General features: G+C 34.6%; 4 protein-coding genes and 2 long non-coding RNA genes across 8 annotated transcripts; 2 read left to right on the forward strand and 4 right to left on the reverse strand.

The window, feature by feature from the left end:
* Window positions 1-751: 751 nt before the first annotated feature.
* Window positions 752-3,183, reverse strand: LOC113727464 (uncharacterized). Its single transcript, XR_003457819.2, has 2 exons — window positions 1,371-3,183; window positions 752-1,190 (listed from the first exon to the last, which is right to left on the reverse strand). It is a non-coding gene; the product is annotated as an uncharacterized lncRNA (long non-coding RNA).
* Window positions 3,184-6,270: 3,087 nt separating this feature from the next.
* LOC113727465 (uncharacterized) lies at window positions 6,271-7,928 on the reverse strand. Of its 2 annotated transcripts, none has more exons than XM_072076144.1 (3): window positions 7,768-7,928; window positions 7,472-7,574; window positions 6,271-7,378 (listed from the first exon to the last, which is right to left on the reverse strand). In XM_072076144.1, the coding sequence occupies exon 3, from the start codon at window positions 7,278-7,280 to the stop codon at window positions 6,372-6,374; it is 909 nt and encodes a 302-aa protein (XP_071932245.1). In that variant the 5' UTR covers window positions 7,281-7,378; window positions 7,472-7,574; window positions 7,768-7,928; the 3' UTR covers window positions 6,271-6,371. The 2 variants fall into 2 exon arrangements, with proteins under 2 accessions (XP_071932245.1, XP_027107458.1); XM_027251657.2 differs by having other exon boundaries at window positions 7,472-7,577.
* Window positions 7,929-27,588: 19,660 nt separating this feature from the next.
* Window positions 27,589-30,833, forward strand: LOC113727466 (ADP-ribosylation factor-like). 2 transcript variants are annotated; one of them, XM_027251659.2, is made up of 7 exons: window positions 27,589-27,700; window positions 27,972-28,154; window positions 28,986-29,056; window positions 29,204-29,323; window positions 29,550-29,668; window positions 30,167-30,248; window positions 30,509-30,833. In XM_027251659.2, exons 2-7 carry the CDS (start codon window positions 28,010-28,012, stop codon window positions 30,512-30,514), a joined length of 543 nt encoding a protein of 180 aa, XP_027107460.1. In that variant the 5' UTR covers window positions 27,589-27,700; window positions 27,972-28,009; the 3' UTR covers window positions 30,515-30,833. The 2 variants fall into 2 exon arrangements, with proteins under 2 accessions (XP_027107460.1, XP_027107461.1); XM_027251660.2 differs by having other exon boundaries at window positions 27,607-27,700; window positions 27,981-28,154.
* Window positions 30,834-39,143: 8,310 nt separating this feature from the next.
* Window positions 39,144-40,423, forward strand: LOC113727467 (DNA damage-repair/toleration protein DRT102-like). The gene has a single exon (XM_027251661.2). It carries the CDS (start codon window positions 39,256-39,258, stop codon window positions 40,180-40,182), a length of 927 nt encoding a protein of 308 aa, XP_027107462.1. The 5' UTR covers window positions 39,144-39,255; the 3' UTR covers window positions 40,183-40,423.
* A 2,272-nt stretch (window positions 40,424-42,695) lies between these two features.
* LOC140035377 (uncharacterized) lies at window positions 42,696-44,149 on the reverse strand. Its single transcript, XR_011839534.1, has 2 exons — window positions 43,876-44,149; window positions 42,696-43,106 (listed from the first exon to the last, which is right to left on the reverse strand). It is a non-coding gene; the product is annotated as an uncharacterized lncRNA (long non-coding RNA).
* An 880-nt stretch (window positions 44,150-45,029) lies between these two features.
* Window positions 45,030-52,126, reverse strand: LOC113727469 (zeta-carotene desaturase, chloroplastic/chromoplastic). The gene is made up of 14 exons (XM_027251662.2): window positions 51,521-52,126; window positions 50,436-50,560; window positions 49,985-50,119; window positions 49,447-49,519; window positions 49,238-49,311; window positions 48,069-48,173; window positions 47,725-47,969; window positions 47,554-47,641; window positions 47,022-47,064; window positions 46,767-46,923; window positions 46,487-46,615; window positions 46,304-46,376; window positions 45,921-46,085; window positions 45,030-45,440 (listed from the first exon to the last, which is right to left on the reverse strand). Exons 1-14 carry the CDS (start codon window positions 51,723-51,725, stop codon window positions 45,273-45,275), a joined length of 1,785 nt encoding a protein of 594 aa, XP_027107463.1. The 5' UTR covers window positions 51,726-52,126; the 3' UTR covers window positions 45,030-45,272.
* Window positions 52,127-72,089: the final 19,963 nt, after the last annotated feature.

The raw sequence follows: 72,089 nt of genomic DNA on the forward strand, positions 1-72,089 counted from the left end.
AAATAGATCTTGAAAATTTAGGTCCCATAGCTTCATATAGGCTGCTTGATCTGAATAGGGAACTAGGGTGCTTCCCAGGAACAACGTGACTAGGTTTTCCAATTGGGGGCCAAACATCCAATGTATGGCAAAAATGTTTTTTTTTTTTTTAGGTTGAAGTCCCATATACTTAATAACAAAATAGTTGTTTAAGGTGAAAATCTATATTTGTAAATAAAAATTTGAGGTCTGCTGCATGCCATATTTTCAAATTTAGGGCAAGTATTCAATCAAAACCTATTTTAATACAAAAATTCATAATCCAGACAACAATTTTACAGTTCTTGGAGGGGCACACTGAGAATTTTGAAATTCTTGGGAAGCAGGAAGGGGCACTGTGTTTCCACCTGTGCTTCCCAGTTAGAGTGAGGAACAATTGGATCAACCACCCTCAGAATTGTGATAACTACAAATATCTCCCCTCTAGGTTTGCCATATTACACTTTGCCACCTTTGGTTGTATGAAATGACTATAATACCCTCGCCGTACTTTCAAGCAAAATTAATTTCCTCTTCAATATTTTTTTTTTATTTTCTTCCTTTTAATGTTTTAACAGAAAAGAGACAGAAAGAAGGTGATGCAAGAGGAAATGGAGAGTAGAAAAGCAAAGCTTTGTATAATATGATATACAAATACCCACTCCTCATTTCTGTTTCTGTTGGTCAACAAGTGCAACATGAACAGATAAAGAATAGAAGACTGGCAGACACAGAACAAAACTTAGCTACGTGCTGTGATTAGTCCTTGCAACATTACATGAATCCACAAGAAGTTTTTGGAGTATCAAAGTTAGCTATGTGCCATGATTTCTTGATGAATTTTGTCCTGTAATCTGAATATGCTGCTTGCATACAGACACTACAATCAGTCTGTGATTGCCAATCTACGTAAACCTAAGGGGGGACTATAGCAACCCTAAAGGGGTGCAGCTGATTTGGTCTGGCTTTTGCTGAAAAAACAAGAAATTCTGAAATTTGCTTTCTGCTCTAGATCTAGACAACATCAACCGTGGCCTGATCAGGGTTTGCAAATTGCTCTCTGCACCTGCAACCGCAAAAGCCCTTGGCCCGGCAAAATTCTGCTGGAACTTGGCACATTCACCAGGCAATTCATCTCCTTGCTAATGCCGGGGAATTTTCAAGACTAACTTCTGTTGCAATAGTTAATGTTAGCATGTTAATGGCATGCAAGATAACAACCCCATATCCAGCTATACAGTCATATCGGGTCAATGATAATTGCACGCTCAAATTCTCAGGATGGTTGAAAGATGAGGCAACGTCACAAACATTACTCAGAAAATGCAAAATTAAGGACGAAAGCTTTATACCAGCATTAAGCATCCTAGTGCAATGACAAGACAACCTTCAAGCTCTCTGCTGCAGCAACACAGGGACAACAATTGAATAACCCTAGAAAGCACAATGATCAATGGACAAAAGTACGTGCTTAAAGAGGACGGCTACTATAGTATTAGAAGGAAGCAAATGAGCTTACAAAATCTGCATTATTGCAAAGTTCATGATTTACCAGTTGAAGCGAGATTAGCAGTAATCTAGAACAGCACCATTCTGTCCATTTATTGGATAAAACATATCCCTAGATGAATAAGACAAGGCTTCGACACTGAAATCAAAATCGACCACAGCACTTTTAAAAGATATGATGGGACATTATGCAAACCCTGACAGCCTTCTTACCTTTCTAGACGCGTCTGTATATCTAAGGTTGGGGAGAAGATGTGAATTGACAGGCAGAGTGCATGAATGAAGGAAATTTTGAATATAAATACCAGGTTTTTCACCTTGGTTGTGGTTCTCGATTGACTCAACAGGCATCAATGGAGCATCTAACTTCCTCAGGACTGCACTGTACGTATGAATATGACTATATGTATGAAATGCCAATGAACATTAACATATCAATACTTTGACATCAATAGAGATAAACTCCAATATTAAAAACATAATACCGCTTTCCAAACACTCCTCCTGTCAAAAGCTAAGTACCTCCTTTTACTAAATCTAAGAGTCCAGAAGTGGCATGTGAGCAAGACCAATAAGGTGTTGATTGTTAACTGGCGAGCGTTGTCTCACCTATTAGAAAAGCTCCATGATCATAATACTCTTTTGTTAGATGTAAACAATTGCAGAACTTTACAATCACCTTTGATCTGTTGAAGTCTAGTCAATATACGAGTCTAATCAACTTTTTTGCAAAGGCACAAAATGTAATAAATGAATCAAAGTAATGAAATGGGATGTTAACAGCAACTATTAGATATACCTTGTAACAAAAGAACCGTTCAGAAAACACTTTTTTGTCATTAAAGGAAAGTAAGATCTGCAGTGATTACCTTTTTCATAAAGCTTTTCAAAAAGATCTTATCTTATTTACGTACTCATATACTGAAACTTATCAGATCATAGATTAATAAAGTTTGCCAATTCTTTCCACAAATGCCTTCTTCCTACTATTCCACACGTAAACCTTCACGCAAAAGAATATCCAGATATGGAGGACAAAGTATGACTCCATTTGACTCTAGTAAAAGAGACTGTCACATCAAATATACACTGCAGTCTCCTAAAATTAATCTCTCAGAGTCTGCCCTTCTACCAAATACACGATTTAATTAAGGATACAGTATGCAATATATAAACAGCCACAAAATGTAACTTTCACAGGGATAATTATAGCACATACAAGGTCTAATTTTTTGAGAAACAAACTGAATTTTATTTTCAGCTTTGAAAATTCTCAATGATCTAAACTGACTATAACAAACAGAACATCTGAAACCTTTAGTAGTTCCTCTCCTTAACCATTTAGCAAGAAAGCTTTGTAAATCCAAATGAATCTAGGGACACATACCTTGAGAAAGAAGACTAATAAGTTCTATTTTTCATGGATTAAGATTCTTCAGAACTAAGGGCCTGTTTGGAACCTGAGTTTTTTGGGAATTTGTCTAAAACTTTACTGTAGTGCACTGTAGAAGTTTTTGAAAAAATTTTGTAGAAGTTTTTGTAAGGTGAAAAACGTTTTTTTTCTTTTTTTTTTTCTCTTTCCCTTTCTTTTTCTTTCTTTCCTTTTTCTTTTCTTTCCTCTCTTTCTTCTTCTTCTTCTTCTTCTTCCCCGTTACCTCCGCCACCCCCAGCAGCAACTCCACTCCCGCCGCCCCCCTCTGCCCCGCCTTCCCCCTCCCCCCGCCACCCCCCTCTGCCCCGCCTTCCCCCTCTCCCCCGTCGCCCCCATCTGCGCCGCCCCCCTCTGCCCCTTCCCCCTCCCCCCGCTGCCCCCCTCTGCCCCTTCCGCCGCCCCTTCCCCCCTCTGCCCCCCTCTGCCCCGCCTTCCCCCTCTCCCCCGCCGCCCCCCTCTGCCCCTTCCCTCTCTCCCTCGCCGTCCCTCTCTCCCTCGCCGTCCCCCTCTGCGCCGCCCCCCTCTGCCCCTTCCCCCTCCCCCCGCCGCCCCTTCCCCCCTCTGCCCCCCTCGCCGCCCTCCTCTGCGCCATCCCCCTCTACGCCAGATGTAGAGAGAAAAAAAAAAAAAAGACAAGAGAGGATGATGGCAGGGGAGGAAGAGGGGGAGAGGGAAAAAAAGGGAGAAAAAAAAGACCGGCACCGGCACCGGAAATTGGTGACGGAGCCGGCAATGGAGGTGGTGGTGGGGGAGGAATAGAGTTGCAAACGAGTCGAACCGAGTCGAGTTTTGAGCTAATCGAGCCGAGTCTCGACTAAATTTTACCGAGCTCGAGCTCGACGAGCTGGCAATTTTCGAGCTCGAGCTCGACTCGAATCAAGTCGAGCCGAGCTCGAAAAAAATTTAAAAAATTATTTTATTTTTAAAAAAAATAAATAAAATAATATTTTTTTCTGAATAAATAATAAAATATTAAGGATATATACGTAATTTCACTATGAAAATAAAAAATATATATATAATATAAGTAATTTTATTATTAAATAAAAATAAAAAAATATATATATATACTCAAGCTCGCGAGCCTAACGAGCTTAATATTCTGAGCTCGAGTTTGACTCGAGCTCGACTCGAGCTTGACTCGAACCGCTCGCGAGCGGCTCGATTCGTTTGCAGCCCTAGGGAGGAAGAAGAAGAAAAAGGGGAAGGGAATTTTTTTTTGTTGTGTTTTGGATATTTTAAGTGTGTAGGTTAAAAACTTTGATAAGTTTTTTGGAGTTCCTGTAGCAAAAGTTGTTAAAAAACTAGTTTTATACAAACTTGGTAAAAAATGGTTTCTCCTGAATAACAGTTCAAATCTTAAGCAGTTTCTCCTGTTTAACCTCAAGCCAGAATGCTTTATGTATTCAGGCATGGGCATGGAGGCTTCTTACCTAACTACTTCTCAGGGTATGCGTGGATGCAATTCTGAATAGAAGAAAAGGAGCTAATAACGAATCCTATACATAGGAATCAACCAAATAATCCATGATAACATGCAAACTCAGTTAATTATAACAATCCCTTTGTTATGGATGTAACTCTTGAAATGATCAGAGGCAATTTCTTTAAAACATATAAAAGCCCTGTCTTGAAGGTAACAAGTTAATACATGAAATTCACATCAAGAAGTGTGTTTTCTTCACATAACAGCACGGAACAGAAATTAGATAATTCATTCAGTTTCTGATTATTCACCTTGCAGGACGCTTTTCACAAACTCCAAATTTAGTTTCCAGATAAATGAAAAGGCCAAAACATCTGAAGAAATAGTCATAAGTTGAATGATACTGTAAGTCTAAATGTGTCAATTACATAGAGCAATATTATGCCCCAAGACAGACAAAAGGTATTGAACCATATAATTGCCCAAAGGCAGGCACTCTCTTGTACAGATCCTTAAAGTGTGTTACTTAATTGCCCCAAGGCAGACATTCTCTTCTACAGATCCTGAAAGAATGTTACTTGATTTCACATTATAACGTCTCTAATTCTCATTCGGCTTCCTAAAACCAAATAATTCCATAGAGTACGTAATACTGAATCCATTTCCAAGCCCTGCAAAGCCAAAGCTAAATAAGCTCAAAAAGAACCTATCCTTCCATCTTCCTCCCACAGGTGTGATTGCATAAAAGTACCTAGTGATTTAAAAAATATCTAGAGTACTGACAAATGAGGAAAAAATATGCATTTTGAGAAACATATGCCATAATTACACTACAGGTAAACACCTCAGTGCTTTTTCTTTTTAAATAAAATTAGCATTGGTGCAAAGGAAGAGAATAAAATATAAAGGTAAAAACTGCTATAGCAGCATCTGCATCAATTTCTGGCCAAGCTTTGATCTGCCTACAAATTCTCTTATGCTTCCCAGAGAAATAGAAAAAGCAAGCAGTAAAAAGGGACTCGTAATAAGATCATGTGACCTGCAAACAATAAGCTTGTATAAACATAGGTCAGCTTTGCTTTTCCTTTCCAAAAGCATACGTTCTTAGCTTTTAAATAGTGTTACCCCACATAGAAAAATATAAGTAAGCTTTATTCATGCATAAGGAAATCAGACACTGAGGATTTAAGACTGGCCATGTCGCAATAGCAGTAAATCCCCAAAATAGTAGACTTTCAAAAAGGTTTATGTGCTCCCAAGCCTTGAAATCTCCAAGCAACATTGACAAGGCAGGCTACATTTGCCCTAAATTTTTAAAATATGTGGAAGTAAGAGGGTTGAATTGATACCAACTCTAGAAAACATCTTTTCGCTCCTCCAATATACGTAGTGCAGTATGTCCCTCAGAGAAAATGAAGCAATAATTTGCTGGACCAAGTTTTACATGGACAATGCAAATACATCAAATCTTGACCCAACTAGCTTTTCAAGCTTCAAACTTAACCTTCCTGTATCATTACAGGTAAAGAATTCAAGCAAACGTCTCTTTTGGTTATCATAAAGAAAAAAGATCCACTATAATTCACAAATGGCCAACACCTATATCTAATATGATTACAGGTAAGTTGAAGCTGCAAAGAGCCAGAGAGACATAGCTCATCAATACATGGCACAATAAAGAGAGACAACACCATGCTCCAAACAAAAAAAGTTTTTGTACAAGCATCATGGGAGCTAACTTTTGCACTGAAATTTCCCAAAGAAATAAAGATCAAATGACAGACATTTCAATTTTAAGAATTTACAAGGAATGACAAGTACGTTGTCTACTCTTTTCTCATTTTTTCTTGAACTTCTTAATGTACTAAATAAGCTATTAAACAAATGGAGAAATATAATCAAGTATAATATAATCTCATAGTCAATAAAATCACAGCTCAGTGAGGGTCTTGTTAGCACTCAACCAAACCAAGAATGCAAAATCTTCTATTCATTCTTCCAAGCATACAATATCAAAGAGAAACCAAGATTATGTGACTGAGTATCTCGGAATCTCTGTGACCATGACCAATGTAATGTCTGTGGATCACAGAGAGGTTGGCTAGCCCATAACTTCTCAGGTGGCGCACAAGTCTTGAACATGAAAACTGCATTTCCAAGTGACGTAGCAAAGAGCCAGTTATGAACATCCCAAAATACTTCAATTCCAATCCCATCAACCAAAATGGTATGATTCCCTCGAAATTTCCAAGTCAGTCGCTTCACCTGCAACAATGGCTTAGTATCCACCCGGATAACAAGGCATGGATCGCTGATGCCAGTCGTATCACATTCAATCATGAGATCATGTACAGGGCCATTGTCACAAAACTGAGCCTTAGTCCCAAACATTTTTCTACCAAAAATGTGCTCTCTCTTTGCAATCAGAACAGAACCAGATGAAGCAGGGGTGGCACCCGTTTTCTTCAAAGCTTCTTTTCTCATGTCTCCTAGCAGTAAAATAATTTGTCTCTCACAAACAATCCCCAAATAGAAGCCCTCCAACGGCTCAGGCCCGGATCCAAATTTAGCTGAAGAAAGGTCCCAATACACATCAAGTTTACTAGAACTTGCTTCTAAGCTCTTCGACCCTTTCTTCTTAGAGAACAACCACGGTTTGATATCAACCTTACAAAGACTCTGATTCGTGTTATCATCAATCCCAACACTAAGGCCTTGACCCATCAAATTTTTACTCCAAGTAACAGTTATTGAGCAAGATTTACCGCGCAATCGACATTGATAAACAGAAGTTACTAAATTCTGAGCAGCTTTATTAGCAGTTGATGAAGATGACGATGAAAAATCTGCAACTTGAACCCCATTTTCCCCAAAACAAGAAGGAAAATCCTTCATAGCTTATACACCCAAAACAAGAAACTTCACTTCTTATCTGCTTAATAATGTCCCCTTCTCCTCCCCCCTGTTTATCCAAAGCAGTTCTTGGATGACTTCTACAAATTGTAAAAACAGGACACAAAATTTAAGTCTAAACTCATAACTAGACAACATCATCTGAAGCCAAGAACGTATATTCAGTTACATACCTTAGTTAATCAGAGAAAATAGCAAGAACCCATTTGAGAAAACAGCTCAAATCTACCAGAGAAGGCCAGATTTGATCTGGGCTGGGAGCAGTTCAGATGCATTCTGCTGCACAGAAAAACCCATGAATCCACAGTTTAGAGGAAAAAAAAGGAAGTCCTAGTACTAAGTATAAAATAAAAGGATGAGGAGGGTCCCTCTAAATCAAGAGACAAAATTGGGGAATGTAGACAGTAAAAAGATAAAGCATTTAGAAAGGGAGACTAGAGAAGGAGACAAAAAGTGAGACTCCTCATACTCATTTCACTGTCACTGGCTCTCCTGTACCAAAGAAGCTGAAAACCCCATATAAAAAATAACAGGTCTGGTCAATTAATTATGAGAAGAATGGAGAAGATGAGGTGGTGAAGGCCAAGGAAAAAGAGCAAGATGACACCATGGTAGTGGTGGAAAGGCTGGATTTCGAACATCATTATTTACTCAGAAGAAAGCAGGAGGAAAAAGAATCTAGTCTTGTCTGTCTTTTTTTTTTGGTTTTTGTTTTTGTTCATCTCTTTCACTACTGTTTCTCTCTGTTTGTTTTTTAACTTTTTTTTTCCCTATTTTTGCTTTACCTGACATGGTCACATGTAATCTAGCACCTAAGTAAAGCAGTCTAGTCATAAAAAAGTGTTGGTTAACAGAAACTGATTTCCACATTGCGTATTTGAAGAAAGAATTTTCAAGTTTGAAACTCATGTTAATTATTGATCATGATGGTCTAGGTGTTAATTACGCAACAAAAAATTACTGGGGTAAAAGAAAATAGTATGAAATATAAAATATGGAAGACAAAATCTAGGGCCAAAAATACACAGGAAAATCTTTATCACCTTCTCACTATATAATTTTTTTTTGGTAACTAGAAACATGTCCCGACTCAAGCTCTTTGGATCCGAGTTGGTACACCAAATTAGAGGGAAACGTTGCAGCCCCACACAACTTTTTTCAGGGCGAATCAGATAACAGTTTCAATTCCAAGATTTTTTGTGTCCTAAAGAACCGCTGCTACTACTGAACCAATCTCGTGGGGGCCTCTCACTATTATTTTAATAATATAGTTCTTATTTATTAGACTATATAATAAAACAAATTCTGAGAGTGTAAATAATATTTTTCAATATATATATAGGGGTGGTTGGGTATAATTTTGTGTAACCTAGATTTTTGAGAATTATCTGTTGAAAATTGGCATTTGAAAAATACTTATTAAGGATATATGGTTTTGGATTGATAGTAAGGTTTAGGGTTGCCTTTGGAAAGGTCAAATGGTTTTTGATTGATCGTAAAGTTTTGCATTTGAGCATTCGAAAGCTATTCGGACATTAGATTACGAGAAAAAAGAGAAATGTTTAGAGGTCAAACTGAAAACAAGTGGTCAAATGGGGCACAAATTGGGTATTTTTTTTTTTTAACCTTATAAATTGGGTTTTGATTTTCATGAAAAGTGAAGGGTAAAATTTAATGTGGGGAAACTAATGGGAGCAAATAAACGGCAAATGTTTGCTACTATTTAATTTGGCATATCCTTGCAAGAATTTTAGGCCTCGTTTGGATTGCATTTTTCGTCATTTTTTATGAAAAAATTACTGTAGCGATTTGATGTATGTGAGGGAAAAATGTAATAGGGAAATGTGATCACGAAAAACGACGTAATTTTTCGACGAAAAACAGCAATCCAAACAAATTATTTGAAGGAAGTACAGGGCAAGGTTGAGAGTAATAAAGGAAAACGGTTCTTGAGAGTTGGGAGGTTGCATTTAATATTAGGTCAAGGAATGCACACTACACCATTTGGATTCCTAATGCCGGCAGTGGTTGGTGGTGGCCTGCAACTGGTGGTGGGACGGGGTAATGGTGGTCTGCCTCTGCCGGGCCTCAAAATACTCAGAATCTGCAGCAATCCCAGTTAATTAAGATCCTTGACCAGCTACAAATTACTAGAGATGCATTTAAAAATCAGATACAGCCAAGTGATTAAGAATATTTGTTTCCTGTCTTAGATTATATGTACATTACTCTCTCACATTCATGGTTTTTTATTTAAAAATGTAGAGGAGAGTTTTAAACGAGTTGAGTCAAATCAGTTGGGTTTTGGTTGACTGTAGAGCAGGGTTCTAAATGAGTTGAGTCAATTTTTTATCCAGTCAACTCGAATATATGATGCTTGAATTTTAGTTCGGACTCGATTGGAAACCTCAAATGACATCAAGTTTGAATTCGAATTAAGTTCCAACTCGATTAAGATGGAGTTTGTGCCAAATTGAGCTAAAATAAAATAAAATATTAATTATTAGTATGTTCGACGAGCCTTTGAATCTATTATTTTTGGGTTCAAATTTAACTCGAACATCTTATTGAGTTTTTTGGTACCAACTCCAGCTCGATGAATGTCCAACGAAGTTGAGTCATTTGTTTGCGAGCCGACTCAATCTGCTTGTAGCCCTAATCTAGAGTTAAACAAATATATTAATCAGATAATTATGGAGGGCTTTTCCTCAACGATTTCTTACTTCTAAATCATGTAAGAAACCAAAGAGTGAAATAGCCTTAAAGACTCTTTTTTTTTTTTTTTGTGTGACTTTGTATGCTATGTGCCATGCATGAAATAGGCAAACTACAAATCTAGAATACCATCCATCTCTTTAGTTGTTAGCATAACAAAATTGTGACAACTATGTTATGTTCACTTCAACGATGGCATAAACTATGTAAGGTCGTTTTCTTTAATTTTTTGGACAACTTTTGGATTCCAAACCACTATTTGATAAGTATTCTTGCTTAAGCAATCCCTAACAAATACTCCAGCCATTGCCAACCCATCATTAGCACCTTTGGACATAATAAAGAAATATATATATATATATATACATATAGTTAAAGGTTGGTGGTTAAGAAGTTGGATTTGGGTGACCAACAACAATGGACTTAGATTTGATTATAAAGATTAGTTGGATCAGTACCTTGGACAAAAGGCATATTCAGCCTTTGTTTTTCAACTTTAACTATTACTATTTTTTTTCTCTTCTCTCTTCTCATCCCTTGGAATATTGCAAGCTATACTTGAGTAGTTGTGTGTGGTGTCATTACATGCTGGATCCACATGGTTTCAGCGTGCAGGACACGCTCTTTTCGTAGAAAAATGCTCGAAGGATAGAACAAATTGTCCGTAAAATATTTTTCCCAATATAAATGGTCCCAAAGGACTTGTCCACACTGCTTTTCCAGGGAGACGAGGGGAGCTTACATTTCATTGTCAGGATTGAATGGTCTGATTTTTTTGTCAAACAGTTACACACAAGTTAAATTAAAATTAACCTTAACACTCCGAGGATTGAATAGTCTAATGGGTTCTAAAATAGATCGAGTCTTTGCATGTTACTCATATTGCATGAGGAAAATTGATTAATTTGGAGCATTTTGATGCACTTAGGCAGTGTGTTAAAATTGCCCAAGAATGTCCCTCATATATATTTTGTGTGTCTCTGCATTAAAATTACTAATTTAACAATTGATTGTGTTTATTAGGCCAATTGGTAAAGGACACTTGATTATCTAATTGCTTACTGAAGTTTGAAACGTGAAATATGAATGTATTAAGTTATTGAATTATTAAATATTTAATCAAATACATTCGAGGGTGTATCACATTCAGTGACAAGTGAATAATTTATCACTTAACCACCAATTTGCCACAATTAAATGTGGCCTTACTTAAAAAAATTCAAGCTGGTGCATAGTACATCCGTCTGATCCGGTGGTGGTTCAGTCCCCTCTGGATTACCCCAAGACCTCTTCAGGCCCTCTCTCTCCCTATAGTATAGAAAGCTATCGTATCGACAAAAAAAAAAAAAAAAGAATAACTTATCACTTGTTTTTTGGAATAAGTTTTACTTAAGAAATTCAATGCCACTTAATTAATTCAGATGTTCAAGTTTTAGTTATCAAATGCATCTAAACATATTAAAATCTGAATCCATTAAATTTAAGTGCTGAATTAGGTTATCAAACAAGGCCTAATCTTATATACATTGACAGAATATACACTATCATCGACAAATACTTGAGTACATACCCTGTTAATATAGGAAAGATTAATCCTTTTTGCAAAGACAATTTTGTTTAGCTTTGGTAAGATGGTGTAAAGTCTATTTGGATGAGTGCGGTAGTGAATTTTCATTAACTTGGATGGTTGCCTTATGCTATTTACTTGAGTGCTAGTTATTTTATTGACTACTACTAGGGGGAAGTACCCGTGCATCGCGCAGGTGTTTAGTGCCTGTGATTAAAGAGAATTTTTTAGTGGTTGAAGTGAATATTATTTTCATATTAACCAAGAAGTTATTTTTGATCAAGAACCTATCGGTACATATCATCCATATTGCTGCAAGGTGAGCAAGTGAATAAAGATAAGAGTAGGATAACAACGCATATTAAGTAATATTAATAAAATTATTGTAAATAATAATGCATATTAACCGAATCATACTTAATATGAGTAGAAGGAAATGCACGGATAATGGAGTCGTTTAGAGGGCATTAAACCTAATCCTGGAAGCCGAAAAGGGAACAAACGGAAGAATGTGAAAAAGGAGACATCAGAATAACCATAATCGATACTTAGACATTAAATCATCAATATACCTATGTTTTTGGCTGTTTAATTGAGATGTAAATAGTGGTATATTGCTGGTGTGAAAGTTGTTTCAAAGACAGGGGCTTCAGACATGGGAACTCATGCATTGGTATTATTATGAGTTGTTTCACATAATTGAATGAATAGCTGCAAGTGTCTTTATTTTAATTGCACTATGACACTATTTCAGTAAATTACACCCATACATATGTTTATATAAGTTGTACCCAATGTACTAACGATTGCAAAATAATCCCTCAGTCCAAAAATACCTAGATGTCCTTATGCTATATAAGAATGAGTTTTGGTCAAATTTGTCAAATGCTACTGTATGATAACATCTAACAATCATTTCATTTGGTGCAATAGCTAATAAATTAAGTAGGCAAAGATTTTACAAATTATTAGAAATTGAAGTTATTAACTTGTATAAATTAAGATCCATTTTTATCTACTTTGGGAGCTTTGTTTTTGGTAAAATTGTAATAAAGTATTTACAAGGATCTTCAAAAGATAAGAATATGTTTGTCCGTATAATTTTTTGGTAGTACTAAATTTGCTATAGTTTCAGTCAATTGGTGATAAACAACTCCAACTTCAATCAAATTTTTGAACTATTTATCTGGCATAATTTGTGGTGTAATACTAATAAAGTATGTATCTAAATTTAGGTTGAATTCTAATGCTTTGTGAAGGAAGTCAGGAATGAAAGCTTTAATGAATTCTATTCAACCACTGTGGACTACTCAATTACCATAAGTTTAGCAAAATATAAGAGAAATAAACATATTATCAAACATAAGTTTAAGACAAGTCATAAGTTTCATAGCAGAAGATCAAACTACCAAAATCAATTATCACATGATCACATAGATGAATCAACTTTATCACCATAGCAAATCAGCAGTACAAAGGTCAAACTACCCACCAAATGAATCAAGTATTCCCAGAAATCAGACAATCATATATATAACCAAATACATAAATGAACGAGCTCTGTCACCAAACTAAATTAGTATCACTAAGTATACACTCACACCAAAATCAATTCCAGAACTAACTACATGTATATCAAAAGAATTTAAAAGATTTAGTAGAAAGGATAAAACTTTGGTTACCTTATTCCAAATATTCCCTACAAAACTTTTCCTCACACACATGAGGCTGACATTGTTAATGCATTAGTATGACCTAATTAAATATATTAACATGTGCATAGAAAGCAGTTATACATATATCACAAGTTATTTGCAAATTATGACAAATTTCAATGTAAAAAAAATACCGTTTCAACATACCTTGGCTTGGAGATTCTGATTAGGAGATGTAAGTATGTAACACTCTTCCTATGAATCCTGTTCCTACCACAAATACAAGCAACGCAAAAAAACACAATTCAAAAAACTAAAAGTCAATTGATTGTTATGATTTGTCTTCAAATGGATGAAATATGGTTGCAAACAACAATACTTTTGTTGAGCAAACCCAAAAACTGAGAAAAGGGGATGAACAGATGTCCAACACTTGATACTTTAAATTTTTCAATAATTAGCATTATTTTTTTCTTAACCATCCTGGTCCTAGAATGGTTGGAAACGTTGAAGACCGTAAGCCAAATACATGAAGTTGAAGCAGCAGAATTTGAATAGTAACACCTATCTAGCCAACTTCTGCCAATTATCCCTAATGATTGTGTCTAATAAATCATTTGCAATAAACCCATGCAATGAATGGAATTTAGCCAGCCGAGAAGTCTAATCAGTTACATCAAACCATCATGTTCTCCAACCTTTAATTTGCAACTCCCCATCTTTATGTAATTACACCAAGACAAAAGCTATTATGAGTTGTACCAATTGTTAAAAAGAGCAGTACAACAAACTCGCATTCCCAAAATACCCTTCCCTCATTAATTCTTTTCACTAATTACCTACTAAACCACATTCTCCCCAATTTAATTAGAGACTAAGGACGTTTAACTAATTACAGCCACACAAAGGCTATTATCACTTGTAGCCACCGATAAAAAGATAACCAAAATAATCATACATTCCCAAAATACCCATGAAAAGACACAACCCTATTTTTGGAAATGTATGACAAAAGAATTCACCATAAATTGTACTCTACCTACAATACAAACTTTAAATGTACAACATGAGGGCATCTCTGTAAACATACCCAAACACATATTGCTATGAGTTGTACAAAAAACTTTAAAAAAGCAACGCATTATTTCACATTTCCAAAATACCCCTACCCATGCGGTTGAAATTCAAAGCCTCCTTTGACCAAAACTCATTCTTATATAGTATAAGGATAAGGATATGCTTCTTTACATTATACGAATATTTGTCATGATTAAAGTTCTGAAGTATTAATGCAACACATTTATGATGTATAGCTTTGTATCTTAGCATAAACATACATTTAAGCATTTGAAAACAAAAGCCCTGACCCCTCTAGTCGAGTTTGGGGTTTCCTACTATATATATTTTCATATTACACTATGTTATATAATTTCTCAAAATAACAAAATTTTTTTTCAATACTCTAACTCCCTATTTTATTAGTTACTACAAAAATTCTAGTGATTAGATTTCTATGTTTATTTTATATAGGAAATTATATAGGAAATAAAATATCCAAATTCAAATAAATAAATTTTGGATCGAATAACTATTCATCTATTATATTTTCATGCAAATAGAAGGCAAGAAAAGTCTATGGAAAGATGATGGTTTAATTTGATATTATTTAAGAAGGAGTTCAAATGTCGGTGTGGCTAAATAAATCAACGGAAAGTCTTGGTTCTATTAAAAATATCAGTGAAGGTGATGAGCCAGATATAAAAGATAGGACTAAAAACATTCAAAGTTGGAGGAGTCGTGATGATTTTAGTTACAGCAAGGTTAATCATTTATTCGTCATTAAAAACATTCGAAATTTCATCTCTGATGACACTTTTTTAGTTAAGGATAGTAATGGAGACAATTTTTTCATATATTTTGATTCTGAAAATCAAATTTTTGAGATTGACAACAATCAAATTGTTCTAGAAAGTGAGATATTTTAAAAGTTGAATTCTTGTTAATTATTGCATGAACGTGTCAATCAGATAAATAGTATAGCAAGAGCATAACATAAAAAGTTCTAATGAATTATCCTTTGCCCTCTAGTCGGAGGAACCAATCAGCGAGCAAGGATTTGGTTGACATTTTGATTTTTTTTTTTTCAGTCTAGAGCGTCAATAACTTCATAACCATAAACCAATATGTACACCATGTAAGTACAAACTAAGGTAATGACCTGCTGTGGTAGCCACAGATAGTAGCAAAGCTAGCTTATCTATCTGTAATTACATTGCTGTTATTGTTACCAACACTTTGACAATTTGACATCAACTCTTTTTTTTGCTGCAATATTTCATTATTCAATTTTTAAAAAATGAAGTAGTTAAAATAGAATCTACATGTATGATTGAGAAACCTCAAAGTTACTACCTTACTCTTGGTTTTATATTACTCTTGACTCCTTTTTTTTTCCTGTTTTTTTGGCCCCATATATCGAGAGGATTGGAGGAATCGTGCCGGGTTAAACCTGTTAAGTGTAATAACATTTAACCCCTTGAATTAGGGGCTGGTCACATTTTGCCTAGTAAATTTACTATATTAGCTATTTATCCCACGACTTAATGATACTATGACAATATGCCATTCATATTATTTTTGTGCCCTTGAGTATGCCCAATGCATGGACTAACATTTCTTCTATGTGTTCCTCTTTTTTTTTTTCTCTCACTTTTACTCCATTCTAATATGATACCTCTTTTTCTGTTCTACTAATATTAATCTTAGACTTAAATTAGATACTTTATATGACCTTTAACTCATTTTTGTTTCCTTTCTAGTTGGTTTACATTGAATAATTATTTTTCAGGACTAAATTAATGATTAATATAGTGACCATATAAGTTTTTTGTTACCATTAATTGATACCGCTAGTATAGATTAACATTCTTGTTCTTGTTAGCCATTTTGTTGATGTAATAGAAACCTAGTATAAATACGACTAATAAAGAATTTTGTCATGATGAATTAATTATTAACAATGACATATAAAGCAAAAAAAGAGAGAGAATTAAAATCCATTGATAAGGTAAAATAAGTATAAAAGTTTATTAATAGTAATTGAGGAGAGATAAGTAAGGCATGACGAAATGGATTATAGAAAAAAATAAAAGTACCTAGGTATATAGAATGGATTAACTTTTTATGCACTAATAATGTGGTAATTTTTCACACTAGCAATTTTGGATGAATGCCACATGTATATGATTTGCATTTCAAATTTGAATTCACATGTTATATGGCAATAGTCTAAACCCGCTCACGTAAAAAAATATATATATAAATTATAAACCGATTGGATATAAAAAAGTTATGCATAAAGAATTTCACATGACGCAGGTAATGTTAAACTAATCTTTTTCATTTCTCTTTGTGTTAATTTTAAACTAAACTCCTTCATTTCTCTTTGGCTTAATTCTACCTTACACTAGGGGTGGGCAAAAAACCGCCAACCCGAAAATCCGACGAACCCGATCCGATCTGAAAAATAGGATATCCGATTCAATTTTTTTTTAGTGGGACAGATGAGGGTCGGATACCCACGAAAAACGGACACGGATACGGATCAGAAAATTAAAAACTCACGGGTACCCGACCCACAGAGTATATTATATAAATATTAAAAAACTAGGGATCATTTTATAATTTTTAATCCTAAATGTAGGTGAAATGACTCACAGCCTCATATTCTAATATCATATGATCCGCCTCTCTTCATATTGTTTGAAAAAAGCGAATATTCTCGGTAAAATCTAAATCAAATGAACAAAATGAAGAAAAATTTGTGAAACTCTATCATAAAAATTATTCATCCCTTTGATCCTTTTCATTTTTATTCTACCTTCATCGATCTTTCCTGCAAAATTTTCATCAATTCAATCAAAGATTTGTGTTTGGAGTTCCAATTTTCTATTAGCTACATAATTAAAACATTTGTGTCTTTCATTTATTTATTTATTTTATTGTAATTATGTCTCTTAAATTCGTCTCTTTTATTTTAGTGCAAGAATTTTTTTTTCTTTTTCATCACCTTTAATGCCATAAGGTCTATTCCAAAGATGTAAGGAAATTGGGAAAGATTTTTCAATCTCATTTTGGTTATACTTTCTCCAAAAATAATTAGCTCTGTTGAATTCTTTTCGGGACTTGATTCCACAATCGACTCATTTGGGATGCAGTCTTATACCATAACATCCTTAAGAAAGTTGGGGAAGTTGCCAGATACTTATTATCATTGTTTTTGTTGTATTGTAGAAGGATAAAATCTGTGAGAATGGTGATATATTTAAAATTAACATGAAATTTCGTTTTGTCTATTAGATATTATAATTCTAATATGTACTAAATTTATGAGATCGGTTTGATTGTTGGATGAAATATGTGAGAATGGTGATGTATAGACTTTGTTTACAATATCTCTACCAATATTAATTGGAAAACATGTTTTTTTTTTAAATTGAAAAACATGTTGATGTTTAGTGCAAACTATATTTTTTATTGAAAAATAGTTTTTTTTAGGGACGGGTACCCTATGACCCGCCCCTTTTTTTCGGATACTCGAAGATATTAAGAGCGGTTTAGGGTCACAAAATAGTTGATCCAATATATTAGGGGTGACCTGTCCCTTTTTTTCGGATATTCGAAGATATTAGGAGCGGTTTAGGGTCACAAAATAGTTGATCCAATATATTAGGGACGGGTATCCAACCCGTACTCACCCCTACCTTACACTCTTCAATAATACTCTAATTTTCACTTTGGTCCTTGAACTATAAATTGAGATGCTTAGTCCCTAAATTATAAAACTCATCCTACTTAAGTACAATCATTATCAGAAGACCCACAACCAATGAAATACTAGTCAAGTGAGAAGCAATTATAACCCAAAAATATCCCAAAATTAGAGAGAAAATAGAAGTGTAGGAACAAAGTAAGAATCAAAGGATAGTTTGGAGACTAAAGTGTCTCATAGTAGAGTTTAGGGACCAATGATGCATAGGGAGTTTGATCTCTAATTGCTTCCAAACTTTAAATATGACTCAAACTACCACGGCTACAAGTGCATTGATCGTATACGATTATAGGGAATATTTGAGTGTCGATCCCACAGGAAAGATTGTCAAGTACCCATGTGATTCAAATTCTTTTATTATTTAGACTACTACAAATAAAATATGTAAATATACACTAATAATATGCAACAAAAGTGATAAAAATGACAAGAAAGAGGTTCCTAGGGTTTTGAATTCCTAATTACTCTTGTAAGTGAAAATTACTAGTGAATTGAGTTTATTATCTTGGTTAAGTCATGGCTAATTTCCTAATATATGTGATATCTGCTTCCTCACGTACACCAACCATATTTGTAACTATTCCACACCTACTAGTGTGACATGAAACTAGTTATAGATTCATTAAATTATTTGAAATTATAAAATTAAAGTCACACAAGTGCAACCCTACATTAGTGAGTGAACTTTTTAGGTTTAACACTTCCATAAACTAGCATTAGATCTCAATGTTTATTGATGAAACAATGCCTTTACATAATCACAACTAATGACACCAAATTAATCATGATTGTAGTAACAAAAGTGCTAAACAACCTATATAAGATCTAACTCAATTAACTACGAAAAATTCATGTGACAAGTATAGATAATTCATCCATTCCTAAGTATATAAACTAGCAAAGCATAAAAGATAAGAAAACAAGAACCTAATTTGTATTATAACCAAACATAAGTATCAATACAAGAAATAAAGTGATAGGAGAGATGTCACCCTTGTCACATGAATTTTCAACTTCTCCATTTTCATTCTTAATTTTCATCTATGTTAGCTAGATACAGGATTGATAAACTACACTAATCCACACTAAAATAATGAATTAGGAAATTCTACTGAAAGCCTACATTTTGGCATAGTTCCTCAAGGCTTTAAAGTTACAAAAATGCTTCACAAGAGGGCCTATATATAGATGAATCATACACTGAATAATCTTGTTTCAAGTTGCCCAAATAACTCCTTGGAATCTTCAAAATTTATTTCTTGAAATCTTTAAGATTTTTTGAGTAGCTACAGCTGAAATTCGATCTGGAAATGAGCTATAAAAGTTGTGGGAAAACTATGCAACTTGCACAGCCGCCATGAGAAAATATAGGTGAGAAAATGCGAGTAATGACCCTCGTTTTACCTCTCCTGCATTTTCCTTGTTTTTAATGGTTTCATCCCAATCTAAGGCTTAGTTTGGGAGTTTACGGAGGAAGAGAAAAGAAAAGAAAAGATAGCTTAGGAAAGAAAGGAAGAGAAGGGAAAAGATGCATATTCTGTTTGGGAGTTTAATGAAAGAAAAGAAAAGAAATATCTTTCTCTTATTTGAGAGTTGGAGAGATATGGAAAGAAAGGATTTTATGAGAATACAACTTTACATATTTACCCTTTCAATTTGTAAATCAAAGTCCAAAAATTAGCTTCTTGTTCCCATAAATAGAATATTTTAACAAGACAAATTTCTAAAACAATTGCATCTGCATTCCCACAAGGTGAATAATAAAACAAATTTCTTGCTGGACTTCGATTCTCTTGCATGCATGTAAATTGCCTCAAGTCCTTGTAGTATCTTTTAGGTATTCTTGACATATAATTTTTGATATTGGCTGGAAATGCCTAGTAGGTTATCTATTTAACATAAATTAAATATTTTTAAAAAAAGAAATATCCCATAAAGTACTAGCTCTTTATGGCTTTTCTCTATTACATGAGCCAAGTACTAGGTTTTTATGGATATTTTATTCTGAATCATTTAATTTATGTTAAATACATAAATATTTGCAAATAAAATTCAAAAGTCGTTACACAAATATTTTTACGAAAGGAAAACTAGCATGTTTTGTATTTAATATAAATGAAGTATTTGAAAGTAAAAAAAATTTATCCATAACATATCAGTTCTTTACGAGTTTCTTTCATTATATGAATAAAATACTAGCTATTTATGAGCATTTTATATTGAATCATTTAATTTATATTAAATACATAAATTTAATTAAGCCAAGTTCAAAAAGTGTTACCCTAATGTTATTACCAAATGAAAACTAGTGGGTTTTATATTTAACATAAATTAAATACGTGAAAGTAAAAAAATAAAAAGAAATTACGTGTAACATATCAGCTCTTTATGGATTTTTTCTATTACACGAAATACCTTTTGTTTGGTGAATTATAGGTGAAAAACGGAAGAAAGCCAAGTTTTTGCTGGAAGTATTGAAATTATAGGACACATGACCGAGAAAGCTTTGCGGTGCTTTTAAAGAAATCAATTTTAGGATATATTGGGAATAATAAATTTTTGTATCAGCTTTTAAAGAACAAACTTGACATATTAAAAATGTCTTTTGGAGCCCGACAAGTTTCCGTCCTTTTCTTCCCACTTTTGGGTGGAAACATTCTCAACAATTGGAGGGAGACTTTTATCCATTCATTTCACTTCTCTTCTGTCTTGTTAAACTCCCAAATGAAAGAAATGACCGTTCTTTCTCTCTGAATACTTTCTTTTCTTCCTTTTCTCCCTATCCAAATGAAGCCTAAGGGTCAAAACATGGGTTACCCTTATCTTGGTCCTCATTTTTTATGAGCACGAGATATGCATACAACAATAAAGTTCAATTCACAGTTAAGTTTTAAATTTATAAAATTCTAAATATCCCATATGCAATTTTCTACAAGTATACGAGTTTTGATTGAATATAGGGTATTAAGGGTTAAACCCACAGAGAAGAATGGATAACTATCGGCATTACTATGCTCCTCTATTATTTAGATAATCAACAAATTAAAAAAAAAAATAAAACTAAGCTAAACTATATATGCAAGAAAATAGCAAATGAAAACTCCTTAGGTCATGATATCCCTAACTATTTATGTAAGTGCAATTTTGGATCATTAAGCACTATTACATTGACTAGTTATAGTGCAATTTCTTTATGCATTTGAAATCTACTCTTGTAGTGAATAAACTACACTTATAATTAATCCAGACTTACTTTTGTGGTTATGAAATTAGTTAAAAGTTCATTACCTCTATGAAATTATATGAAACAAAGCTACCAAAACCACAAAGGTGCAGCTCTACTTTCATAAGCATATTCCCTAGGTTTAACACTTTCTCGAACTAGTGTTAAATCCCAATTTTTATTGAAAAGACAATACCTTTATATAATCACAATTAATGATACCAAGTTAATCATGATCAGAGGAGCAAAAGTGCTAAATAACTTGCTCAAAATAATAGCTCAAATTACTAAGAAATCAATATAATATAATCATAGAAAGTTCAACCAAAAACTTTGGAAACACATAATGAAGATAAAATCCAAACTTGTATATTAACCAAATTTAGAATCAATTACAAAAGATAAAGAGTTATGAAGGTAAAGTAACCGTTATCATATGAGCTTCCTCCTTACCTTATTCATCCTTTAGCTTTATTTCCATCTAACTAATACACAAGAAAGGATGAACTAACTAAGCTAAACTAACTATCCTACACTACATAAACTAAAGAGTTAAGAAACTACATTTTTGTAGTATTCCTTGCCCCTCTCCAAGCTCTCTTAAAATGAAAGATACATGTTCTATTTATAGAGAAATCTTCAAATACTTCACCAGTATCTTTCATGCGAACATACCTCTAAATAGTCAACAATTTTGGCTTGAAAACAAAATCACATCATTATTGAAGAAATAAGGTCACAAATTATTGCTAAAATCCCATCTTAACAGTTGCAAATGAGATGTTAAACATCCCTAAAAAAATGTGAAATAATGGAGGTGAAAACAAGTTGCGCAAGTTGAAGTCGCAAAATTTGACCGGAATCCCTCTAGTGATCCATCCAAAAATTGGCCAAATTCCTTCCCTATTTTTTTTTTTTAAAATTTTGTTTCTTATTCCAACTCATTGCCTCAAATCCCTTCGACAATCCCTCCAAAAACTGGCTGAATTCTTTGGAGGGATTTGAGTCGACTTTCTTTTTCAACATGTTTCTTCGTTTTCTTTTTCTTGTGACTTGAACCACCTTTGAAAGTTATCATCTTGTTTACTTTAGAACTTCAATTAACATAATGCAAGTTTATTTCTTATCCAAAATGAAGTTGATTTCCAAATCCTACAAAAATAATAAAAAATATGCAAGTAAAAGGGACAAAATTCTCCTTTAAGCTCTAAGTAGTTTCTTATAACTAATTCTAGTAAAAATGGACCAGTGTTTTTCTTATAATATTGAAAAAGTGACTAAAAGTAATATAAATAATCATTCAAATATACCACAAAATAGTCACTCATCAGTTTTCTCCTTGGAAGACTAATTTTGTAGCTTTTGTCATTTCCAAATCGTCCTCAAATCATCTCTAACATCTTACTTGTGTTTCACTTGATCTAAAATGAACATAAAACATCAAAACCCATAAAAACAATAATATGTTTTGCACATTAAATCATTCAAATGCAAGTTTTAGTTATTAAATGCAATTGCTTAAAAGGAGAGCATTTTTCATCCTTAAAACCCTAAAAACAAACAAAACTAAGTAATAAAACACACTAAAAATATGTAAAATAAATACTTATCAACTAAAAAGGGAATTAAAATATAGTTTAAGGACTGAAATGTCTTAATTTAGAGTTTAGGAACTAAAGTGGTAATATTAGAAAAGTTAAAGTTGCAAAATGGAATTAATCCTTTCTTTGTTTCCCTTGTAAGATTTAAAGTTTCTTTTGAAGAGAAAAAAACTCAATCTTCTAGTGCTTGGTTGTTGGATCATGAACTTTTGTATTAAAAGTCGATTATATGAAGGTTGATAGTTGTAAAACTTTCTTCAAAAAAGTACTTTCTAATTAATGTATCATAAGTTGAAAGTACAATTACTAGTCTTCAAATAGTAAAATATGATTAAAATATGTGTACATATATGCATTACAATTAATTACAGTAAGCACATTTGAACTATCACTAATCTAAACCATTTATCTCAAACTATCAATTGTAGCACTTAAATTTAATATACTAAAAAAATCGTAATACATTACTTAAACTAGTTAAAATCCATAGGAACTTTGATAGTTATTTTTTAACACAACACAAGACTATTAGAACCCTAAATGAATAAAAGTACTTTGATAATCGTACTTAATTTAGGGACTAAAATGTTCTCACTCAAAAATAGTTAGAAAATTTTTGTTATTTTTCAACTAATTTCAAGAATGTACTTAAAAGTGATAGTATAAGAATTAAAGTGCTATAATTGATAAGCAAAGTACAATTAGGTGATGCTTCGAGGCTCTTACGTCAAATTTACCCTGTACACAAGTTGCAAAGTACATAGTGGGTCGGAGCTCGCAACGGATCTTCTGTCCCACATCCTGTGCCACTCTCTGTGCCACTTTTTATTATATTGCTATTTCTCATTCATAAACATCATGTTTTAATTCTTTTTTGCTTCCTTAAGATCCAATAACTATTAATTCAGTAAAAAATAAATATAACAGCTTAAAAAAAGCAATATATAATAGAAAATTAAAAAATACACCAGAAAATTCATAAAAAATCTCATTTTTTATGCATTTTGATTTTTTGAGTATGTTAAATTTTGTGTATTACTGAATTAATAGTTATTGGATCTTAAAAAAGTAAAAAAGAATTAAAACATGATGTTTATGAATGAGAAATAACAATATAATAAAAAGTGACACAGAGAGTGACACAGGATGTGGGACAGAAGATCCGTTGTGGTCTGAGCTGATGTACAAAGACGTGCCCAAACCCATTATCATCTCACGCCCTGGCCTTGGATTGAGTTTGAGGTTGAAAGTTTCTCTTCAGACTCATGAAATTGACATTATCTGGGCCATTCAAAACATGGACAAACCTAACATGTGTGACCTGAGTTTTTTGCCATTAATGGGTTTTACGAGCTTCGCACTTCTTTCCAATTATTGGAAAATTTTATAGCCCTTTTACTTTTAGGATATTGTCATTTAAGCGGTTCCATTTGAATTAGTTATTTTTGAAATATTTTACAATAACAATATATGTGAAAAACGCTTACTGTAGATATTTTTTGTAGTATTTTTTAAAACTATTTTTGAATATATATTTTGGGGCATTTTTAAGATTTAAAATTTTAGTGAGGTATTTTTAAAAATTTCAAAAACTTTACCACTACCCACCACTCCGTCCCTTCCCTCCCTCCTCCTCTCTTCTTTTTCTGCCTTCCCTCTCCTTTCTTTCTTCCTCCCGCTTCTTCCTCCTCCTTCCTTCACCCCCCCTCCCCTCGGCGGTTCTCCCGTAACCCCCTTCTCCTCCCTCACATTTTGGTTGCAATCCACGACTATATCTAGTCACGATAATAGTGCATACACTGTTAATGTATATAAAATTTACACTTATGCAGTTAGCTTAGGATATGGACATAATCATATAGCATAATTTTTTTGGGTCTTTAAGGACTCGCTCACCTGTTGCAACCTGTTATTAGGGAAAGAACTTTTTAGGAAAACACAACAATTACTATCATTCAAGATTGCAAGGAGCTTATAGGAAAGGACGTTTCATGTTTGATACAACATACTCTAAGAGGAGGCAACGGAGTAGGCCAGTGCCTAATGTGATTGGTAATATTACTGGTCATGCTCTTGAAGTAATTGGAACATTTTCTCCAGCCGTCTTGGGGCTTTACATCTTCTATTTTATTTTATTTTTTTCAAAATCCTATAAACAAAAACACCTGAAGACCTATCCAGACTAAAGGAGGGTACTGTTGTCCACTATTTGAATTTTATTAACTGAAGGGCGCAAAGTTTGAAAACGTAATTTATAATCCAATGAAAAATATTAAACAAAGAATTTACATGTTTTAGGTGATAATTGTTGTGGATTAGCTCCACCACACTTTAGATGATAAAGGAATCATATGCCTAAGCCCTCTTGTATACAAAAACACAAAAAAAAAGAGAAAAGAATAAGAACAAGAATAAGAAATGCCCCCCATCAAGCCCCTCAACTATGTTTTTTTTTTTTTTGCGACACAATGGATTTTATTCTACACCTATTTCTACTTTATACTAAGGAGAGGGGGACTTAAATAGGTTAAAGGGGAATTCGAAGGAAACTGAACTATCACCAATCCAAATAGATGCGTACTACGTAGACACTCATTGGCGAAATTTTCAAGAAAACTTGGATATTTAAAATGCAAATCCCTTGACCTGCATCCAAATAGAGATTTAAATCTTTCTTAGTGGCTAACAACTCTATGAATAGTTGGTTCAACTATGCTTGTCACAACTTATTGAAAAAAAAAGTGAATAAGAAAAAGCAAAACTAAAAGCATTAGTAAACTAAAACTTTCACTGTTCAATATCACATGCTTCTAATTTTGGGCCTTTGTGAATTCTTAATTATAAACCGTAGTTTAGGTTGATTAATTAAAGCAATTGTTTCATTCTCCATTTTGGAAAACTTAATTGAACTGATTTAGATGAACTATTTCTGCACTACAAATTCTTTCCTTGACAGAAACGTCAATGTTTAGGCTTTTTCCATATTAGCAATATATTATATACAACGAGGGACTACGCAGGGAACATATAGATCTCTTAGTGATTAAGCTATAGGAATCTTGTACATCATCGAAAATTTTGAAACAAAGATTTTTAAAAAAAACTAAAATAGTTCAACTATAAATTTTTTGACCGACACATGAGGTATTAATTTCTCAGGCGGAGGATGGGTTGAGTGGTACAAGGGAAAGAGTACGAGTGAGAAGTTTCGGATTCGAGAACTCGCACTTACACTAAAAAAAAAAAAAATTTCTCACGTTCAATTTATTTTGTCACCCATCCAAATTTCCAAGTACCCTCTAGGGAAAAAAAAATATCCTGCAGATAACTTATAATTAAGAGAGACGCAATTTGTCAACTATGAATCAAATTAGTAAGGACTAATTACATTTACCCCCCCCCCCCCCCGAGGTTGGACCAAACTATAAAATAAACCTTGAGGTTGACTAAATTACAAAATAATCCTTTAATCTTGCAAAACCATAACAAAAGGGTCCCTGCCGTTAGTAAGATGACGTTGACTGCTAAATCCTAACATATTTATACAATATTGAAAGTTCAAAAAATAACCATCATTTCTTCCATTTCCCCAGCTATCAATCTGCACCCACCTTGCTGCTAAATACATATGCCGCCACCATACTTTGGGCATCAAATTCTTCTTCTTTATAGTCAATCCAACTTTCTAGAACTCCCGTCCTTGAATTTGTCCACAACAGAGTTTTGACTTGAAAATTTCAAGATAGGAACAAAATAATATTGAAATAAAGCCTATTGTGACTCCATGACCACGTCTGGGAAACCATTTGATTTCATCAAATGCAATGAAAATACTTCAACCAATATCATATAAGTATTTAGAATGTGTCAGATGTTATTATTTTAATACCCAACAAAAGATCTTCAATATGAAATTGTCCCACTCATCTTTAGCTGAATCCCTTGCGTTTTAGATCTTTTCTCTTCAATTTCATGAGCTGCAAATTCAACTGGATGTATTTGTGGACATTTGTTTACTTGTTTGGATGATTTCATTTTTTTACATTTGGTTTTCTTTTATTGATAGACCTTTCATGATTTAGAAAAGGGGTATGTTGTTCGTCATTTTTATGACCTCCACGGATGGAGTTTAGATGGTGTTACTGGCAGGGGAGGTCAATGTTATTTAACTAAACCTCAAGGTAAATTTGGTAGTTTGGCCTAGCCTCAAGGGAGGTAAATGTAATTAGTCTATTTAGTAAACTTCGCCTCAAAATTTATTTGAAATATTATTTGAAATAATTACCGTAGTACTTTTGTGATGTGATGTATGCGAGATAAAAAGATAGTTGAAAATATAAAAAAGTGAGTTGAAAAATGTATTTACGATACAAGCGAAATATTATTTGGAATAATTTCACTGTCCAAACAGACCTGAATATTTCCATATCAGTGATGTACTACAGTACTACTATATATATATTTCTTAGTGATTAAGCTAGTAGTAATACTTAACAAAATAGCGGATGAACTTGTCAGAGGGTTGACTATTCCTTCAACTAGTCAAGAATTAGGACAAGAATTAGACAGTAATTTTATTCCTAAGACATCAAAACCGAATCATCCGGCCAATAACTTTGTGCCACACTGGATACTTGACAACTGGGTTTAGGTTCTTTTGTCTCTATGTATACAAGTATATATACAAATTTTGCTGGAGGCACAACGAAGCCAAGATATTCCCTCCTTTTTCAGCATACCAAATGGTTCCCTAATCACTTTTTTTTTTTTTGTTTTCGTTCGCAATATATTAGCAAATTCCTATTTCATTGTAAGTCCTCACAATTTAATTTTCTTCTATTGATTTTTTTTTTAATCATTTTTGTGATTTACTTGCTTATATGATTATGTTGAGTTCTGATCGAGGTTTGCTGGCTTTATTTTCATGGATGATGAAGATATTTTTTGGTTTTTTATTTCTTGTTTATCAATCCCTCCCCCAGAATCAAAATTACTTATTTCACTATTCAACGGTTATCATTTTAGTTGGAGGGTATGGTATCAACAAGGGACGGTAGAATCCCCTAATGTCTTGTTTCCAGCTATTGCAGGTGTAATTAAGAAGAAGAAATTAAACTAGATGGGATTGTTACTTACCAAGCTGAGCCAACTCTTTGCCCAGAAGCAAGCGCGGGTACTGATGGTGGGTCTTGATGCTGCCGGCAAAACTACTGTGCTGTACAAGCTCAAGTTGGGCGAAGTTGTGACTACCATTCCTACCATTGGTATAAATCTTCCACCAACTCTTTTCTAACATTGGCTTTTCTAACCCATCTAGAAAGTTGGTATAAATCTTCTATCATTGGTATTTGGAACTTTATACGGTTGCCTGTCACAGTTGCACACTATTGACTCACTGTAGAGTTTATGCACTGGTACAATAGATATAAATATTAACTAACAAGTGTCTATAGTCTGATTAAAATATAATTTAGGTGTCACATTTTAGAAATGTAAGGTATACTAGGAAAAGTAAATAAATATAAGGGATGGTAAATAAGATTCAATAATGAAAGTATATAAATGTAACAGAGGGTGATAATTGTTAGTTCGCGTGTATAGATTAGGTGAATATTAAGTGTGTTAATGAGTGCCTATAAGGCGTCCGCTAGAAAAACCTATATGTTACAATACGAATTTCAAAAACACAACAAATTTCACAAGACTAACCTACTTACCTTAGGTTCCTAATGTTCTTTTTTATTCTTTGAAGAAAAATATAGAAAATTTTTTAATACGTACTTGAATGTTCATTTTAGCAAGGTGTTACTGCAGGACATTGTGCTGTACTCTTGAACTGTATTTTTAAAGTTTAAACGACTGACAACTTGAGTTTGAACTTTGTTACTGTTTTGTTAAAATTTTGTGCAAATAGAACTTTGCGATAGAGAATACAATGATTAATTAATAATGTCTCAATATATTTGGAACCATACATTTTATCAATTCAACATCTTTTTAAGTGTTCTTAGTCATGAATTATTTTGTCAGTTCAGCATCTTTCATACATTTTAAGTGTCATCATTTACTTATTTTTTTCTCTTTGTTTTTGCCAGGATTTAATGTGGAGACTGTGGAATACAAGAGCATCAGCTTTACCGTTTGGGATGTTGGTGGTCAGGATAGGGTAACCATATACCGCTTTTCTTTCAACTGGATAACATGGTCATCAATTTGGAGGCTTGACTGGCATTAAAATATCCATTGAAGAGAAGTTGAGGATTCATTGAGTCTTAATTGCATGAATTGCTGACCATTTATTCCTGATTTTCAGATCCGACCATTGTGGAAATATTACTACCAAAGTACTCAAGCATTAATCTTTGTCATTGATAGTAGTGACCGAGATCGTGTAGCTGAGGCTAGGGATGAGCTTCACAGGATGTTAAATGAGGTATCCTATTCCAATTTCAGGTTGATTTGATGATAGAAGTCAGGAAAACTTTCTACAACTTAAGCATGAATCCTTTCTTTCACTTTCTCTATTTGCTCATTTTCTTGTAATGTATACCTTGTGCTTCAGTTAGAAACTGAGTAAAGGTCATTGACAAGATTGTGGTTCAGGTGACATGCTATCATCTTTGAAATTATATATGATTCTAACAAAGATAAATTTGTAGGATGAATTGAGGAATGCTGTGCTGCTTGTGCTTGCAAACAAGCAAGATCTTGCCAATGCAATGAATGTTGCAGAACTTACTGACAAACTCGGTCTTCACTCCATCAGTCAACGCCAGTGGTAAATTCTCTCTTTATCTTCATCCCCCTTTTCCCTCTATTTGCTTTTTGTTACTGAAGAAGAAATGCACCTTCCATGTAATTGATTATAGGTACTATTGATAATGATGTAACACATGCGATACGGGAAATTCTATGGTCTCTTTCGGGAATCATTCTTTCAATTTCTATCTCGGAGTGATGATAGTTGCTCAAATTTTAAACGATTGAAACAGATATAATCTAAAGGTTCAAAACAATTATTTCACCGTCCAACGGTGAATTAAAGTCGAGAGTATGATACCAAGTAACTATATATAGAATCTCCCCACGCTATATATAGTGTTTGTGACTTGTACCTTAGCTGTCTAGTAACCTTTTCAATTTGTTGCTGTGTTTGTCTGAATGTACTTACTGGATGATCCAGAGCAGTGACATTTTACAATTTGACAGTGAATCCAGAGCTGTGATTCTTAACATTTTGGGGAAAACTAAAGATCTTCTTTTTGGTGTTTCTCAGGTATATCCAGAGCACATGTGCAACCACTGGAGAAGGGCTTTATGAGGGCATGGAATGGCTCTCTAGAAACATAGCTGACAAGGTAGAGTATTATCAAATTGCTCGGAGATAAATTTAAGTATAAATCTTATATACACTGTCAGGATATATACTATCACGGTTGGATAAATGATATATGAACAAAATTTGAATATCAAATTCAAATTTTACACGTGTGTGATATATCTAACGGTGATAATGTATGCACTAACAGTGTATATAAGATTAATCATGTAGTCTAAATTTAATTCATTTTGAAAATCATGTAGTCTAATTGTTGTGTGTTTATTCATGTTGTTGCAGGACTAGATGGTGGCATCATACCTAGCAAGATTCTGCAGATGAACTGTAACAACACTTTTTTGTTGTTAGCTTGCCTTCAAATCATCTTCTATCTGCAAGATAAAACTGCACTATGTTGTAAATTGTTTTTCTGTGCATTCAATATTTTCATCCAGCTTGTTCCAAACTTATGGTATATTGACTTGTTCGGACATCTATGTGACTGCCAATTGATATTGCCTAAGTCTGTATTTTATTCCTTCAAAAAATGTTCAAGTTTCACCTTATAGTTTCTCTCTCGGATCTTCTTGTTGATCAATAACATAAAAGCTATGTTCTTTGCTGAGTTGATAATTGCAAACTTCTTTCAAATTCAATATGTGAAGGCTTCAATGTAATGGCAGCTGGTGGGGAAGAATGGAGGATGAACCAAGTCTGTGCTTTGCTAAAATGGGCAATGAAAAAAAAAAAAATTAACAGTTTATTCTTGTTTACCATTGGAAAAAAATCTGGGCATTTGATGTAACAATCTCCTAGTACTGTTGTTTTGTCTTGGTCCTTGGACCAAATATAATTTAGTAGTTGAAAATAATTTCTCAAGTTAAATTCAAATAAGTAAAATGGTGGAAATACCGTTTTGATCCTCAATGTTCAGTATCTTTGTGATTTTAGTCCCGTTTCAACAAAAATAAATCCGCCCCCAATGTTTGGCACCTGGTACAATTTTAGTCCATAAAGTTTCAGCATTAATAGGCACATTAATAGGCAAATGATTGCGCATGATTAAACTCTATCAACAATTGAAAATTTTTTTGAATGTTTTAAATCTGCTTTAAATTAGATACATTAGGGACCATGTTTGTTCTTGCCCAAACTTTAAGGAGTAAAATTGTTTAGCTACTAAACATTTCGGTCTAGATATATTTTTGACAAAACTTTTTTTTTTGGACGAATTAGAATTTTATTAAAAAAAAATTAGCAATAAATATCCACAAGTCAGTGAATTCCTGCTCTATACAGTAAACTCCTATCTATATTCCTTTATATCACCTTTGTCTAAAACCTCAAATTTTTCGATCTCCCTCTTGATTAAGACTAATAAATTAACCAATATTATTAATTATTTTACCAATATTTTACTTAGTGTCTGTTTGATAACATAAAAAGTGCTGAAACTGAATTCATTCAGACATTCAGATGTTTTGGGTGTTTGATAAATAAAAATTTTTCTGCTAAACTTATTAAGTGGTGCTGAATTTGTATGTATTTTTTCAGCACAAGAATCGTAACTGAATGCTTAATTTGATAAGAATCAAGAGTGTATTGTCATTTGGCATGGCTTGTCGAATTGAAGATGATAAATCAGGGAATGTGTATCTTCTTTTGTCAGGCTAAATACGAGTGTGCCAGGACCTGATATGTTGTCTCCCGTAAACGAGCTCGAGCTCGAGCTTCGAACTCGATGAGCTCGGCTCAATTTCGAACTCGAGTTTGAGCCCCAACTCGAGTTTTCTACCAGTATATCGAGTTGATCTCGAAAGCTTTGTGAGGTTTGAATTACTAATCGAGCGAACTCGAACTAGCTCGATTAGAGGTTCGAGTCGAGCTTGATTGTCCTATGTTCGAGCTCGACTCGGCTAGTTTAACAGCTCTATGGAGTTCCTTGATGGAACTTGAGTTTTTTCTTGAACTGTATCAAGTATTTAGATTGGATACTTGTGGTGTTCAAGGCAAGATGATCACGTCATCTTGTTCTTTTAAGCCAATAACCAATCCACTAGGTTTTTAGAGACGGGTTCTCTTTAGGTCTAGCAAGGTAGTTATTGTTTCATAACTTAATCAAGATAGATCCTTCAGTTTCCTGATCGATTCGATTCTTCAAGACAGGTTCTTGTTGGGTCGAGTTCGTATCACAGCTGATTGACAAGGTCAAGGTAGTTCGGTATAGAGTCCGGCCAATTGATAGTCATGGTAGTTCGGTATAAAGCTGACCAGTTGACTATCATCGTAGTTCGGTATAGACCCCGACCGATTGACCTATATATGTAATGAGACCAATCGGTAGTCATGAAACCTATTGGTCGCCCACATAGAAGGGGTTTAATTTCTAGACTGATTACTCAGAAGCCGCATATTGCATGTGCTTGTTTGTGAGCTATGTTTATGAAATGAGATGGCATGATTGATATATTTTTTGATTTGCAAGTATGTTCAATGAATATAATCATGTCATATTATGTGCATTTCTAACCCATGTTCGGCAGGAGCCATCTCTAAAACTTACGGGACTAAGTGTCACGTCCGATAGATGCCACTTATGTATAAGCCACTGACTTTCAATGAAATATATTTATATAATATATGAAATGGGATGACAAACATTTTTAATTGATGTATGCATGTGACATGGTGTGACCAAATTTGCAGTTGTATATATATATATAGTATGTATATAGTTAAATGATCTAACAGGGGAGTAAGTACTACCTACTGGGCATATGTCGCTCAACCTACGTCTATTTATCTTTCTTGCAGATCAAGAAAGCCGACTCGTGTACGTTTAAAAAATAAGTGAGAAAGGTTTATAGATAGATGTTTAAATCTTGAGAAGTTGGAGTAAAGCATTTTGTAGATACAATTTAGTGAAATGTATGTATTTCATTGGTATACGTAATATATAAATTTTAGTGAAATTTTGTAAGTTATGATCATGATGCCTTGTATTTATGGGAGTAAGGTCTTATAAATATGGCATGCCATGTTGCAAATTGAGCTCAAGTACCCAGATTTGGGGCGTGACACTTTGCATCAGTGATTAACACAATTAATTCAGTGAAAAGTTCTCAGGATCAAAATTCCACTCCAAGCTTAGCTCCTAATTTGTTTAGTTCTTGGTAACTTCCTCCTTCCAGTTCCTATATTTCTAATCACTTGTACTATCTTCCGGATCACAAAAACTTTAAAGAGTAAAACTATATAGCTGCTAAACATTGGGGACTAAACCACATTTTTCTCAAATAAAATTGCTCAAGATCATCTCGCCTCGCCATTACCCAAATAATGTAAACTTTTACTGTTCAAGTAAATTGGCATGGCAGAGTGAACAAAAGCTTCAATATCTTCAAGGTTGACAATCAACTAAGAAATATAGTAAGGTTGAGGCACATAATGTTTCTTTTTCAAGACGATTTGCATCCCTATGAAATTTTTAACTTTGATGCAGAAGGTCACAGTGTGCCACCCATGTTATTCCTCAGTTATGTATTGGGTTTCAAATTAATCAACTAACTAGGAGAATGAAACCCATTCTAGTTTTAGACCAAACAAGTTAGGGGGATGACCAAAATTGATGTTCACATTGAAGTATATAATTCCAATACAGATGCTGATTTTATTAGGGGTATAAACGAGTCAAATTTAATTGAGTAACTCACGAACTTACTCAGTCAAAACTCAAACTCGAACTAGTATTGTCCGAGTTCAAGCTTGAACTAGTCAACCGAGTATGAGCTCGAGTTTAAGCAGCTCGAGTTGCTTGATGAATCAAGGTCAAGGCTAATATGTGAATCTTGACCACTCTCAAGTTTAGTCGAGTTCAATCAAGCTTTACATATATATGATTTTTAAATTTTTTTTATTTATTAGCATGAAATGTCTATTTTGTCCCTTGTTTAAAATTATATAAAACATAAATTTATATTTCTTAAATTTGATTATGAACTGGGTTCGATTTTCACGAGTTCGAAATTGAACTCGAGTAAGGTAAAATAAAATCTAGCTTAAGCTCGAGCTCGACAATTTCGAGCCCAAATTTTTTAACTCGAATAGTATAATATTCAAATTCAACTAGACTCAATTGTATCCCTATATTTCATTCTGATTCTTATTTTCATTCCAAAATTCAAAGTAAATGCCTCCTTAATGTATGTTCAAAAGTAGAAGTAGCTAGACATGACCACTCTAAATGGAGGAACTAAACAGCTAGAAACCTGCAGCTCGAGCAAGGATATTGCTGACATTTTGACAACTATTGTTTTCTTAGCCGTTAAAAATGGGGTTAAAGTCGATCACAAGATTCTAATCCAAATATATGATGTGATCTTTTAAATATGCATATCTAGCTGAGATAAATGTGCAGCATTAGTGAGTGATGCAAAAAAGCTTGTGTTTGCAAACAAGCAAAGATCTTTCGCTTACACAACGATAACTCTCTCTGTCTCTCTCTCTCATTAACGTCCCATTAAGGCCCACACGTATACCTCTTTGCATTTTGGGTTTCTCAGGTAAATCAAGAGCACATTTGCAGGGGGGCTTTTATGAGGCATTCCTCTCTAAGAACTTACCAAACAAGGTAGATTAATGTTATATACATGTATATGCAATCAGTTTTGAGTAAATGATAACTATGCAAAATTTAAATTCAAAATCTAATTTTTGTACACGTATCATAGAATTAATGGTGATAGTATACAGACACTATCAGTGTATATAAGATTTACTTTAAAGTATTGACAAATTGTTCAAAGTTAAATTTAATCTTTTCCCAAAATTCATGTCTAAATGTCTAATTTTTGTGATATGTTGTTGTAGGCCTAGATGAGGGCATCATGCCTCATGATTCTAGGATCGCTATCTGTTTGGATACACTAGTTTTTCAAAAACAAAATTTTCAAATACTATAAAATTTTTTAAAAAGTACTCTAAAAGGTACTGTAAAAAGTAGTCTAAATTTTTTTTAATATTTAAAAAATATCTTAAAATATATTTTAAAAAGTCTACTATTCTTAAATATTCCAAAATATTTTCTAAAAACTCTGTTACAGTAAAATTTTTCAATAACGCCTCCAAAAACAGTTAATCCCACCGGAGTGTTAGTTTGCTTTCGATTCATCTTGCATCTGCAAGATAAAAAGGCCATATTTGTTGTTGGTTTTTTTTTTTTTGGTACAATTTGACGTTTTTATCCGGTTAGTTCCAGGCTTATGGCATATGGGTTTGTTAGGCAATATCTTGCATCAACGAAATTTGAGATATACCACACGATCCAAAATAATGTTACATCCAAAGCAGTTTGGCATGTAACATTTCTTTGAACTAGCAAAATATTGTTTCAAAGATCTATGTAGTATAACTAGAGCTGTTAATTGAGTCGAGTATTTGGCTACCGAGCTCGAGTCGAGCTTGTTAGGCAAACGAGCTTTAAAATATGTTCGAACTCGGCTCGTCAAATGTACATGTGGCTCGAACTCGAGCTCGTGCAAATTAATCTCAATAAAATCTATAATTTTCAATTTTTATACTTTTGACTTCTAAAATGACAAATATGCCTTTTATTAATGAGCTACTCGGATATCAAACGAACCGAGTAAAATTAAACAAGCACATTTCTAACTCGAGCTCGGCTCGTTTACCGCAACTAACGAGCCGAGCTCGAGCCTTATCGAGCCGAGTTCTAACGAGCTTTTCGAGCTACTCGTGAAGTTTAACAGCTCTAAGTATAACAAGTGATAGTACCTAAGTTTGCATATATTACTTCAATGCTCAAATTACACCTTCCTTATAAAGCCAGATTTGTTAATGAGTTAATTGATGCAAACTTGCTTAATACCAGCTTCAATGCAATGGCATGGAAAAAGCCTGTGCTTGTTAAAATGGCGACGGATAGGAGTAACCGTGTATAAATCGATCTTGTTTAACGTTGAACAAAAGCTACCCATATTATGACCACAATTTCTTAATGTTGGTCTAGGTGGTATACAAGCATACAAAAATGCAAAACTTTGCAGTACACAAATTTTATAAAGAAAGTAAGATGGCAGATGATGATCTTGAGGTGTATTTGACACCATTTTTAAGGTGTTATCTGCCTCCACTACATAAAATATTTGTTATTGTGTCATGACAAATTCCCTCTAACATACAAAAAGATTTAGAAAAAATAAATTACAAATGTCATGATTTTCTTCTAAGAATGATCAATGATGAAAGTTCTACTTAAAATTGCCTTGTTTGAAAAGCAATTTTTCACAAAAAAGACTTTTACATTTTTCAGCCATCTTACGGAAATTGTACCATTATCGAACCATATGAAAGTAAGAGTTACTCGTACGGATTTAAACATGTAAACTAAGAGATGTGAAAATAATTTGAAATTTAAAGTCTTATATTTCATGAATTTAAATCATCATATTTCATTCTTTTAATTTTTAGGATTAATTGCAGTTTGCACCAGTCAACAATTTGACTATTATACTTTGCATTCCGAACTCTCAATTTCAGAAATCTATTACCTTCGTCTTTTAGTTTTTAGAACCATTAGCAAATCAAGCTAAACTTAATCAAGAAAAAAATGATTGTACTAGTTTATTCTCAATTTCCTACTAAACATCCAAAAATGCCAATTCATTTTCATATTAACAAAGTCAAATAAATCTTTTGGAACACCTTCAAACACACAATCTAAAAAAAAAAAAAAAATGCCATGTCAAATTTCACCACCATCAGCACATCAACTACCACCATAACTTCTTCCCATACCATCATAACCTCTCCACCAATTTACCACCACTACTATCTTATCACATCAAACAAATTAATACCAAAAAATATACCAGCCAAGAAAAAAAAAAGAAAAGAAACCTTATTATCAGACCAAACAAATTAACACCAAAGAAAAAAAAATCACAAGACAAGAAAACAAAAAAAGGATAAAAAAATTCCATATCCAAATCTTATCATCATAAACAGCCACACTAACACGACCACCACCACCTCGTAAGTTTAGCACCATCAAAGCCTCTTAAACCTTATCCAATGAATTAATCCCGAAAAATCATCAGACAAAAAAGGAAAATCAACAACAAAATATCCCATACACAAATCTTTTTATGATAGGTGGATTTCCACCGCACCGTTACCATAATCTCTCGACCTCTCGAATCCATTAGGATGGCCATCTTTTCCTCCAGAAAAAGTAAAACCTTTTTTTTTTCTAACTTTTTTTTTGTCAACACCATATTTTAAATTCCAATCCTTCAACAATTAATTCAAAATTTCTAACTCCTCCAAGATCCATTTTTTTTTTTTGCTCAAAAAAAAAAAAAAGAATTTCACACCACCTTTGCTCAGCTCCTCGTTGGTAGGATGGGAGGCGTAAAACCCTTCCTTGGGACAGCAAACCGGAAGCGTGAAGGCAGCGGAGGAGGGAGAGGTGGGGTGTTGCAACTTCTTCTCTGGGAGTGGAGTTGGGGAAGCTGGGTAGGGGATAGAAAGCGAGGAGTTGGGCTTCACTACGGTTGTTTTCTGAGATAATTCTATGATGGGGTTTTGTGGGACTCTGGTGATTGAATTCACAATGCAGGAATTTTTTTCATTTGAAACCCTTTACTTATTAGCTAATTATTGGTGCCAAATTTGCATATATAGGATAAATTTTATATACAATGATAGTGTATACAGTGTTATCCCGTTAGATTCATGACATATGTATAAAAGTTACATTTCAAATTCAAATTTTGTATAATTATCATTCATATAAAATTAATAGTGTATACATTGTCGGTGCAGAAAAAATTAATCCTGTATTATATGGAAAAAAAGGGTATTTTTGGAACAAAAGACGACAATGGTCCTTTTAATTGCCAGAGTTTAGTGGATTGTATTAGATTGCCAAAAATCAAAGCTTGAAAGTTGTTGATTGCTAAAATTAAGGTTTAGAGGCGCAAACTGCAATAAACCCTAATTTTTAGCCAAAGAGTGAGATAAGTTTTAGAGTGACTTGCATTTTCTTATGTTTAATGTTACATTGTCTATATCTATTGTTTGTAAGCTCACAAATAATAAAACAATTTTTTTGTTGCATTTCAAACAAGGATTTCACGATTTCACGATCTTAAATTTGTACTCTGATTATATGCCTTCCAAAACAATCAAATGTGATATCTCTATTTGAAAAACCTTTAGATAGCCTAGCAACATGGTTACTTTTATTTGGAAGGGAATTATTTTCCTATTTATACATGCTAATGTTTTAAACTTACACCAAAGGATGTACCTCTTTCACAATCATTTCAAAACATATTTAAAAATCTGCTAAACAGGTGATTTGGGATTTATAATTGATGAAGAGGTCACAAAGGATACTTAAACAAAATTTCATTAACAAATATGTGTCTAAACATGCCAAAAAAAGGGTTAAACTATAAATAAAAACGTCAATCCACTTTAGTGTTCATAGTCTCATAATTAATACAAATTTTTGTTCCCATATGTGCTATTTTCGAAAAATTTCCCACATATTCATTAAGATGAAAGACAAGCCACTTTGTCATACATGAACTGGATTCAGCTCCACAACATGTATGGATCTCGAACATTCAGTATTGAAATGCATATGATCTATATATATATATATATATATATATATATATATATATATATAATAAAACGTACAAAATAGACCCAAGCATATATATATAAAAATAGGTCATATGCATTTTAGAGATGTGATTTTGAAAACCATGGATACAAATTTTCCGTTTGAATTAGGAGTTTTCTTATAACGATGTAACGTTTGTATAATAAAAAGATAATTAAAAAAAAAAAAAAAAAACAGGTGAAGGACTAAAACGAGACCAAAACGAGACTTCTTAAGGACTGTTCGAAAGTCAACTAGTCCAAATCCAAATCCCAATCCTCCTCAACGCTCTCAGTCTCCAGTTCACTCTCCTCTCCGGTCATCACTCAATCAACTTCTCCCGCCGGCCACCATGGCACAAGAACCCGCCACCAGAAAGCTCAAAATCATCGCCGGAGCCGACTCCTTCGGCTGCACGCTCAAAGACAACTTAGTCTCCCAACTCCGCGATCTCAGCATCGAAGTCGAAGACCTCGGCACCAACAAATACTACTCCGTCGGTGAAGAAATCGGCCGACGCGTCAGCCAAGCCTCGGCTAACCCGGACCCATCAGTCGAAACCCGTGGCCTGGTCGCTTGTGGCACCGGCGTCGGCGTAGGCATCTTCGCGAATAAATTCCCCGGCGTCTACGCCGCAACGTGTGTCACCCCAGAAGAAGCCCACAACGCCCGATCAATCAATAACTGCAATGTCCTCGCCGTCTCCGGCATGTTGACGGAGCCCGATGCCGCGAAAAAGATTCTCCAGAATTTTCTAGATACTCCGTTCAAATCTCCCTGCCCTGCCTTCGGGTCGAACCCCTGGCCGGCTGAAATCGAAACATTTTTGGAGAATTCCGTCTCAGAAATGTCAGGAATAGGAAAATCGGAGGAGAAGGTAGATGTTCCGTGTGACTTATGCTCATTGCTGAAGAATCGGAAGGAGGGGGATTTTACTCCGGTGGATATAATGCCCGGGGCGTCGATGAAGATCATCAGGGAGAATCCAACATCGGCTCTAGTTCGATTTAAGGCCGGGGCGATGGAGCCGGCGCATCATCACACATTTGGGCATGATCTGGTGGTGACCAAGGGGAGCAAGAGGGTGTGGAACTTGACTAAAGGGACGAAGTATGATTTGGTTGCGGGAGATTACTTGTTTACCCCTGCTGGTGATGTGCATAGGGTCAAGTATTTTGAGGATACCGAGTTCTTCATCAAGTGGGATGGGCATTGGGATATCTTCCTGGATGAGGATCTTGCTGCTGCCCATGCTGCTGCAGAAAAGGATGCAAATTAGTTGGTGGGATCTGTCTGGAAATGTAAAATGATGGTAAAAAAAAAATTGTACTACTTTCTAGTATGTCTCTATGAGTAAAGTTGCTTGCTTCAGTTGCTTGTTATATGGGTGGTTTTAGTTTGAAATATTCGATTAGGTTTATGTTTGGTTTGATGTAAAATTTGCTTTTTGCTGTATCCCCAAGCAGAAAATGAGGAATATCTTTGTTTGAGTTTGATGTAACAAATGAATCATGAGAAAATATCATGTCTTTTTTCAATTAAAGTGCAATTTAAGGGATTCTGATGATGAACAAGTTGTTGGTTAATGGTGAAGAGGAGAATACTGAAGCTATTTGAATTACTATTCACATGTTGGATTATGACAGAGTGCTTTTTATCTATTATTATCATGGTATTTTAGCTTTAGTATGCTAGAAAGAAGAAATATTGGGAAGTTGAGTGTCCCTCCACTCAAATGTATGAGATGAGGATTTAGATTTTTATTACTCTAAGTTTACTTGTAGCGTATAAATTGAAGAGGAATGGGAAGGTCATCATGTTGTAAGAACATAGTTTTGGCTGAGAAACTTATAATATATTATGCAAATTGATTTTACTTTTTTGAGTAGGGCGCACATTGTCAAATTTCTTTTTGCGAGTTATGCCTTTATACATCCCATTGGATATACAAATCAACAATGCTGCGTAGAACTATAGTCAGGGGCAAGAGAGTGCTCAAAAGTTCAAAATTTTGTGATACAATTTACTCGGAATTAACATAGGTTTTACGGACCATCAGTTTCTTTTGTTACTTGGATCAATATATTCTCAAACTTTCAGTTTATGATTTAGATGAATCCTCAGCAATTTCTCTTGAGAATATTCTTTTCCTACTTTATTCCTTCACACTCAAATTGTTGTTGATATTTCAGATTTGGATTTGCATACAACCTACGGTTCAATGGCACAATATGCTTAATTCTTGTTTCCTTTCTGTCTTGGTTATAGTGCTAAAACTGTTTGTTTCTTTCATGTCAATTGCATTAAGTTGTGGCTATAAGATCATGAAGTGACTGTGAGTTGGAATATTATGCCTACTTATTAAGCATTATCTTCATCGCAGCCATATCAAATCGTTTGGGATATGGTAACTGAAAGAGTTCTACTAAATTGCTTAGCTTTCACTTGAAATTATTGCAGTTCAGATTCACAGCACGAGTGTTTGAGAAATGTTGCATTCAGCACTTAAATAGTAGCAAAATTTATTTTTCGATTGAGAAGTTTGTATTTTTATTTATTTTTTTTGGGCAAGATCTATTGATGCAGTTCTAAATTTTGTGATACAATTTACTTGGAATTAACATAAGTTTTATGGACCATCAATTTCTTTTGTCACTTGGATCATTATATTCTTGAACTGTCAATTTATAATTCGGAATGAATCCTTAGTATTTTCTTTTAAGAATTTTCCTACTTATTCCTTCACACTCAAATTGTTGTTGAGGTTTCAGATTTGGATGTTGCATTCAGCACTTAGTAGCAAAATTGAAATTTTCAATTGAGGAGGTTTTGTTTTTCTCCTCTCAAGATCAATTGATGCAGATTACATGAAGGAGATTTAGAAGATAATACGAGAGAATGTGCAACTTGATTATGAATGCAAATGCTGTCTTCTGGAAAGGTTTTGTATGAAGCTGATATAAAAATTGTATGCTGAGGATATTTTGCAAATTTGTCCGCATGCTTAATGTTGGGCTGCTGCATCGATAACTTTTGCTCTGGCCTTAGTGTAGCATAGCCTTGCAGTAGAGATGAAATAAGATCAGTCATATCTTGTCAGATCTTCATCTCTAGTTTTTATTTGAAACTTTGGAGATCAAGTAGTGTTGTCCCCAAGAGTAATTTCCCTTCCAAATTTTCATGTATCAGAGCATATTGGGTAGCTTATGAAATGGAGAATGTTATCCAGAAACCAACTCCCTCTCTGAGTCACCCAAAAAAAAAAAAAAAAAAAAAGAACTCCCTATCTGTGAGTCCCAAGTTCTCTCAATCCTTTTGTTCAACTTCTTCTGTTCTTAGTTTTTTGCTTTATCTACTTTCAAAAGCGTATGCTTCATTCATGTATTCACCGCATTAACTCCATTTAAGCACAGAAGCGTTGCAATTTCCTGCAAAGCCTCTTAAAATAAAGCTAATAGTGATTTAGCCTCTTCTCTCTCTGTCTCCATCACAAACTGGATGTGCGTAGTTTGGAAGCTGAAATTAAGGTCCTGCATCATTCGTGAAGCTACTATTTTCATGTAATCTACCTTGATAATTATAGATAAGGAATCTTTTGAGCTTAAATGTGTATGTTTTGTCTTCACTCTTTATTACTTGGAGTCCCTTCAGAAGTGTATAGAATGATAAAACTTGGGCAAACCCAAGAAGCTAATTGCGCAAAGAAATAGTGAGTAATTTTATTTAGTGATGATTGCATGCTTAGGGAGAAGAAGTGTTCATGAGAAAAACACATGGCGGAATTGAAGGATATGAGAGAAATATGTATATTCCTTGCTTTATAACTGCCATTAGTATGTTTTATGGGACACGAGCTTCTCTGGCTACCTGAGCTGCTCGATGTTTTCTGTCAACTAGGAATGGCTCTGGGCGGTATCTGTCTCATTAGTTGAAGTCATTTTCTTCGTGGTTCTTGTCTGTGCTTATTTGGTACTTATGGGGATGCCTCTGCTGCCTTTGGTTTTCTTGTGATTCTTTTCTGTGCAAATGGATGGTATTTGGCTGATGCCTCTGTTGCCTTCTGTAAATGTTTACCACGACTCTCAAGAAGCATCTTTGCTGGTGCATTTGTATATTGCTTTTCGATGTCCCGCAGCTTGGCTTCCATCTCCGGAGTTTGTTTTTGTAGCAGCTGTTTGGTTGATTCTGCCTCAGGTGGATCATCTAAATAGGTTAAAAGCATTATTGACACTAGTTAAGTTGGCAGCAATTGATGTGATGCTTATCAGATGATGATTATTTTTTATTTTTTGTGAGAGCAGTTTGAAGCATTCAAGCACTGAATGGCTTTTGAGTAAAAAAATCTCAATATCATAACTAGGTTATACGAAAGCTGAAATTGTTTGATTGTCTATAATTTTGCATGTGTCCATCCGACTATGATGAATCTGAACATTGTAGTTGTGTGATAATGTAACTGTACCGCTTGATTCTTGATTGAAACACAATCCAGTTTGCCTGTGGATTTTGGCCGCTATCCTTTTTGCCAGAAACTGAATCTTGTAATTATATAGGAGAATGCTGGCATGATTTGAAAAGCCTTAAAGGTATATTGTGCCAGATAATGTAGTGAACCATTCTCAGGCATAACTAAACTTAGCACAAACTTCATTTGGCTATGAGCAGCAATACGGGAATTACGCCATGGTTTGATCTTAACCTCAACGGCTATTAAACTATTATTATAATCAACTATCAAACTATTTTAGATGAACGCCATGAATGATACCATATGGTTAGATTGAACTATTTCAGATTATCTATCAAAAATCAATCATAGGTTTAGTTGTGATCTTTTTGAACATCTTTTTCATCAGTTCCTAAAATGGAAACGACTTGATTGATTTGTATGCAACTATACCAGAAGATATAAGAGCAAAAATACAACAAAATTGTGAAAAAAGAAGGAAAAGAGGAGAGCTGTGAAACATACTCATGCAGTGATCAACACACAAGATATTACAGGCGAATTCCAGTCCCCCCCACTTCTGACAGATATTGGGACATTCCCGGGCGCAAGGTGAATCCGCCTCCACCTCATGGTTCAAAACAAGAACAAGAACTAGAACAGCAAACAAAAGAGATTGCACTCTCCCCATTCTTCTTGTTTTTCCTCTCTAGTTGTTTTTCTTTTATTGAATGCTAGATGGCCTGTGGCCCATGAGAGTGTTAGTTTTGTGGATGGGGCTATTTAAAGCATTTGTTTGTTGGGGGAGAGGGGGGGGGGGGGGGTTGGGTATGTTCTGTTCTGGTCAAATATGTTCAGAAGAATAGAATCTAAAGTTCCTTATTCTATGGTTGGAATTGGTTAAAAAAAAATTATTAGCTGGATGATGTCTTTGCTATTCTAGATGAAGAGATCCTCCCAATTTCTCAGGTGCACCTCAAATTGGTTCTCAATTTGCCAATCATGTACATATATGATATGTACACTGCTTTTGACTGTTTCTTGAAATCTTGAATTACAGCTCAAGGTTGGTATTAAACAGTTGGAAATTACCTTGATTCTGATTTTTGACCACAATATTCAAGGTATCTGATCAATGGAATTGCAATGCATTCGGCAGTGCCATTTCCATTTTTATTTGCCAGACATCAATTTCGTTGTACCTAAGCCAATCTAAGTCTTCGAGAGGTGTATTTGTCCGAGTTCTCATTCATTCTAAAATGAATTCAGTGGAAAAAAATCTTATTCCGTTTCTTACAAAAAGAAAAAGGAACATTTTATTCCATCTATTTCTTACTTATTTAGGCCTTTAATTTTTTTTTTTTAAAACTATAACAGTTTAGGCCTTTCATGAAGCCACATAATTTGATAGAGTAAGGTATCTCATACATCTTTTAATTTTTCTCAAGATAAACCCAATTTTTTATGCACACAAACACATTCAAATATAAAACTTCTGCACTAACATTTTTCTTGAAGAAGTTTGGTGAATTTTGGATGTTAACAGTGGACGATGCTTTTGGGAGAACTTTGAAAAAAGGGACCACTAAACAAGGGACAGATAGAAGAAGCATAAAAAATCAATGAAAGATTGCCATTTAGGATGGAAGATTGCCATAAAAAATCACTTGGCAGACAGATTTCAAGACAAGAACTGAATAGGGCTGTATTGAGCATTGATATAATTGACAAGTTGCATTCTTGATTAAATGAATTACATTGGATACATAATGCACATACAGGCTCTTCTGACCTTCAGTTTCCTCCTACTTAATGGTGCTGGCAGTTCCCTCCTGCTCTTCAGGCAAACTGCAGTGTTTTTGTATCCGCTCCCTAAGTCAATAATGTATCGCATCTCATTGATGAAGAAAAGAATTTTTCGGTCACACGAGACTCAACTCGTCAGATGTAATAGCAGCTTCTGTTGTTTCGCTGGATTCAGCTGCCACGATTTTCTTCCGCAGGGTCACCAACTCTTCTCCAGCATCGCATATGTAAGCCGAAGCTTGTCTACCTGACAGGGTTGCTCCCTCCATACTATCTATATAATCCTGAAACAGATGAAGAAGTTCAAGCTGAAAAGTCATTTTATGACATCATCGATTTCCTCAAATAACTGCAGCACTTTCGTTGAGCAGAGCAAGTAGATGCTCTTAATCCCAGACAAATTTCTGTATTGCCTAATGGTGTTTCAGCATTGACAGTTTGATTAGAAATTTGTAAATTTTTTTCTCAGAAATGAGCCCATTTCAATCTCTGCAACAATTCCATTTATTGTTAAACAGTTTAGTATCACTAAGTGGTACGCAACTTCACTAACGCACTCTTCTCCGGACAAAGATGCCAACCGCAAGTCAACAAGTACCTCAGACCAATTTTTCAAAAAGGAATGCTAAGAAATTAGAAGCTGTATATATAAGATGTATGCTTTCCCCAACAACAAAACAAATAAGATGATATGGGGATCTAACTGAACCTCTAGGAGTGGGAACAAGTAAAATTATGATTATTAAAACAGGACAACCATTCACCTGTTTTGTGTATGAACCAGCAAGGAAAAAATTTTTCACTGGTGTCTTTTGATCTGGTCTAAATGGGTCTCTACCAGGTCCTTCACGGTATAACGACTGCCCAATTTTCACAACAGATGACCAAGTAACCTCCAGACCTTGGGAAGAGGGGAATAAAGCCAAAACCTGATACCCAAAGTTCCATGATCAGTTTAGTTCATAACAATCTTCCAACTGGTAGAAAGTGTTGACCTCCATGATGAGTGAATAAGAAAAATGTGCCAATTAGAAGAGAATAAGAAAAGGATGAAACAAACAACTCATAGCTATTGAGAATCTAATCTAATAACTGATGAAGATTTGTCACTCCAATGGCAGTCACCATCTGGAAAAGGACTACAAACCTGCTTTGAAACTCTGTTGATGATTTCATCATTAGGTAGGGGCATGTAAGGGTCCCCAGGAGTTAGTACACACCTATCAGTCACCAAAGCAAATATAACACGAGTAGAAAAGATTAGTGGAGCAAAGAGGAATAGAAAATTTAAGCTAGAATGCAAACTCTATCATAAGGGTAAAGTCCTTACTGGAGCAACGAACCCTGGCCTTCTAGGTAATAATCTTCTGGAGATGCAAGTGCAAGGTCCGCAAAGCAAGAGAAATCTGCATCCGGTGTGTAGAGGAGATTATCTAGACCTGCAGCTCGTCTTAATTGCCTAAGAATGTTGAAGAAGGAAATTATTCTGATCTTAATCAAGAAACAACTCATTTTGATCATGCTATGCTAACATGAAAGCAGAAGTCAGTTAGCAACTTGCAGCGCTAATCCGCATAGAATCCACCAGAAGTTTAACATAAAAGTTCTACCTTGAACGTTCCAAATCCTGTAACTCCGTAACCCAACCATTGTATCTCAGTTGCACAGTAACAACAGGAACTCCAACCAGTTTATAGATATTGTCAAAAAATTCCCACTCCCTCCACTTCTGAGGAACTAATCTTTTAATCCCAGGGACATCACATGCTGCAAAGGAAAGAGAACATTTATGAGATGTTCAATCTGCACATCAGTTACATCTGAAGATAAAGATTAAAAGTATACAGCTAAGATCAACCACCGACCTGCAACATAAACATCAGCTTTTACAACTTTTCTTTCAGTAGCCTGAACAGAGAGGCAAATGGGCTGTTAGATCCCACCACGATAATGCCACTTTTCTTAATATGTCAAGGCTTAATTCAGATTAAAAAAAAAAAAGATCCCAAAATGTTAAGAGGATCTCAGGTACTGATGGTTCCTTGAAGTCCATTGATGAATGTGGATTGCATTTCAAATATTTCCATTTTGATCATTGAAGCATATGTCAAATTAAAGCATGCAAAAGAAAATTCTAAAAAGACAAATGCCATTTAAAGTATAAGAAATAGATCGACCACCAAAACAGCTATTCCATATCTCAAGGAAAATAGTGGGTTAGTGAAGGAGAACAGGCCTTGCAGGGCTATCCTCTGGATTTCTCAGATCATGAACCAACAATTTACCAGATGCTCTACAGGTAGTCTACAACAGATTCTGAAATAAAACCAAGTGAAGAGATTTTGGCTGTCCGATCTTCATAATTGTACTTTGATTACTGCAAAGAAAATATTCTACCTTGGAAATTAAAAGCCCAGTGACATATGTGTCTCCATCAGGAGATTTCTCATAGAGTACCTCTCTGCATCCCCACCTAAGATGGAATCTATTTGAGCAGTGAAATACAGTGTGAGAAGAATCATTTTGACCAGCACAACATCAAAACATCAGGCATACAGTTTGATTTACCTGCCTCCTTTGTCCATGATATATTTTTTAATAGGGCCACTCAGATAAACATCAGGAGAACCTTTCAGCATCCGTAGTAGGGAAGCCTCAGTTTTGGTGGCAAACAATGCAAATATGGTAAGCATACAACGAGCACTGATATTATCACAGTCAATGAATCCAAGAGCATATGCAACAGGATCCCACATCCTCTGTATACTTGCGCGAGTCCCTCCTTTGGATAAGAACCAATCTGAGAAGCTTATCTGTTAAAATGTCACCACAGTGAGATAAAAATTATTGAGAAAATGACATACATAGTGCTGCCAAATATTGGTAGTCATGTACAGGGATAACGTTCCTACCCTGTCTAAATCCCGTATCTCCCTCAGCGCTCCATCAGGATCAACCAGAGCCCGTACAACTGGACTAAGCGCGAGAGCCACGGCATTTCTTGCCTTATCATAAATCTGCAAGCAAAAATTGAGAACACAATGATATTTAAGAACTCTGCCAGCTATTTTTATCAAATATAATTATATATAAAAAATTGGGGAAATATAATTTTCCCCAATTTTTTACAGACCTTGAAGACCAAAAAATTTAAAAAAGCTCAAGGTAATCAATGTCATAATGAAGGTGGAAACTGAAAATAAGGAAGCGCAATTCTGTTGGTCTAGGAGATTTTAGTTGTGTATTAACTTTCATGCCTACAATAATGTCTAGGCACTGGATTGCTACCTTCATTTCGTCTACTTTACATGGTTCCACAATCTGAGGGGAGTACTGCGACCTTTTCCTTCCTTTTTTTAAAGGTGGGAGATGAGAGGTAGATGAAGTGAGAAAGACCTAAAGCTACAACATAATGTATCTTATAGGTAGAGCTCACCAGCAACACAAGGAAATTATGATAACTTCAACAGATTCAGAAGATTTGCCGTATTTATGACCAAATCAAACAAGAAGAACCACATCCAAGGGGGTACTCTTCAATCTTCTTTGCCACTTTTCAGGAACTGTTAGTACTTTCAATGCACTGTTGCATGCCCTGCTTAAGCCTCTCTCTCTCTCTCTCTCCCCATAAGAAGATTCCCAAGTGAAATGATTTCCACAAAATAGGACAGTTGTTTTTCCAGTTTATTTCCAAGTCAACAGGACGAAACAAAAGGAATAGTAACTATATCCATACAAGTACTTACTAAAATGCCTCAGATTCTCACCAGTAAAAAGTCTGATGGTTGAGATTTAGTGTAAGTCAAAAGTATGTTGCGTATACTTACACACTAGATACCTCATAGTATAAATCCAACAGAAAACTAGTTATTGGACGTTATATGATCATTCCTAACGGTAAGGGACAAGTGCTTGAGTTCTGGTTCCCAGGACATGTGATTCACTCATATACTCCAGATATAGGATTTCAGAAGAACGAACTGCAGGATCCTTGTTGAATAGAATAGCCACTAAATTATTTGATGCAGATATTAAGAATCTATGACAATCTAAACAAGGGAGCATTTACAAGGTCTAGTACCTTTAGCTGATTGGTAGACAAGAATGCATTAATTCCATGTAAAGGTGCCCCAACTGGAAAGCGGAAATCAAGTTCTGTAACCACATGTATACAAATCAGATTGTAATCCATTTTACTGAATAACGATTGTAACATATAAAAGTATATTAGAAACTATACGCATTAAACATCCGGGACTATTTTTCACACACATCAAGCTGTTTTCTTACCACCAATTTCACCCCCTTTGTTAACAAATGTGTGAGTATGATCCTTCACGAGCAAATTTTTATCAGCACCTACCTGCATTAGGAGGCATCCCAAAGGTAATTAGTGGCGTCCAAAACTATATCATGCATTGAACTCTTAATTGATAGAAAGCACTATAATGGGCAATATTTAGGTAGACTGGTAGTTTCTATACCTGTGGAGAAGGGAATAAATGTAAAACGACAAAGAGCTTATTTACAGCTTAAAGATTTAAGAAAAAGAAAACGCCTCTAAAGTTTGATCATTGAGGGCTCAACTTCGACCAATTCTAATGTGATATATTGTGGAGATTCTGTTACTGGTTGCACAAAAGCATAGATAATGCATTACCGTCTCTAAGTAACCGGATGGCATTCTTCCTGCCAGGCTAGTGAGGTATCATGATACATTTCCTTCTAAAAGGACAGTTCTCCAATAGCTTTGACCAAATGTTTATCTACTTTATTCATCTGTGAGAAGATAAAAGATAATAACTTTAGAAAAGGGATTTTATGTCACCTTTTTCATCAGGCGGAAAAGGTTGTTGTAGCAACCAAAGAAGACATGCAGTCCCATTTCAATGTGATTTCCTCGTTTATCAACAAAAGAACCTACTTTACCACCAATAAAAGAATGTGATTCATAAATATCCACCTGCAAAGGAAATGTACTATGGTCAAGACATTCTTCTGCCATTTCATATTAATAGAGAACTCATCATGTCAGATTTATGTGGTTATTAGCTGGTAAACTAGTTTAGGGGTATTAGAAAGTGTATAAATAACAATATTTCTGAATCTTCAGGTAAAATCCGAAAGTAGATAAAGAGATCAACTAGAAAGGGTGAAGAGGAGCAGATACACATGATTCTTTTTTATTATAGCTTTTCTGAATTTTGGGGGTTTTCTCCTAGGGCTGTCTTGGGAAGGAGCCAGAATTGGAGGAGAGAGGAGGAAGCGTTCAACCAAACCTCATGGCCTTGATCCAAAAGCTCCACTGCAGTTGACATGCCTGCAAGCCCAGCTCCAATAATAGCTACTTTTAACTTTGGTCCACGATAATGTTCAGGTTCTGGTGGAAATAAGCCTTTTGGAGCTGCAAAATGGACTATTAATTTAGTTCCAACAAATTGCAAAATATAATAATTCCCTTACTATTACTTCATGTTTTCTTCAGTAACTATCACAACAATGTACTTCATTATTAGCTTCTGTTAGTTATGGAGATCAGACCTCAGAAGAATTAATCACACTTTCCCAGGACTCCCCTTTGAATGGCAATGTAAATACTTATAGCATCCCAGTTTTATACAAGTTTATTTTGCAGTAGATAACGGCCACACAAAATTTTTTCAGAGGGATAAGTTCAAGCAATTGTCCCCTTTCAAGTCCAGTTTACTCCTCAACCAAGGACTATTAAGCACTACCCGCAAACTTTTAAGCAGAAACAGGAAAAGATTATAGAATCCACCAGCTTCACTGACAGAAGCAACAAACAAAAGTTCGATTCTTGAATATAAAGACACGTAAATTGAAAAGCAGTAACATCCAATCATTTATAACTGTCCACTCAGCAGAAATCTCAGTGCACATTAAACTACTGCATTGACTACGAAAATGTGAGTACTTCGACAATTGGTACCTTGAAAACTAAAACCTTTTCTTTTCCCTGCTTAATTCGCAATCATGACAACTTACCATCTAGAAAAGACTAAAATTAATTTCAACGGAAGTCTCTTAGCTGCTATGACATACAGGGGAGAGAGGGTAGAAGAATGATAGCAATCACTAGTTAGTCACTACATCATTTTGTTTTTTGGCCAAAGGAAATCAGGAGTTTTCCTTTCTTCTCAATCCTTCACACTAAAATATGCCCAATCAACTTAATCAAAGTTGCCTCTGGAAAACATTAGCTTGCAGCTATCTATTTAACCAATTATCCAGCAAGACAGATTGAAGGATCATTTGGGATGCACAATTCAGAAAAAGAACAGCAGATATTAAGGAAACAGAAATCCAACAAATTGAATTCCCAAAAGTGCAAAATGACTTTTACCATTATTCCTCATGTCAGAGACATTAGAGTCCAAATCAGACCGAACAATCGAGCTCCTACACCTCAACTGAGTAGACACCCCCAGCCGGCGACCCGATATTAAAACTCCCGCAGGCCCAGAGCCGGTAAGAAAAGACCTGTTATTCCCTCCTCCACCAGTAGCTGATGTCCCAGGATAACAAATAGAAGCAGATGAACAAGCCATGTGAACTTTCCTTCTTTATTTCTTCGGACACACAGTTCAATTCCCTTCAAGCTCAAAACCCACCAAAAAAAACCCAAAATTGAGAGAAAATTGAAGGGATTTTAGCTCAACTAGGAAGCAAGAAAATGAGTGGCAGTCAAGAGTATAAGAAAGAAGGATTAAAGGGTATCTTGGAAAGATGAAGGAGGGGATGCTGAGACTGAGGAAATTTGTCAGCACATTAACAAAATAGTTAAATTCTGAGCAGGATTTTGGACGGTTATTGGGTCGGAATTTTGGATGTTAATGGATGGAAGTGTTCGAGTTTGGCGGATAATGTGACAGGAAATGTTTTGGTAGTGGTGTTGTTGATGGGTGGCTTGTTATTGGCGCTTTTGCTATGGTGTTTGCCGCCACCACCACTAGAGTTTGGTGCTTCATCCAACTTCCAATAATAAGGTTGGAAATGCGTAGAAGAAAAAAGTTCAACTTGATACACCCACTAATACACAGTAATGTCACAGTTAGATACACGATGAAATTATCAATTTTTCATCATAATAAAAATTTGTTCGTGTTTCAGAACAGGAATCAGAGTCATAAACCGAGCTATGAGTATGATTTTAGTTATTTTTTTGGGACCTCGTGAAGTTTCTTTTAAATAATACTGATCTTCTACGAGGTTTCGAATATATTATAAATTTTTCGAAATTCATAAAATTTTGTAACATGTCTAACTCATAGAAAAGTGAGGCTAAAAAATTAATTTTAATCATAAATTTTTGTAGCACGCTAGGCTAACTCGGAAGAAAAGTGAGGCTAATAAATTAATGTTGCGAGTGAGAAGAGATTTTAATCCTATAAATACCCTTTTAACTTCTAGCATCATTAAATACTTTACAACTCTTATATATGACTTAATTGTAGCCTACAATTTGTAGGTTATAGCAATTGATTCCATGTATTCAAGATATACACATATTGTCCTTTGATGACTAATAGTCATACACATCAGTTAACTTTTATTCCATGAAGGCTATAAGAAAATAATTATAGCCTCAGGAATGTAATGATTTAGTTATCTATGTGGTCATACATTTTGTTTTCATGAAAAGTATGTAATTGTCATAAGTTAATATAATAAATTAAAAAGTACGTGTCTTTAAAAACTATAAAATTTCTACCTTATTACCCGGTCCAATTTGCTAACATGGATTAGTAATGTTTTTTTTTTCTAATTCTTATATTTTTATTAATTATGTCCCAACAATTAGTGCATTAATTGTCAATATGCTAGCTATACAAGGTTGGTTGCATTGAAAAACGAAGAAGGAAAAGGATAAATATGAAACAAAGAAGAAGAAAAGAAAGAGAAATAAAAAAATTCAAAATTAAAGAAAAACTTATAATGTACAGGGCATATTTGGCCGTGTATTAGTGCAATGGTTAGTCATCTGGGGCAACTTTGCACACATATTTGTGAACATAGTGGTGGAAAAGTTTGATCAATTCCTAATCATAGTGGGGCAATCTACAATTAAGCTCAAATCTTTAGAATTTGAGATTGGGTATCAGATTTATTTTTGCATTAGCGATGTTAGTAGTAGGGCCGAATTTGCTTGACAAGGGAACTATATGATACTAGGCTTGGTGCCCCGCGGGGTTCCGCGGGTGCCCATTATTAACTGTCTTAAGCTAATGTAAGATTTATTTTATAACATAAATTTAGAGTATTTTATATGATAATGGAGTTGGAATAGTGGATAGAGAAGTGATATATTGGATTGATTGATTTATAAATAGATATAGTAAAATTGATATGATTTGTATTGTGTTTTTTAAAATTAATATGATAATATTGATTTCAAAAAAAAATTTAATTTTAATTTAGTGATAAGTAAATATTATTTAAATTAATGGAATATATATTAAATTTTTAAAGTTCATAGGATGAAAAATTAGGTGGAGAATTACATTGAGAGTATTATAATTTATTGTACTTTGGGCATAGGTAGTTTATGTATTTTAGGATGATGATATTTTCATAATTTGGATAGCTAGGATGAAAAAGTGTGCATTGTTGCAATGGAAAAGTCTATGGAAAGGATATAAAAGAATAGAAAGTTTGTTAAAAAATAAATGGATAATAGATATTTTTTGGCCAAATTTGATATAGTTTGGGTGTTGTGTGATGAGATAAATTAATAATTTGGAATAATTTGATACTATATCTTGGTAAAATATGTGTTTAGTCATTAAGTAGGTTTTTTTGATAAGTAAAAATGATATTGATTTAGTTATGAATGAATGTGATTGAAATATATGGAAGCTGTATCTTTTTAATTAATAGAATCTGAATAGGTGAAGGATAATATTAATTTTGAGAGCTAAGAGATTTTATATTAATAGTTTAGTAATAAATGCATATTATTGAAAGTAAGGCAATGTGTATAAATTTTTTTTATAAGAAATAGAAATGATTGCACATGAAAATTATAGAGTCTAATTATTGTAATTTATAGTAGAATTTTTAAATATTTATTGTTTGATGTTTATGCGACTTATTTTATGGTACTCAAAGTTGTAGTGAATTTTGTATTAATATATATATATATATATATAGGTATACGATATATTTTGTAATATGTGTGCATATATATATATATATATATATATGCGCGTGTGTGTTTAGTATTTTATTTAGGAGATATGATGGTTTAATTTTTTATCGTTTATATTTTTTGTGGTTTTGTTTGTTTGTTATATTTTTATTATTTATTTATTTATATATGTGTATATATATATATATGTGTGTGTGTATGTGCAGGTGTGTATATTTAATATTTTATTTGAGTTTGTATGATTGTTTAATATTGTTTTAACGTGCCTATCTTTTCTAGTTTTGTTTGTTTGTTATATTTGTGGTGTTCCTATTTGTCTTGTGATTCATGTGTCAATATGATAATTTTTTTTTGAGTTGCATCATGTATATTTTTGCTATATATATAGGGGTGCGGTTTTTAGTATTTGTGTATAAATTTCTGGTAGTTTGGTTATCTTTGTTATAGTTTTAGAGAAAAGTTTGTCTTTTTTATTTTGGTTTTTAGTGGTATATTTTTTAATTTTGAAATATTATCGAAGTAACATTTGTGAAATAGAGGGAAATTATCCCGTATTTTTTAAAACAATTAGTCGTATTAATGCAAGCAAATACAAAGCGGCACAATTGATTTATATTTATTAGATGCACACAAAATTTAATATTTGCATTAATTTTTTTGAAAATTAATAAGATTCCAAAATCTAAAGATAACACAATTTCGAAGAGTCCGTTATTTTATTGATATCGAAAATTAATAATGCTTGATTGAATAGCATACATGAATAAATATCTATTTAATGATGAAGTAATTTATTTATTGATTAATCAATATCTTACTTTAAATCAACGAATAGCACATGGACTTATGCGTAAGGGAAATTTAAATTACAATTAGCTGACTCGAATAACACTCATTATCTGTTAATATGAAGTAGCATAGCATAACACATAGAATTTGTATTGTTCTGTATATATTAGATGCACACAGAATTTGCGTAACACATAGAATTTGTATTGTTCTGTATATATTAAATGCACACAGAATTTTTATCGATTCACATATTTTTTAGAAAATCAATATCTTTGTTAATATATATATATATTTTGGGGAAAGTTAATAAATATAAAAGAGCAGAGGGAATTATATTTTGAAGATTGACACGTTAATACAAAGTTAGGAAATTGAGATTTTTGTGAGATTTATATTTTGAAAGGAAGTTATATGTTGAAGGAAGTTAATAAATGAAATCGATAAATTAATATTTTTGTTAATAAAGTCAGATAACAATTGCAGCAGTGGAAGATGAGCAAGAAAAAAAGGACAAAATCGATTGCAAAATTAAGTTAGATAACAATTGCGGCAGTGGAAGGTGCAGAAGAAACAAAAGGACAAAATTGGCCACAAAATTACAAAGAAACCAGGGCAAGGGCACAATCGGAAGAAGGGAACAAAAGCAGAAATGAGGAAAAGCGCACCAGGAACCAAAGCCGTTGCATGGAGCCTGCCAAAAGACCAAAAAGGACGAAATGAGCCGCAAAATCACAGCGAAACCGGCACAATCAACTGTAGATGAAGCTTCCGCGCTTTATGTAGTTTAGGATTTCTATACTTCTAAAGGATTACGGGAGAACAGTGATCCTGTTAAAAACTTTAGGGAGAATTTCTAGAATTATCCTTTTTAGTGGGGGGGGGGGGGGGAGGGTGGGTGGGGGCGCAGTTGTTCTTTCTCAGTAGATAGTCACTTTAATTGGCACGAGTTTGTTGAGTAGTATATGACACTTAAAACAATCTTTACCTTTTGTCTTATGTGGAACAGAAAATTGGATTGATTTCTGATAGGCTTTTTACTCAAACGTCTCTTGTCCCATCCACTTTGTCTAGCTAAACCTTTGTTAATTGTTTTAAACAGTCAATCAATGACAATTCGTTTAGTTCATTTTGCAGGAAATGATTTAGATAAAGCGTGTGAGACCAAATAATTATGCACCACTTTTCAATAAACAAAAAACCAACGATGTGAACCCGTTATTCATTTCTTTTTACCAAATTCTCGTTTCATTTCTAATAACTAACCAATAGAAACTGGAATTAAAGTTGTACTTAAGTTTCAAATTCTTCTTTTCTTTTTTTAAGTGTAAGGGGAAAATCTCGAACCCGTACCACCTAACCTATCTCTCCCCCAAGTTCTCCCGACTTTTGTTTTGGTGTCATATAAGTTTTCTACGACATTAGTGTGACGCCCCCACTTCTCCCCAGAGCAAATTCAATGGTATCTGCGGAATGCCTGTCTAATTCTCGTCAGGACTCGATACGAAACAAATTTAAACTTAACAATACACCACCAATAATAAAAACCAAAATAAAGAAAAGTCACTTCCTTATATGAATATTCAAATCTTACATCACAAGTAACCAAATGTACATCAACTTTTCCTAAAATACAACTATTAGAAGTCGACTAATCAATTACATCCCAAGGTTTTAATCAAAATTAATCAAGTCGGCTTTTCCCAAAATTCTTTCCATTTCGAACTCCTGTTAAGGAAAACAAACTAATGGGGTGAGCGAACGCTCAGTGAAGCCAAGAAACACACATGCAAATACATACTTCAAGTAGCAATAATATTTATACAGTAAATAAAACTGTAAAGTTCGAGTAATTAACATTTCGAGTAGGAAAAGTAAGCAGAAACAATTCAAGGATACTGTAGCTCTCAGGAGCTAAATTCCATGCAGCAGGATCAAAGTCTTGATCAAATTCTATGTGGACACTCCGTCAACCAAGTAAGTATCTAATCCGTAGAATCTCCACTTTTCCTAGATTCCCGTCACCGTTACACCCCCTTACCGGACCCGCTCACCATGGTTTTGATATTATTCGAGTATATCGTGGCAATACTATACGAGTATGCCAGACAAGATCTCTCCAATAGATCAAGTTTCGGGTCTGCTCATGGTTTACTAAGCTTCTCGACCAAATCCATGCTAGTTCAATTCGCAAAATTAGCCGATGAGTTTGGGCATCCCCTAGGAGTAGGATTGGTCGACGAGACATCGCTCCAATCGACACCGAGTCACATATGAGTATAGTTTCAAGTATGAGCAAGTCAAGTAGCTAGCCGAGTAAATCGAGTAACGAGTCAAGTAAGGAGAGCGAGTGCGATAAAGTAAACACTCGTCTCGACAAGTTAAATTCACGTATTCAACTAGATGCATTTCAAGTATTAGGCAACAAGTCATGCACTTGACACTCATTAAAATCAAGAGTGTAAAGCAAGAGTAAGACAAGATCAAACGAGCTCCTCGGAATCCACTTGATCACTTGAGACATGCACAATTACAAATTACCTAGGTATTCAGCCAAGATCTAGTAATATTCCCGCTACCCTTACACAAGAGATAATACGTTCAAATCGAATGCAAATATTACTTACTACTTAATCCACGAGGGTAGCATTTGAAAATATCCAAGAATGCATTAATTCAAATCAGGTCAAGTAAATGAAGCTTTTTTAGCTAAAACATTGGAATAATGTTCAAAGAGAACTCAAAAGTTATTTTTTGATTCAAGTCGTGGTAAGTAGATTTCAATTCCAAAAGAAAGTACAATATTCACTTTTGGCACGAAAATCGAGAAAAGAGTAAATGGTCCTCGTTTCCCAAAACTTTAAATCTCATGTCCAAACTTTGGAAGATAAAGAGTATTCACATTTTCCAAACTAATGGAGTCAAACATATTCAAAACACCCCTCATTTCATAGAAAAAATATCAAAGCTAAGGTTCCAAAGTTCAAATATAAAATAAGGTGTCATTAACCAAGAAAGTGGAACAATCAAGAAAATGCATTAAGAGAGGTTTAACCTTCGGAAACCAAGATTTGAAATGAAGGTTTAAAATTCTAACGGAACTATGTATTCCACCATGAAATTACACCTAAAACTGTCGAACAATTGCAAAGGAGGATGGAAAGTTCTTAAAAGTTCATTTCCTAAGAAATCAAGAATTTTAGCTTTGCGCGATAAATTTTGTAAAATCAAATCTTGAGTTTTGTATGCCCAAAAATAGAAAAATTTACACCGTTGGAAACTAGATCCAAAGTACTAAAAGTTTCCAGAAGATACTTTTCCAAGGTTCCAAATAGAAGGCATTCATTTTTCAGCTTAAAGTTGCTGATTCAAGAAAGCAAGACAGAACCAGTCTTGGTTTTCGGCGACATTTGGAAATTTGGAAAAATTCACAAAAAGTAAATCAGTCTTTGAAATTCATGACACAATAATATTTCCAAACAAGGTTTCAAACACAACCAATGAAACTAAATTCGGAGCTTTGAGCTACAAGATATAACAGCTTAAAGTCGGTTGATTTGTACTACTTGAACAGTGAATTTCCAGATTTTGAAGAGCAATCTTTGGGGCATAATTTGGATATCGAAATGGTATTGAAATCACACCAAATTTTGTACTCTTAAACTCCCATATAGTGACTACTTCTCTATAAAAATTCAGGTAAAAACTCGTATGGAAAGGCAGTTAATGAAACGACCAAAGTTTGGAAAAATTTCAAAGCTAATCTGCCAACCGTGGTTCTCTTCCTTTCTCAAACGTTTTGTCCAACACAATCAGCCCCAATTCGCTCAAATTTTGAAACCAAAGTTCCAGAAATGTTTAATAAGCATTTGATGGTTAAATGACACTAAAATTTTTGAAATAAAACCTCCCAAAACAGGTTTGACCATTCGGTCAGCATGAAAGGAAAAAGTTCCAGTTTCCCAGCTTTGTCGTGTTTTCGAAATCAAGACACATCTAATTCTATACAAAGTAAAATTGAGAATGGTTGATGGCATTGGAAACTAGATTCAAAATACTACAATTTATTAGAAGACATCATTTTGAAAATCTTTTCACAAATGGGATAAAATCAAGTCACAAAATGCAGCTTCTAGTTTCATTCATATGAACAGTCCAAACAGAACAGCCAATTTTGTGGACTCACTGCGGTTCACTCAAAACGAACCAGCAGGAGATTTTTATACCATTGAAAAGACGAATGTCTAGTTTTGAATGCCGCTAACGGCACTCAATTTTGACTTTTGTACAAAAAGTTATGTTCGAACAAAGAACACTATCCGAGAACCCCGGCTATGCGTTTTTCTAGATTTGAGTCTTGCCAAAGCTCAAGTTTTATACAACTAAATGAAACGATTTTTGAAAGGCACTTTGTACACACAATATACAACATATATACATTAATTTCACAGCCATCCAAGCATCAAAATTTTGAAATAAAGACAAAACAACATGACCAGAAATTTCGGCCAGCTTGCATTCTCACTTTTCCTTCGATTTTTTTCCACTTTCTAACCGAAATCAACTCACTCAACACATAAACAATCGTAACCACACAATTAAGCCTCAAGTCAGCTACCTAGAGGTCTCATCAAGTCCGCTAGCCTATGATTTAAAGCGAAATAAATGGGTTCCTGTAGACACCAAATTTTAATTTAGATTTATTTATCATTATTTTAGTTTTTGTTATTAATAATCAGCTAGTTTTACTTATTAATCTCATGATTTTATTTTAGACATTTCTTTAGCATTTTGGGTACAAATTTTTTTAATTTTATTTTTATCGATTAAATGTATTTATTATTCATTTCTTGCTTAATTAATCGCTTAATTTTTATTTTTAGACATTTTTAATATTAAAACTTTTGTCGAAAAAAATTGTCCACAAAATATGCTTTAATTTATGAAAATTTGTTGTTTGTTTATCTTAAATTAATTGAAATTTTAGTTAAAAATAAAAGGAAAAATCATCAATCAAATTCAAAATTTATTTTTAGCATGTATTTGACTTTTGTTGCTTTTGTTTTATTTCAATTTGTTGTTACGAAAATCATTTCCTTATTTTTTTTGGTAATTAAGTTATAAAAAAAAGGGGCTGGAGGAAAGGAAGTATGGCACGCGCGCTGCTTCCCACTTAGCTTCGTACGAGCAGCTAACCAAGCAAGATGGCTTCTGCGTTTTTTTTTCCAGTTTTCACCACCAATTTCCCTCATTTTTGGCTCCGTTAGATTGTGTTAGTACAGGCCATCTGGCCTTCATCTATGAGCTTCAATTTCATGAGAAACAAGGGCCATCTAATGGCTTAGAAATCATCAAGGGAAAATGCAGCAAGTCTGCACTGTAGATGTTAGGTTTTGAACGCTTATATAAAGCTACGAAATGAGAGGGTTTAAGGGAGGAGAATCTGGTGACGGCTGAAGGTGAGATAGAGTGACAGCTGAAAAAAAATTTTTTTTTGGAGGGGGAAAAAGGGAGTGTGACGGCTGAGAGGAAGATACAGAGTGAGGGAGAGCCGAGGTAGAGAGAAAAACAGAGAAGGCTAAGAAAGAAACGGGAGTGACGTCTGGAGGAGACTGAGAAAAGTGAGAGGAGGAGACCGTGAGAGTGAGCAAGAGAGCAAGGTAGAAGAAGAGAAAATTCTGGTCGAGTGCTGTTCTTAAAGGGACGAAGGAGTCATTGGAGCTGCTACCTATTGCGAGGAGTAGAAATCATCTTCATTTCATTCCACTGTTATCGCCTATGAAAAAGAAAAGAAGGCACTGTAAATTGTCTTTCCCTTTAAGCCTTGGTTCAGATCTTGAAGCTTTCAAGCATAGGGCCGATGACTTTACTTATGGCCATTTCCCCGTTAGTTATCTTTGACGTTTGAGTATACGTGCTTCATTGGCTGATTGAATTGAAGAGTTGAAGCCATTGTTATTTCTGATTTTGGGTAGGGAATCATCGGATCTTTTCGTGTCAAAACCTAGGATTTTTTTGGGGGGGGGGCTGATTTCCTTCATTTGTACTGTTTTCTGTGATGAAGTCTAGCTTGGTATGTGCTGGTTGTGAAAGCTCAATGAAAACTCAAAGTTTTCAGAGGTTGCCAAAGTTTTTAGTTGAGGGAAGAAGAAAGTTCCCAGCTTTATATGTTTTCCTGCGGTTTGACACTTCATGACTTGAGTCCTTGTGTTGTGGTCGAGTAGGACTATCAATAAGAATTTAGAAGCTAGTTGTTGGGCTTGATAAATTCAGATCATGCGTGAAATGCTGATGTTTGGTTGCTGATTTCATGAGTCATTCCTTTCCCTTTGCTATGACTGGGTTTCAGATGATTTCCTTGCTCATGAATCTTGTTGTGTTGGGGAATCATTGATGATTGAATGATGGTTGTATAGAATGCTTGGGTTTTGTTTAGAACCTTTTGCGAATTTTCTGGGTTGCTGAAAACAAAAATTCTTAGAACTGCAGAGTTTTTTTTTTTTTTTTTTTTCTCTCTCTCGCGGGGAAACAATTTTTTTTTTCCTGCTGCAATAGGATGGAAACCCTCTGCCTTGTTGCAGAAGTGCGAATGGGTTTCTTTTTCTATTTGATTGCTGAAATTCTGGCTTGCTTCAAGTGTTTGGTTTGTTTGTCGTTCGAATGGGGTGCCATGCGCGTGTTTGGGAACATAGGAATAAAGGCCATCAGTTTTCATTGTCTTGTTTATTTTTTCTGGAAAATCTGAGCAGTTGAAGTTGAGCAAGTGTTCAGATTATTTGGTCGCGTTTGGGTGTCCGAAAGCGTGTTGGATCTTTGCTTGAATGAGTTGGGACTTGTTTGAGTCATTGTGTTTGAATTTTTGATTCGGCTAAATGAAGATAAGTTGCAGGAACTTTTTCTTCAGCATTTGCATGCTCTTTTGTCCGACTCCTTGTGATTGAATCTAATGTTTCTATTGCAAAGTGAGAGGATTAAGTGGCGGTCTTCTTGCTTTAGTTCAAACTAAATTTGATCTTGTCCGAGAGCTGCGGAAAATTTGCGGATGAAATCACAGAGGAATCACTTTAGCATGCCGAAAGTTTTTTTTTTTGTTGTTGCAGAAGCTTGTTCAGTCGTAGCTTTGCATGCATTTTTTACATGGAAAATGTTCAAGAAATTATACTTTAACCCCTTAATTGATGTCTAACGCTACTATGGCCTATAAAATTGGAAAAACTAATCGATTTGGTCCCTCTAACATGTTACTTCTTTCTTTAACATGACTTAATGTAGACTTTGGATTGATTTTAGTGAATTTGTGTGATGTTTTAAAGGTTTAATATTTGTAAATAGGTTTATGATTTTCGATTTGGTTTTTTAGTAGAATTTTGGATAATTTGTTGTTAAATATAATGAATAGGTTTCAACTCCTCTTTTGTAAAGTCTAGCATTTTGTGAGAACCCGTAACTTTTCTTATTTTCAAGGTTTTATTTTATTTAATCGCACGCTTTTCGATATTTTCTTTATTAGAAAAATTTTCTAACTCATTTTTATGGGTAAATATGGTTTTTAAATTATTTTTTCCAGTATAAGTTAGTTCATGAGATTTTAGGAGTGTATACCGGGCGTGGGACCCGCTAGTGCTGAAAGTTCGGTAAAATTGGGTCAGTATGGTTAAGTTTTGTATACCGGGATTAATTTAGCAGGTGTTAAGAGATAACTAGAGGTTACTAAATGAATTAGTGTGGGAAAGACAAAAGGATAGCCATGCATTAATGAGAGTGACAAGTGTCACTTGGTGATTAACTCTTGGACTTTGACCACTATTCACCACTTTATCAATTAATACAAAAATTGACCAAAATCATCTTCATTTGCAAGCTTCTTTGGCCGGCCATCTTCAAGAGAAAAGAAGAGAAAACTCCCAACTTTCTTGCCTCCAATCTTGTTCAATCTCATAGTTCAACCGATTAAACTTGGATTTCCTCCATAAAAACCCTTAGTTTAGTGGTAGTAAGGTTGGTTGTGAAGTGGTTTGGAAGATCCAGGTGCTAAGCTGTCTCCTTTCTTGACTTGGTAAGGTGAGTAGCTAAGGAACTTCTCTTTCCTTCTCAATAATGTTTAATTAGTGGCTTGTGTGAGTTAAAGAGATGGTTTTAGGTGTTATTTCATGACTCTTGATAGAAATTGGTGAATTTTTATATTTATTCATGATTTTTCTGTTTTTATATGTTTAATATTGTTGGGCCATGGATGATGGCTTGGAATGGTTTAGAATGAAGCAATAGAGCGTAAATTGTGGTTATTTGCGAAAAATTTCCGCATTGTACGGAAAATTTCAGATTTAGGGTTTGGATTTGGGGCTTTTCTAGGGTTTTTATATAACACTTGGATTGGCTTTGACGAAAGGGTTTTGTGACTCTAATAAGGTGTATTGAAGGGTTTATGACTTGTAGTGGTATTGGTGATTGTGTTTGGAACGTATGGAGGAATGTTGTAGGTTGGAAACTTAGAATTTTAAGGGGAAATGCTGTCCAAATTGGGGGTTCTTGTGTTTTATTGGACTTGGGTTGTTTTAGGGGTTATTAGAGACTTTAGGGTTATCTAAACCCTTAGCGCCGAGTGTGTCTTAGTTTAATTGCAAGTTCCTTTGGTTTATCTTAGTGACTTGTAGTTTCGATTTATGACTCGTAATCGAGTCTCATTGTGTTTGTTTGAATGTTTTAGGGCGTGAAGGTGGTTCGAGACGCTTGTTGGGTGGACAATTGTAAAAGTCTCTTTGCTTGCTTGGTGAGTGTACTACTCACTTGATTGTTACTGTGTGGCTTTGTTACACTTGAAATCGATGACTTGATTGCTTATTTGCATTGTTGATATTGATTGAGGTGAGGGTGTACTTGATCACTCTCACCCTTTATATCCTATATGACTGTTTACCGGGTTACTTGAATGATATATGAATATACTTGAATTGGTGTCGTTTGGACGAGTATCCAACGACCATCACTGTTATCACTGAGCTCAACCCCATTGGTGGTCAATTGAATCGAGCTGGCAAGGGCTTGGTCGTGAAAATTGACGAGCCATAGGGACTGTTGTTTGGAATCTTGAAGTATGAGACTCTTGATTCCGGTATACTCGAATATTACCAATTCTAAACTGTTTGGAGTTTGGGCCCGGTTGGGGTGTGTGAGGTGGAAGGAATGGAAGTAAAGCGGAGTCTACGTTTGGTTACTCTTGTACATTGACGGAGGGTCAATGAGATACGATCAAGTATGGCAAGCGAGGAAAGGGGTTCTTGAGAGCTGTCCGTATCCTTTTTACCACTTGTATTGATATGTGACTTTACTTAGTTTCTTTATTGAATGAATTTGGAATGAATGAATTTATGCTTAATTGAACATCCTTGCTTGACTGATAGTACCTCATTGGGCGAAAGCTCACCCTATTACTTTCGTTTTCCTTACAGGGGTTGAACACTTTTGAAAAACTAGAATATTTGGTTGTTGAGTTGAGCTTGATTAGATACATTTTGAATAGCTCCTCAATGAACAAAACCCTAAGTGTATTTAAATCCAACTTTTCTTTTGAGTTGTAAATTTGGAAGCATACATGTATAAACGTGTTTGGTAATGTTGGTATGTTATTTTGGTTGGTAATTATGTGATTTCTTGGTGTATATGGTTTATTGATGTTTGGATGGATTTCGGACAGATTCGGATTTCAAACGGCGAAAAGAAAAATTTTGGCGGGAAAGAACATGGTCGAATTCGGCCAGGAATCCGGCCAGAATCTGGCCGGATTGACGGCCGGATTGCCTTAGGAAAAAAATGGAATCTGGCATTGCTCTCTGGCCAGTATCCGGCCAGGAATCCGGCCAGATTCCGGCCGGATTCTGACGTGTCCGGCATTGTTCATGTCGGCTCCGATTTTCATTTTTTTTATTTTGTGATTTTGACTTGTTTTAGCGCCCTTGTATGTTCCGGAACGTTTTAGATCGCATGTACCTGTCTCGTTAGTTCTGGCGAGAGTTGGGTAGGCAGTCCGCTAACCCCTTTGGTTCGCCTTAGGGGAAGGCGGGGATGTCACACATTTGATTTTGGTAGATTCCATTTTGAGTCACCAAATTTTAGTACCTCATCTTAGAACTTCTTAATTATTTTAATTAGGTTCTTTTCCGCTCTAATTTCTTGCATGTAGATGATTTCTTTTATAAAATTCGTTAAGTGATTTCATTTTGTGTTTAATTTTCATTTGTGTGTTTAATTTTTGTTTCATGTAATTAATTGTTAATTAAAATGATACCTTGACTCTTTTTTATTATTTTGGAGGGTAAATAAGTAACTCGTCTCATTAGAACATCAACTCAAGGGAGGTACACTCTACCCCTTATTTTCTAATTTATTTGACCTTATGTGCCCCTATGTGACTTTATTGCATACCTTTTGAATGTGACCATTTTATTTATTTATTTATTTGTTTGTTTTAATTTTGTATATTTATTTAAATTTAATTTGTAATTATTTGGGAAGGCAATTAAATGCCACAATTGTAATAGTTAGGTATTTATTTTAATTATTTATTTTATTTCCCCTTTTAGATTGTAGTAGGGCCCCTTAATGTAATAGTTAGGGCTTGTTTGCTTTAGTTGCTTGGTGTGATTTACATGCTTACGTGCTATGTGTTACCGCTTTCTTAGGGCCTTGCATCTAGATATCATGATTATGTGTTATGGATTTATGTGATATTATGTGGTTATATGTTTTTATTAAGTTTTACATGATTAATTTAGTTATAATTAATGTAACGTGTTATCACATTAGTCCAACGCTAGTTGTGGTTCCCTTGTCCGATTTCTCAGTAGTCCAATGCTAGTGAGAAAGTAGAAATAAGGGTTAGTCCAACGTTAGACCCTTAGGAGCCCTTTGAGCGTTAGATCATGATTGTGTGATAAAAACACTTCATCTTATGCATATCCTAGGGTCTTTTATCATTTTTTTGCATGTTCCCTTTTTTTTTTTTACTTATATTCCCGATCCAATAATTCCCCCTTTATATATAAATACCCCCTACACACACACACACACACACACACACACATATATATATGTATTTTTTCCACATTTCCCTTATATATCCCCTCTTATATCCATATCCCATATTTTCATATTTTCCTTTATATAATCCTATGTATGAGACATGACACTAGATTTGCATTTCATATAGGGAAAATTAGAGATAGGTTAGTACATTTGCTTGATTAGATTAGGAAAACAACCTCTTGAGTATGGGATATGGACGAGTTTGGCTTTCTAGCTTTATCACGTTCATATTCCCTCTGTTAAAGGGAAAATTGAGTCACGAACATTAGTCCCCCGTACCCGACATGATGCATTCCTTTAGGACATGTATATTTGTATAATTATGATTATTTTTTATTATTTTCCTTTCCTTTTCTTAGAGTCTCATATTTTTGCATTATTCGTGACTTCTTCGAAGAGTCTTTATTGGGCGTCACAATTAATATGATTGGTGCCAAGTAAGCTTTGAAGATACATTTCGACCCCCTGACACCCTCCTAGGTCTAGGGTTTGCATTCATATAGTACATCCAAATGTGATAAATCTTTAGGTTAAAATAAGAAAATCTTTGACTAAATCACGCAACTAGCCTTGGTTAGGTCGAAAGGGTACCTCGGATTTTTATCCTTGCATTCCCTTTCTTCAAATGTCACTCCCGAACACTTTCTTTGATTTTCATAGATTTTGGAGTCGTTTAAAAAGGGTTTTCCATAATTTTATCTAAAAATTCATTTTAGGTGATTTGGTACACTTTAACTCTATACCAAGTGGCGACTCTGATTTTTGTTCAAAAATCCTTTTTAAACTAAAATTTGGGCTAAAATCGTCGCACTTTCAAACCCCTTTTTTAGGCTCATGTCATTTTCTTTATTTATTTTCTAAAAATTAAAAATTCATCATTTTCATTCAAAATAAATCCAAAAACTCATTTTTCCAAACTATTTACTATTTTTCCTATTATAAAAATGGGGCGCGACAGTTCCTCAAGTCCTCTAACCTATTTTCGTGCTTAGCGTTGTAAACCCATGAAACTAACCGTTAAACTTCTTGAAATTTGAAAGATAAAAGAGGTGGAGGTTACCCTTAAAACCCTTGAAGAAAAATCAGATTTTCCATCGAGATTTCCTCCAAGAAATTTCACAAGATTGCTTCTTACTCCAAGCTAGGATGAATCTCCAAGAAACTAGAATGTCGGATGATGATTTGTAGACAAAATGGAAGCTAAAGGAAATGGAGATTTTCTTCCTTTTCTTTCTTGGCTGGTCGGCTGAATGGAGAGGAGAAAGATGAGGGTTTGTGTGTTTAGCTTGTGAGGGAAGATTGAAGGGAAAGTTGCTTTAAGTTGGGTGTAAAAAGTCAACTTCAAATAGTGTCTTGAATAGGGTTGTGCACTACCACTTTTTCTCTCGTTTGGTACACTCATGCACTAATCCTCCAATGTAACTCTTTTAACACTGTAATTACTCAATCTTACGAGTCTAGTATTAATTTCGTAAATCTCTAATTAATCGCGCGGTGCGACTTTCAAGAAACCATCGACGCGCGTGCGGTAAAAGTTTAATTGGAACTCACTCTCCTCTTATCCCTCAATTAAATTTTCTTAGTCTACTATTAATCATTCTTAATTCTCCAAGATTATTGCACTCTCGGATCGAATATTACCTCGAAAAATATGTACTTGTTATTCCTTATTAGACGAGCTGCAGAAAAATTAAATTTGCCAATGAGACGTTTTAAAAATAAATGAGACATGGTTCCATGTAAATGGGTTTAAAGTGGTTAAAATAAATTATTTGGAATAAACGGGTGAATAAATAATTAAAAAAGTCAGTAAAATAGAATTAAAAGTAGGAAAAATTCAGGTCCTTACATCCTTCCCTCCTTAAAAGAATTTTGTTCTCGAAATTCATACCTTGATTTAGGAATAATTCTAGCTACTTCTTTCAAATCTCCTTTCTATTTCCCAAGTCGCTTCCTCCATTCCATAATTTCTCTATAAACCTTTATTTGAGGGATTTGCTTCCGTCTTAATTCTTTCACTTTTAAATCTAAAATCTATACCGGCCCCTTTTTTTTCATAGGACAAATTCTCATCAAGTTCTATTTCTCCCATTCAAAACTCACACTTATTAAACTTAACAAAAATTAGTGCTTTCTCAGGGTTTGTAAATTATCATCAGGTGTCTTTCATGATCTCCTCAAACCTTAGAATATACTGATATACTATCAATAAATGCCACCAGAAATTGATCCAAATACGGCTTATAACCCTAATGCATTAAGTCCATAATTGCTACTAGCGCATTAGTCAACCCAAAGGGCGTAACTGTGAATTCAAAGTATCATATCTTGAATTGAAAATGGTCTTACGCACATCAGTTTCTAGGATCCTCAACTGGTAATAGCTCTACTTTAAATTCAACTTGGATAATACCACGGCTCCTTGCAGTTGATCAAATTCTCATTTATATGAGGAGGGTATTTGTTCTTAATGGTCACATGGTTCAAGTCTCGATAGTCTATGTATAGTCTCAAACTTCCATTCTAAATATTATATCATGTCCCTTAATTGTTAGACTCATTAAATCTATCAAATATTTCCTTTTACTAACCCAGAACTCACAATTTTAACATATCAAGTTGACAATCAAACATTGGATCCCAACTTCAACCCTAAGTTCTCGATTTTTGGTCCACCTTCAAGATCTCGGAGTTGCCTACGCTCTCGAGTATGATCTCGACCACTCTACTACCATTCATGTCTTTTTACAAATCTAAAAGTGTGGGGCAAAGTTTAAATATACATATAAGCCATGAAATCAATTAAAAGCAAAGTAAATTTTCATTTGTTATAAAAGATCATAATAGTTACATCAATTGGGGTAGGTTTATCAAATCATTTCAAAAGAAAGAGGAGACAAATAAAGTCATGGGAAAACGTGCTAAATTGCAAATGTACGAAATACCAAAAGGACTTTATCCCCTACATAAAAGATTACAACCTCAAAAGTGTTAGTCTAGATTAGGGTACAACTACAACCTCTATCACTCGAGTGGAGTTAAAACCATCCCCACTCGTAAAACTTTCGCTACTTGGAACCCTTTTTCAGCCATTAGCATTAATTACCCCCATCTGGCACTCGATTACTTTGCAGTGGATCTAGCAGACTGCTGAATATTTTCTCTTTTTGTTAGGGGTACTAGTGCAACTTGCAATCTGATGTTCGGCACTACCGCACTTCAGATATTTTCCTTGCTTTCTCCAACACTTGGCCTCAATGTGGTTAGACTTGCCACAAGATCCACAAGTCACAAAAGAAGTCACGGCCTGACCAGTTTGAGAATTTCCTTTGTATTTCTTTTCCAGTTCTACTTTCTTGCGTAACAATTCAATTTTCTCTGCGTATTCTTGTTTCCACCTTCCTTCCCAGTAATCAGTCAATTTCCTTTGAAATTCTACCTCTTTTCGAAGAATGTCCATTTCCTTACGCATCTCTCCCAAATTTGGCATCTCACTGGTTGGTTTAAGTCAACTGCTAGCTCGCCAGGCAAATCAAGGATCAAAATGAGTAACTATTTACAATGAAAATTTTGGCTATATTACTCTTTCATTCTTTTGCTTATAGGTTATCCCAAAATATAAATCTTAACTATTCTCTGTATAATATGGACGAGCTCTTGAGTCTCCACCAGATTATTATCATTACTTATAAACATAACAAAATACGGAGATCTTATTGTTTAATATAAAAGTTTCACACCCTAATTCATTCTCCAATACTCACTTAAAAGTTGCTCGAGACGAAACTCTATCCTCTTGCTCTCACCAGTGCCTTATTTCATCCCCTCAAACCAATTTCTATTGTTTCGAAATTAGACCCTCCATGAAACTTAGATGGGCGAACTTCAAGAATCACTCAACCCTCACACCTCTCTTGGTTCTTAGGTTGGTTGATTGGTTTAGAGCTTTGGTGCTCAGCTAATCGTGTTAAGATATCAATCATATGGTTAATAGCAGTAACTACTTGGTTATCTCTTTCATTCCTAGGGTTTTGGTTTGATCTAGTAGCCATTCCCTAATCATCCCCTTGAGCTTAGGGTTTGCCTAGTCCCACGCCCTTGGCCCCTACCACTCCTTCGACAGTCCATGATTCTAGTTATGCCTAGATGTAAGGATAAAAATAATTCTGCAAGAGAATACTCAAAATAAAAGTCAACATGGAAAACATTTGAAATAAAAATAATTAAGATATATTAATATTTCAAGATTCGTATAATTAACAAGTCACGGGGCATTTAAAAAATATGGCACACATGTGCCATAAAAGTGCAATTAGTCATGCACGTCAAAAATAGATTCAAGTGCTTCAAAAGATGAATCACATAGTTAAACAAAATACAATGGCCTTTGAACTAGCACCACCCCGACTATCTTAGACTAGAACTACTAAAGTAGACTAGATTACTAGTTTAGTGATTGACGGAGTTAGAAGTCCCTACTACCTCAATAGGATCATCTTCATTTTTAGCACTAGGAGTTTCTTCCTCATGTTTCTCGTCGAGTATCTTGCCATTCACCTCTTGTTCGACTAAGATAACACACTTGGCCATCATCCCCTTAGTCCGGTCTTCTAATTTCATGTACTACCGTAACAAGTAGGTGCTTAGTCTCCTAAAGCTGCTCACAAGGAGTTTCAGTCTTTTTCCGCCCCTCCAGTACCTCCGTCTCCAATTCATGAATTCTAGTAGTCTGGGCATCCACAGTTGCTCTAAATTCTCAATTATCCCCTCGAACTATCCTATTTTCCTCGAATAACCGCTTCCGATCGTCGATTATCGCCAACACCACGTTATTTGGATACAAGTAAGTCCTCCAGTGGTTACATGGAGTTCTAGTTCGGCGAGATGGGTTATATCTCCAATGAGCTCCCCTAGGCCTTTCTCGATAACGGATCACCAGAAGGCGCCTCTAAGACGGCTTACTACCACCATTATCTTTCATAACCTACAATTAAAATTAAAAGTTTAGGTGGATTCAAATATACTAAATAAACTACATTCGATCATTTCGTACTATTTCACATATCTCTCACAAGATCAAGACTCCTAATTGTCTACTAATTCAAACTTAAGTTCTAATTTTCATTCCTACAAGCGATCACTAAATTTTCGAACTAGTCCCACAGTCCGACATCTTAAACTTTTAGCCTAAGATGCACTACAAAGATCTGAAACCTAAACTCTGATACCAACTGTGATGCCCCTACTTCTCCCCAGGGTGAACTCAAGGGTATCCGCGGAACGTCTGCTTAGCTTTCGCCAGGACTCAATACAAATCAAATTTAAACTTAACAATACACCACAATAATAAAAGCCAAAATAAAGAAAAGTCACTTCCTTATATGAATATTCAAATGTTACATCACAAGTAACTAAATGTACATCAACTTTCCCTAAAATACAACCACTAGAAGTCGACTAATCAATTACATCCGAAGGTTTTAATCAAAATTAATCAAGTCGACTTTCCCCAAAATTCTTTCTATTCTGAACTCCTGTTAAGAAAAAATAAACTAATGGGGTGAGTGAACGCTCAGTGAGGCCAAGAAACACATATGCAAACATATAGTCCAAGTAGCAATAACATTTATACAGTAACTAAAACTGTAAAGTTCGAGTAATTAACATTTCGAGTAGGAAAAGTAAGCAGAAACAATGCAAGGATACTGTAACTCTCAGGAGCTAAATTCCACGCAGCAGGATCAAAGTCTTGATCAAATTCTATGTGGACACTCCGTCAACCAAGTAAGTATCTAATCCGTAGAATCTCCACTTTTCCTAGATTCCCGTCACCGTTACACCCCCTTACCGGGTCTGCTCGTCATGGTTTTGATATTACTCGAATATATCGTGG

The sequence above is a fragment of the Coffea arabica genome, chromosome 2c (genome assembly GCF_036785885.1).
Source record: "Coffea arabica cultivar ET-39 chromosome 2c, Coffea Arabica ET-39 HiFi, whole genome shotgun sequence".
Classification (NCBI taxonomy): domain Eukaryota; kingdom Viridiplantae; phylum Streptophyta; class Magnoliopsida; order Gentianales; family Rubiaceae; genus Coffea; species Coffea arabica.

Bases quoted from the DNA above. Each gene is read 5' to 3' on its own strand.
- LOC113727465 (XM_072076144.1), bottom strand. From the start codon at position 7,280: ATGAAGGATTTTCCTTCTTGTTTTGGGGAAAATGGGGTTCAAGTTGCA.
- LOC113727466 (XM_027251659.2), top strand. From the start codon at position 28,010: ATGGGATTGTTACTTACCAAGCTGAGCCAACTCTTTGCCCAGAAGCAA. The intron at 29,057-29,203 runs GTAACCATATAC...CCTGATTTTCAG, and splicing joins ATGTTGGTGGTCAGGATAGG to ATCCGACCATTGTGGAAATA. The intron at 29,324-29,549 runs GTATCCTATTCC...ATAAATTTGTAG, and splicing joins TTCACAGGATGTTAAATGAG to GATGAATTGAGGAATGCTGT.
- LOC113727467 (XM_027251661.2), top strand. From the start codon at position 39,256: ATGGCACAAGAACCCGCCACCAGAAAGCTCAAAATCATCGCCGGAGCC.
- LOC113727469 (XM_027251662.2), bottom strand. From the start codon at position 51,725: ATGGCTTGTTCATCTGCTTCTATTTGTTATCCTGGGACATCAGCTACT. The intron at 47,642-47,724 runs GTAAATCAAACT...CTGCTCAAATAG, and splicing joins ATCATGGACAAAGGAGGCAG to ATTCCATCTTAGGTGGGGAT. The intron at 46,924-47,021 runs GTCGGTGGTTGA...TTTCCTTTGCAG, and splicing joins AGCTGATGTTTATGTTGCAG to CATGTGATGTCCCTGGGATT.